A 72,089-nucleotide genomic window follows, 5' to 3' on the forward strand; every position below is an offset into this window, starting at 1 on the left:
ATTAAGTCTCTTATTATTTTAATTTTCTGTTTTTATTTTTTATGGCTCTTTTTGGGTCCAATCATAGTAACAAATGTACACATGTATACTGATTGTTATCTTTGCTCTCTGTGTGTGACAACGGATCATGATTTATTGTGTAATTTATGTATAATTAATCCATGGTTTATTATATAAAGGCTTGATGCTCACAGCATTTTAAAGGTTGGATGCCCAAAATGTTTTTACAATACCATGGATTATACCAAATAAATGTATTTTGGTCACTTGACCTGCTTTTGTGCTGCTGTGTAGGGATGAGCCGAACACCTCCCGGTTCAGTTCGCACCAGAACCTGCGAACGGACCGGAAATTTGCACGAACGTTAGAATCCCATTGACGTCTATGGGACTCGAACGTTAGAAATCAAAAGTGTTCATTTTAAAGGCTAATTTGCATGGTATTGTCCTAAAAAGGGTTTGGGGACCCGGGTCCTACCCCAGGGGACATGTATCAATGCAAAAAAAAGTTTTAAAAACGGCCGTTTTTTCGGGAGCAGTGATTTTAATGATGCTTAAAGTAAAAAAAAGTGAAATATTCCTTTAAATATTGTACCTGGGGGGTGTCTATAGTATGCCTGTAAAGTGACACGTGTTTCCTGTGCTTAGAACAGTCCCTGCACAAAAAGTAATTTTTAAAGGAAAAAAAGTCATTTAAAACTGCTTGCGGCTTTAATGTAATGTCGGGTCCTGGCAATATGGATGAAAATCAGTGAGACAAACGGCATGGGTACCCCCCAGTCCATTACCAGGCCCTTTGGGTCTTGTATGGATATTAAGGGGAACCCCGCACCCAAATTAAAAAAGGAAAGGTGTGGGGCCCCCAGGCCCTATATACTCTGAACAGCAGTATACAGGAGGTGCAAAGACAGGGACTGTAGGTTTGTTGTTAAGTAGAATCTGTTTGTAATTATGAACTGGTACATTTTTAATGTGTTTAGCTCCAGCCAAAAAATCTATTTTAAGCTTTTTGGAAAACCTAGGGAAGGGTTATCACCCCTGTGACATTTGTTTTGCTGTCTGTGCTCCTCTTCAGATTTCACCTCACTTTTTGTCCCAATGACAAATGTATTTTGAAAATTTGGGTTTTTTTGTGAAACAAGGATTGGTGATAAAGCATCAGTGGAAAGGAGAAAAGTTTTTCCCATATTAACTCTTACAGGAGAGAATTTCCCTTCCTAGGGGTAGATTTCATCTCACTTCCTGTTGTCTCCTTCCATTTGCAAGTAGGAGTCGTTTGTAAGTTGGATATTTGAAAGTAGGGGCCTGCCCTATATACTCAGCAGAAATTTGGGCCTTAGGTGTTGTTGTGGCCACAACACTGTAAGCCCTCACAGGGCCCTGCTGTGAAATATTAGATCAAGAATTGTAATTACATGCCCCTGTTGAACAGGGGCAGAAAAATTGTGCCTTTGGTGGTGGTGGTGGTGCTGGTGCCACAACACTGGAACCCCTCACAGATGCTCTAGTTGGAGTGCAGGAACTAGCCCTGCTGCAAAGAATTGCATCAAAAATTGTAATTCCACGCCCCTGTTAAACAGAGGCTGAAAAATTGGGCCTTTGGCACTGGGGCTGGTGCCACAACACTGCAACACCTCACAGATACTCTAGTTGGAGCGCAGGAACTAGCCCTGCTGCAAAGAATTGCATCAAAAATTGAATTGTAATTACACACTCCTGTTAAACAGGGGCTGAAAAATTGGGCCTTAGGCACTGGTGCCACAACACTGGAACCCCTCACAGATGCTCTATTTGGAGCGCAGGAACTAGCCCTGCTGCAAAGAATTGCATCAAAAATTGTAATTCCATGCCCCTGTTAAACAGGGGATGAAAAATTGTGCCTTAGACACTGGTGCTGGTGCCACAACACTGCAACCCCTCACAGATACTCTAGTTGGAGCGCAGGAACTAGCCCTGCTGCAAAGAATTGCACTAAAAATTGTAATTACATGCCCCTGTTAAACAGGGGCTGAAAATTGGGCCTTAGGCACTGGTGGCGGAACTGGCGGCGCCCAGAACCAAAAATGTTCTTACAAGCTATCATCATGATTATTGAGAAGGAAGAGGATAATTACTCAGTATAACAGGATAGTCACTCAGCATCAGCATAGGCAGTCTTTGAAGGGATCTGACATTTCAAAAAAATGTATTCAGTTACATCAGCATCAGGTGCTTGGTAGCTGGTGGTGATCCAAGACTGATTCATTTTTATGAAGGTCGGTGTTGGTGGACAGACGCACCCTGCGATCGGTTACAAAGCCTCCAGCAGCACTGAATGTGCATTCCTAAAGAACGCTGGATGCAGGACAGGCCAGTAGCTCAATTGCATACTGTGTAAGCTCTGGCCATTGATCCATCTTCAAGAACCAGTAACCCAGAGGATTTTCGGTGGGAAAGGTGTCCATGTCAGATCTTGCCCCTAGGTATTCCTGCACCATGTAAAACAGACGCTGGCGATGGTTGCTGGAATCGATCATACCTTGGGGCTGCGGACTAAAAAATTGTCTGAACGCATTGGTCAGATGGCCACCTTCTCCACCGCTCCCTCTTTGACTGACCAAAGCCTCAGCAACACGTTGTCCAGAAACAGGAGTTTGCTGTCGAAGAGGGAGCAGAGGATTAAACATCTTCGGGAGGCCTTGCAGAAAGGTCTGTGCAATGCGTTCCCAGAGACTGGGTGGGTACTTGTTTTTATCTTGTATCATTTAATGATTTTGTTTTGCTTCTGAAGAGATTCCTCTTTTTCACAAGGGTTTTATGTTTACACATTTAGGATTTTGATCCTGCTTTCTAGACACCATTATTAGCATTTTTGCTTTACCACTTTCTTTCTAATACTATACTAGCGCCACACTTTATTGTTCTTCGTATGTCTGGTCAAGCATGTGGTTCCCAAGCGGGAGATGTTTTGGCCACGCGAGATACACTTGAGACATATGTTGCAAATAGCAGCGGCACAATCTGATGCACTCATCTCAAAAAAGGCCCACACCAAAGAACTTTTGGAATAACACGCAGAGACAGCAGCGCCCTGCACATGCGGAGCTTTGTGGTGTGATGCAGTCAGTGTGCTGCCCTTAGGCTGGCCCCTGCCTCATTGGTGATGTGCCTCCTCCTCCTCTCTCCTATCAGGCACCCACATTGAGTCAGTGACCTCATCATCCCCTCCCTCCTCATCGCTGGTGCAAACCTGGCAGTATGCTGCAGCAGGGGGAGCATGACTGCCAGATTGCTGTCCTTCTTGGGCACCCCCTCTGTTCGTGCTCACGTTACTGCCTTCATCTAGCTCAGTATCATCATCAGAGCCTTCTAAATGCTGGGCATCCTCCTGGAGCATGTACCCATCACTGTGGTCAAACAGTTCGAGGGACTCCTTAGGAGGACATGGTGGGGCTAGGGAAGGAGTGACTGATGCCATTGAGCCGAGGGAAGAGGCCACATTGGCAGCTGCTTTGCCAGACAAAGTACCCTGAGAATGGGTGAGAGAGGATGAGGAAGATGAGGACGGCTTGGTCATCCACTTGACCAAGTCTTCTGCATGCTCAACACGGCCAGCTGCCGAAAAAAAGGCCAAATGTGTCCCACGGCCACGTGCTGATGAGGATGCACCGTCTCCACGACCAGCACTGTTGCCTCTAGACACAGAGCCTGCTTGCCCTCTTTTATTGGCTTGTGACTGTCTGCCTCTCCTTGTTGGCCTTCCAGACATACTAATGGCCTGCAGTGAGATGTAGCTGCACTAAGCTGGGATATATATATATATATATATATATACTGATACTGCAGCTAGCAAAATCAACTGCCTGCCTGTAGTGTGAGAACACCACCAATCTTCTACAGTTAGCTTTAGATGAACACTGTGCAGAGGTCGCACTACACTAACGATAAAAAACAGTAGCTGCCTGCGGTAGTGATAGGATCAGGAAAACACCACCAACCTTCTACAGGTAGCTTTAGCTGAACACTGTGCAGAGGACGCACTACACTAACTTGTAGCTTTAACTGAACACTGTGCAGAGGTCGCACTACACTAACTTGTAGCTTTAGCTGAACACTGTGAGGAGGACGCACTACACTAACTTGTAGCTTTAGCTGAACACTGTTCAGAGGACGCACTACACTAACTTGTAGCTTTAGTTGAACACTGTGCAGTGGTCGCACTACACTAACTTGTAGCTTTAGCTGAACACTGTGAGGAGGATGCACTACACTAACTTGTAGCTTTAGCTGAACACTGTGAGGAGGACGCACTACACTAACTTGTAGCTTTAGCTGAACACTGTGCAGAGGACGCACTACACTAACTTGTAGCTTTAGCTGAACACTGTGCAGAGGTCGCACTACACTAACTTGCAGCTTTAGCTGAACACTGTTCAGAGGACGCACTACACTAACTTGTAGCTTTAGCTGAACACTGTTCAGAGGACGCACTACACTATCTTGTAGCTTTAGCTGAACACTGTGCAGAGGTCACACTAAACTAACTTGTGGCTTTAGGTGAACACTGTGAGAAGGATGCACTACACTAACTGTAAATAGTCTAGCTGCCTGACTGTGGTACTAATAGGATCAGAAGAACACCAGCAATTTTCTTCAGGTAGCTGTAAATACTGTACCAACACAAGCCTGCCTGTCAGTAGGAAGATAATAACAGGAACGGATCTATATATATATATATATATATATATATATATATATATATATATATACACAACACCTGGGATGCATATACATACACAATACACTGTAAGTGCAGCTAACTCACTGACTCTCCTGCCTAATCTATCTAACTTAAATCAAATGACACTGTCTCTCTGTCTCTTTCTCTCAACGCCGGAACACACACTACACAGGGCCGCTGTGCAGGCGGCCTTATATAGTGTGGAGCGTGTACTAAACCCCCTGAGCCATAATTGGCCACAGCGACCCTGGCTTTGGCCAATTACAGCTCTCTCTACAGACGGCACTGTGATTGGCCAAGCATGCGGGTCATAGTGCATGCTTGGCCAATCATCAGCCTTCAATGTACTGCGATGCCTCAGTGAATTATGGGCCGTGACGCGCCACACGAATTTGGCGCAAACGGCCCATATCGTTCGCAATTCGGCGAACAGACGATGTTTGAGTCGAACACGAAGCTCATCCCTACTGCTGTGTGCTTCATTTAAAGTCCCACTTCTCTTGTTCTTTTTTATACCAATGACTGGGATGGAGGCGAGCATCCCTTTGGTGCCAGCCTCATTTAAAGTCCCAAATTTACTTTTCCTTTTTTGAAAGGATGTTGAGAGGTGTCAAAAAACTCTTCACCAATCAGAAAACAAAAAAAACTATCTCTCCTCTCCAACTGATGGAACTTAAAGCTGAAAATCAGTTGAGAATATAAAGCAGACCCCATGCTGCCTTCATTAGTACATTCCAGTATTAGCTCTAGGAATGAGGCTCAGAGTTACCATTGCCATGGGCTAGATGTGAACCCATTGGATTAGCAAAGTTCACGAAACACAAACTTTTGCCCAAATATTTGCAGGCTTACCCCTAAAAATAAGGAACAATAAAAGCCAATTATTTAAAGGAATTATCTCCTTTTTTATAAAACGGTGGGCTCACAACAGCAGCCATATTGTCCTTGTATGTTGAAACTGTTAGGGAGAAAATGAATAAGCTATTGTGCTCTCTAGAACCCAACTGTCATTTAACGGGGCACATAAGGAGAGTGGTAGGGAACACCAGGTGAAGTTGATGCAGCTCCTCTCAGATTTGGTCTTGAGATCCTAATGCACATATAAAACAAACACAAGAGGGTGCCTCCATCTAGGTGTTGTGATTTAATAAAAAGAATAAAAGACAATAAAAATGGACTCACTAATTAAAAGTGGATCAAGGCTTGTCATAAATCCATATAGACTTCAATAGGATCACAGTGAGGCTACAGAGCTCTTTGGGCATGTGGCTAGCTGAAGCAGGCCTATATGGGATTATATGTCTATTTGATATTCCAATCGCACACGTTCCTGGTGAAATGGCACATAAATAATGGGTGTTGCAGCGATTACCTGTTGGGTTCTGGAAGCATCAGACAAGCGTACATCTTCGCCAGCACACCATGGATAAGTAAGAAATTGTCCAAGAAGGTTTTTTAATGGAAAGAGGTTACATCACAAAAAGGTGCACCTCTTTTGTGATGTAACCTCTTCCATTAAAAAAACCTTCTTGGACAACTTCTTGCTGATCCATGATGTGCTGGCGAAGATGTACGCCTATATGGGATTATGACAAGCCTTGACCCACTTTTAACTAATGAGTGCATTTTTAATGTCTTTTATTCTTTTTAATAAATTTCTACACTGTTAAGGAGAGCTGACATTTCTATGTGGGGGAAGAAACTTTCGGGTAGGTGCAACATGGTGAGCCAGAAGTGAACACTTCGGAGTCAGGTTGCACTTAACAAAACTTGTATTGAAGGAATGGCTCAAAGATATAAACAGCCCATCGCCAAGGCACCCAGCTAGGAACATTCACAGTTCTCAGCAAAAATGTAGTGTAGAGCAGGTTCTGATGCACCGACTGCACCTGTCTCTGAGGGTGGAATATGGCCTGCCCAGTCTGAGCCCAATGGGGAGGATTCCTGTAGAAGATAGCATATCCCTATCATGTCCCTACTCATTCAGAACCTTTCCCTACTGCTATTCCCTTTCCCGGACCTGTCCCTATACTATTCACTCGAAAAATGCACACCAAGCATTGGAGCTCGGATCATAAATAGACTCTTCCTGACCCAAGATGGCCACCTGGTATCATGTGGTACAACGACATCCAACTGTAATGTTGCCCAGTGACATAGGATACCATAAAGGAGTAAGTTTCCCTTGGCTTTCTCTCACTCTGCAGTGCTGCTGTGGTTTGAGCGGCACCTGCAGTGGAAAAAGAGACTGCACCTGCCTACAAACTTTTTAAATGTATTATTATTACATTTTTTCCAATGGTACATATCCCCTGTGGCGCTGCCCGGCTTCCCTCACCTTTTAATCAACAAGAGCTTGCAAACTTTGAGCAGGATTTATGAAGCTGTTTGAGAACCAAACCCAAGCAGATTTGCTCACAACTAATTAGTTTATACTGAAATAATCACAATAGAAAGGGAGGAACTTGCCAACTCCAAAACTAGGGCTTAGACATTTTTCTGAAACAAGAAGTACCAGCATTGTTTTGTAGGCTCCTGAAGCTCCTGTGGTGACCACTTGTGATCACTGAGCTGCTGAGGAACCTTCTTCTTCATCATTTAGATGGACCACTGGCAGCATGGTGTCCAAATACGACCCTAATGTTGGGGCTTTGAATCTTTTCCCATCTTTATCCAACTTGATTCAACCACTGATCCCAGCTTAGTAACAGCGCAAACTCTAATAAAAAAATATGTATTTTTTTACCTCCATAACATGAAGACACCAGGGAGAAAAAAGATATCGCAAAGGGTCTTCTAAGTGAAAATATACAGTAAAATACAAACTAATAATGGATTTCTAATTTTGGTCAGGCAATCTTTTGTCTTATGCTCCTCTTGAGCAGGTGATGACTATTGGAACATGAAACCAATTCATTGCTTCTGTCCAATGAGAAAGAAGTTAATCCAGGCCCGTTATTTTCACTCAGAATTTGTAATAATTTAAAACTGCACAAAAAATTTTTTTTTGTTTCTTTTTAACTAAAAATCACGTGACTTCCATCACTGGTTCTCTCCTCAGATTACATGGCACAGAATACAATTTGACTGGTGATCTCTGGATTGGTATTATCTGCTGCTGTATGTTTCACCTACTTCCACAAGTGGTGGAGAAAAAAAAGAACTTCTAGGAATCTGAGAACATCAAAGAAACATCAAAATCAATATGGAAAATGTATTGGTGGAATGTAAAAGAAATTCAGTAATTTTTATAATTAAGATATACAAAAAATCCTTGTTATTAAAAAATATGAAAAAAAAAATATGAGATTAAACTAATGGGTTTATACACTGAATATAGTTCTACACTGAAGACAGTAAGACATGGACAAAGCAAAAGTGGTCACTGAGCTCACACCCTGAGGTGAGCTTACCAGGAAGGAAATAAAGTGGTTTTCTTGAAAAAAAAAACATAATATCCAAAACAGAAATGTCATACTGTATTTGCTATTTATCTTGTTTATTCAAAGTTCTGAAAACCATAGAAGGTATGGTGTGGGTTTTGTACATAGTATCTTCATTAATAAATATTTAAATATGAATTATCACATATTATTTTGTGTTTGTTATTTTTAGGCAGCAGATAACATTCTAAGCTAATTGTTATGTTTCCTCAGTCTTCTTACCTCTTTTTATAAAAAGCTTGCCATTTACAGCACTCAGTAGCTCAGGCTGAAATTATTCTGTCGGTTCTCCGTTACTAGACAGATCCAGATGGGGTTTCAATCATACAAAGTAAAGCCTTAAGCCGCATACACACAAACGGTCTTTCCAACGGGAAATATTCGATGACAGGCTGTTGGCGGTAAATCCGACCGTGTGTATGCTCCATCGGACAATTTTTGTCGGACTTCCCGCCAACATATGTTGGCTAGCAGGTTTTCAAATTTTCCGCGGACAAATGTGTGTTGTCGGATTTTCCGAGCATGTGTACACAAGTCCGTCGGACAAAAGTCCAAAGTACAAACACACATGCTCGGAAGCAAGGATGAGCAGGAAGTGCTCAGTCTTGTAAAACTAACATTCGTAATGGAGATATCACATTCGTGATGGGGCAAATTATTAAATCTCTCAATGCAGCGCGCATTCTTTTCTTCTTTATAATGGTATAATAATGAAGCTGCTTTGCTGGTTATATTGACCGAGTTCTGCCAAACGTATTTGAATTTTAAATTTTTTCTAGTGATCTCCAGAATAATAATTTTTATTTTTTTTCTAGTGATCTCCAGAATAATAATAATTTTTTTTCTAGTGATCTCCAGAATAATATTTTTTTTTCTAGTGATCTCCAGAATAATACTTTTTTTTTTTTTTTTTTTTTTTAGTGATCTCCAGAATAATAATTTTTATTTTTTTATAGTGATCTCCAGAATAATAATCTTTTTTTCTAGTGAACTCCAGAATAATATTTTTTTATAGTGAGTGATCTTCAGAATAATATATATATTTTTTTCTAGTTATCTCCAGAATAATATTTTTTTTTTTTGGGTCTCAAGTTACCCAATCACCCCATCTGAGGAAGGCAACATCAACATAGTTTTGGGATACTAATGTCTCATATGGCCTTCACTTTAGCAAATTCGAACTTTGCCTGTTTAGCCCCAAAAAAGGCAAAATAATGGCAAACATTCATGTTATACCTCAAAAACCTTTTAAAACGCACATGTGAATGTGCTTGGAGTAAAATGTTTTATGCTAAAAACTGGCTTTTTATTTCAATGCTCAATACCAGTGTATTTGTTAAGCTGGCGTAGTTACAGTGACAATGTGCTCTAAAATGTGGCAAACTCAGGCAATTTTAGGGACTCCAAGCAATTATTTAAAGGAGTTGAAAAGGCTGAATATTTTTATCATTAATGCATTACTTACATTAACAACAATAACATTTTGTGTGTGTGTAGCAGATCCACAGCACAACATAATAGTTAGCTGAAGAAGAGATTGTCACCTCATGGAGCAAATAAGTTACATTTGCACTATTGAAGAAAATGGCCAAAATTAAGGCCATTTGAGAACGTAGGAGACAGATAAGAATCACAAACAGTAATTCAAATGAAATAGGAGTTTAGTATCAAATAAAAGTTTTATTCCACATCAGCAACTTTTTGCTGCAAAGCCACTGCCCCTCTACCCACAAAGTAGTCCATATACTGTTGGTGGCCATCTCAGGCAGTTTGGGAGGGGAACTCAGCATGGCCACTTTCAAGAGCCATCATCACAGTTGATTCAGCTGGGCTGGACACAGCAAAATCAACCTCACTTAAAAGTGAGGCAAGGTAGCTGCTTGCATTCCTCTTTAAATAATTGTGCAGGATGCAGCAGCACAAGACAACATGATTCAGCTTGTATTCAGCCAGGTTAATTGCTGTTAGAAAAAGCATGAACCGACTTGACAGTATTCCAAAAGCGTTCTCTACAACCCTTTGGGCACAAGACAGTCTATAGTTGTATATCCTCTGCTCTGGGGTGAGGTTCCTCATGGGAAAAGGCCTCATAAGATGTTCCCCCAGAGCAAAGGCCCCATCTGCAAAAAATACAAAGTTGAGGACCTCCACATTCTCCTCAGGAGGTGGCAAACGTAAGGTGCCATTCTGTAGCCATCGGTAGAATTTCGGTCTGGGCAATCACTCCTCCGTCCGAGTTGTGGCCATTCTTCCCAACATCAAGGTACAGGAATTCAGACATCACTGCTAGCATCACTATACTGCAAAAGCCCTTATAATTAAAATAATAAGAGCCTGAGTTGGGTGGTGGGACAATACGCACATGCTTCCCATCAATTGCCCCACCACAGCTGGGAAAATCCCACTTATGGTGAAATTGGGAGGCAACAGCATGCCATTCCTGTAGGTTGGAAGGAAACCGTGGATTCAAGCAAGAAAAAAAAATACTACTTTTAAAGTGTCATGGTTATGCAATAGTTTGTCGATCAGCATACCTGTCTCCATGTGTTCATCTCTAGAGACCAGCTGACCCTCACCTGACTGCTTTTGTAACCTCTCCTCTAAGCATGGCCCCACCCCAGGCCCTATCAGGGAACCCTATATTAACCTGTGCACTGCAAGCCAACAGTGCTGATCAACCATTGTGTGTTAGCCTCTGTGTGTACTTGCTGTGTTTCCTACATCTGATTCCTGTTACCGACTTTGGCCTGTTCTTAACTATTCCTGTCTGCTCGTGACCCTGACCTTTGGCGTGTTCCCGACCATCCCTGTTTGCCTGTGACCCTGAACCTTGGCGTGTACTCTGTTGTCCTTGTCTGCTTGTGGCCCCGACCTTGGCTTGTCCCTTACTTTCCCTGCTGCCTCCTTCCTCTTCTCCTGTAGTCTACCGTGAGCGTGAGCTGTGAGACCCTGGGGACCGCAACCTAAAGCCAGACTGCAGTGTAGTCCATCCTTACCATTAAAGGCTCTGGGGAACACCTGCTGGCTCTTAGACTCCGCACCCTGGGGAATCTATGCTTTAGCTCCCCATGGGATCTTGTCAGTGATCCAGTAGACCTGCTTCCTGAACCTCCCAGGGTTTAATCCGCAGCAGTCAGCCGTAGGGTCCACTACCTTGCGGTGCACTGCTGATCCCAACGGTGTGCATCTGTCACCTGGATACAGGTGACAGGTCTTGGCGATTGATGGCACTGTTCTCCCAGGGGGCCCTATCCGCTTCCAGACCCTCCCTGTTAGGATGTCGGTAGGGACACTCCACTAGGAGTGGATATCCTTCCTTGTCTTACCTAAGGCTTCGTCTCCTATCATATTAGGTCTTCCTTGGCTTCCAGTGTGCATCTGGCTTCCGGTGTGCATCTGTCACCTGGATACAGGTGACAGGTCTTGGCGATTGATGGCACTTTTCTCCCAGGGGGCCCTATCCACTTCCAGACACTCCCTGTTAGGATGTCGGTAGGGACACTCCACTAGGAGTGGATATCCTTCCTTGTCTTACCTAAGGCTTCGTCTCCTATCATATTAGGTCTTCCTTGGTTACGGCTCCATTCTCCACATGATGACTGGACTGCTGGACAGATCTTGACTTGGGGTTCCTCCTGTTCCTCCTCCTGCCTACTCAAGGTTACCCCAAAAGAGAATCCTCCTGTTGCCACCATCCCAGTATCTTCTGCTATTCCCACTGCGTATAGCGATTTCTGGAATGTCTCCTGCAGTAGGCGGCCTGAGGCACTCTCTGGGTCATGTGGCACTCTGGATGAGGAGCCTACCTGTGAACCTGAGCAGATCAGTCACTCCAGTTTGCATGGTCATTTTCCTTTGCCTGTCCCTGGACCCCCTTGGACATACACCCAGGCTGACTCGTCCACCAGTTCCACAGTTGCTACACCCTGGGATGCAATTCTGGTGGTCGCTGCACCTGGCAATGCTGTTCAGTCGGCCTTTGCACCAGTCCAGCCTATGCCCAGTGAGCTTCCTGCTTCTTGTTCTGGACCTTCTGTAACCTGGCCTCACCCTACTGATACTGCGTCCGTTCAAACCTGTTTAAGAGGCTCAATCCATCCTTTGGATAGACTGCCTCATTCGGCCAGGTGGGGTTTTCAATCTTTTGTTAAGGGCTCTCTGCATTCTGTTTGTGTTCCAGCTATCCAGCTTAACTCTTGTGACACATCACCTTTTAACCAACCTGACCTCAGGGATCCACTGACCTCTACCCAGTCTGATGGTCCTGTGTTGGATGTCCAGCACATCTTTAAGGGTCTGGGGGACCCTTCTCAGACTTCTGATGGTTTTCTCGTGCCTTTACCATTTCTAAAAAGCCTTTAGTTCTCAATAAGTCCTTTCGTCCTCTCCTTACCGCGATTCCGGCCTCTGAGGATAATCTAAAGTACGAGGTTAGTCAAGTTTTGGATTCCCGGCTCCGTAAAGGCATTCTTCAGTACCTCGTACATTGGAAAGGGTTTGATCCTGAGGAGAGGTCTTGGATCACTGCATCTGAGGTCTTTGCTGCTCGTCTATTGAGGAGGTTCCATCTGGAGTTTCCCTTTAAGCCTGGGCACAGGCAGGGGAGGGGGAGGTCTTAAGAGGGGGGGTACTGTCATGGTTATGCAATAGTTTGTCGATCAGCATACCTGTCTCCATGTGTTCATCTCTAGAGACCAGCTGACCCTCACCTGACTGCTTTTGTAACCTCTTCTCTAAGCATGGCCCCACCCCAGGCCCTATCAGGGAACCCTATATTAACCTGTGCACTGCAAGCAGCAGTGCTGATCAACCATTGTGTGTTAGCCTCTGTGTGTACTTGCTGTGTTTCCTACATCTGATTCCTGTTACCGACTTTGGCCTGTTCTTAACTATTCCTGTCTGCTCGTGACCCTGACCTTTGGCGTGTTCCCGACCATCCCTGTTTGCCTGTGACCCTGAACCTTGATGTGTACTCTGTTGTCCTTGTCTGCTTGTGGCCCCGACCTTGGCTTGTCCCTTACTTTCCCTGCTGCCTCCTTCCTCTTCTCCTGTAGTCTACCGTGAGTGTGAGTTGTGAGACCCTGGGGACCGCGACCTGGAGACATACTGCAGCGTAGTCCATCCTTACCATTAAAGGCTCTGGTGAACACCTGCTGGCTCTTAGACTCCGCACCCTGGGGATTCTATGCTTTAGCTCCCAGTGGGATCTTGTCAGTGATCCAGTAGACCTGCTTCCTGAACCTCCCAGGGTTCAATCCGCAGCAGTCAGCCGTAGGGTCCACTACCTTGCGGTGCACTCCTGATCCCAACGGTGTGCATCTGTCACCTGGATACAGGTGACCTGACATAAACATAACATTGCAAGCAGATTAGACACAAACATTCTTGGATAACATAAGTATAACATTTATTTAAATTAGATTTTAAAGACAAAAGTATGAGGTCAACTTATCAGATTCCTCACCCCCTCTGGTGGCCCATTCTAAAAATGTTATGGTGGGGGGGTGGGTAGATGTTTTGGACAGGTAACCCTTTCCACTTCCATGAGAGCTGAATGCATAAATAATGTGTAATACTTTGGCCAGCCCCTCCTTACTTACAATATTGGCAGCCCACTGGACAGGTAAGAAGTGTCATAATCCAAAAATATGGATAAACACTGTCCAAATTGAAGCACATTTATTCCCTTCCCTTATTCCTTTTCTCTTAGTCTTTCCTCCCTTCCCTTATTCTCTCTCTTAGTCTTTATTTACTTCCCTTATTCTGTTTCACTTAGTTTTTATTCCCTTCCCTTATTCATTCACCAACTTGTAACTTATGCTCCTCCTCAGCAGGTGATGCACTTTTCTTCCAGTTAAGTTTTTTACTTTCTATGTCACTTCTCTCCTCTTACGGGAGGACTATTAGAACATAAAACAATATCATTGCTTCTGTCCAACAAGATGGAAGCTGATCCAGACCCTTCATATAGACATTATATACATTTGTAACAGTTCAAAATCACACAATATGTTCTAAAAATTGTATAACTTCCATCACTGGTTCTCTCCTCAGGTTACACGGTTCAGAATAATATAAGCCTGGTGATCTCTGGCTTTGTACTATTATTATTATTATACGAGATTTATATAGCACCAACAGTTCACGCAGCGCTTTACAATGTATAAGGGGGACAACACAATTACAGTACAGTTCAATACAAAAGGTACAGGAGGGCCCTGCTCGTAGAGCTTACATTCTAAAGGGAGGGGATGGTGGTACAAAAGGTAATAGCTGCAAAGAATGATTTGATGGGGGTGGCTCAGGAACAGTTATGTGGGTGTGGGATAGGCTTCCCTGAATAAATGAGTTTTCAGGGATCTCCTAAAGGTGGACAGGGTAGGGGCTGATCGGACATACTGGGGCAGGGAATTCCAGAGGATGGGAGAGGCTCTGGAGAAGTCCTGAAGGCGAGCATGGGAGGAGGTAACAAGGGAGCTAGAGAGCAGGAGGTCCTGGGAGGAGCAGAGGGGGCAATTTGGGTGATATCTGCAGATGAGGTTGGTGATGTAGATGGGGGCGATGTTGTGAATGGCCTTGTATGTTATGGTTAGCATTTTGAATTTTACATGGTGGGGTAGGGGAAGCCAGTGAAGGGATTGGCAGAGAGGAGCAGCAGTCACGTATCGATTAGTGAGGTGTATTAGTCTAGCAGCAGCATTCATAATAGAAGGTGGGATAGCCTGCTTAAGGGTAGGCCATTAAGGAGAGAGTTGCAGTAGTCGAGGCGGGAAATAATCAAGGAGTGAATAAGTTGCTTTGTGGTGTCATTAGTCAGGAAGGGTCGAATTCTGGAGATGTTGCGGAGGTTAAGGTGGCAGGATTTAGCCAGTGATTGGATATGGGGGCTGAAGGAGAGGTCAGAGTCAAGGATTACACCCAGGACCCTGGCATGTGTGGAGGAACCAATGGTTGTGTTGTTGATATTAATGGTGAAGTCACAGGAGGGGGACAGTGAAGGAGGAAATATAACAAGCTCAGTTTTAGAAAGATTAAGTTTGAGGAAGTGGTGTGACATCCATACCGATATGTCATTCAGGAAGTTTGAGATCCGTGAGGAGATAGTGGGGGTGAGTTGAGTGGAGAGATAGATCTGTGTGTCATTGGCATAGAGGTGGTATTGGAAGCCATGGGAGGTTATCAACTGGCCCAGGGAAGAGGTATAGAGTGAGAAAAGGAGAGGCCCAAGGATGGAGCCTTGGGTTACCCCAACAGAAAGAGGAAGGGGAGCGGAGGAGATGGAGTTGTAAGTGACACTGAAAGTGCGCTGAGATAGGTAGGAGGAGAACCAGGATAATGCATAATCACGGAGGCCAAGGGAGTGTAATTTGCTGAGGAGCAGCAGGTGGTCAACTGTGTCAAAGGCAGCAGAGAGATCTAAAAGTATGAGTATGGAGTAGTGGCCATTGGTTTTGGCAGTTATTAGGTCATTGGTGAGTTTTAGTAGGGCAGTTTCAGTAGAATGTTGTAGGCGGAAGCCAGACTGTAGGGGGTCGAAAAGGTTGTTGTCGGTGAGGTAGCGACTCATTTGGTCATGAACAAGGCGTTCAATAAGCTTGGAGGCAAACGGGAGAAGGGAGATAGGTCTTAAGTTATTCAAACAGGTGGGGTCTAGTGAGGTTTTTTTGAGTATGGGGGTAACCAGTGCATGTTTGTGCGGGGAAGGAAAGGTGCTAGAGGAGAGGGAGAGGTTGAAGATGTTGGTTAGGGAGTTGAGGATAGAGTGGGAAGGTGGTCACAGTAATTGAGAGGAGACAGGGTCCAGGGCACATGTAGTGAGGTGGGCCATGGAGAGGAGTTTATCAACTTCTTCTGTGGTAACTGGGCAAAAGGAGGAGAGTATTGAGTGTGGTGTTGGACCTGATATGTTGGGTAGGGGAGGAATTTGAATGCTGGATATCTCCTTGCGAATTGTGTTGATTTTGCTATTGAAGTGGTTGGCAATATGTTGAGCGGTAAGCAAGTTGGTGGGTGGGGGCAGTGGGGGGTGAAGTAAGGAATTAAGGGTAGAAAAGAGTTGACGAGGTTTGGATGAGAGGGTTTTGATGAGAGTGTTGTTTAGTAGTGTGGAGGCAGGAGTTGTATTTGAGAAGGACAGATTTGTAGAGGGTAAAATCTTGCAGGGATTTAGATTTACGCCATGCTCGCTCAAGAGCATGGCTGTGTCTCTTGAGACTTCTGGTGTCGTCTGTTTGCAAGGGTTGTGGCAGATGGGGCCTGGTTATGCATGTAGAAAGAGGAGCAAGTACGTCTAGGGAGGATGACAATGTGGTGTTGTAGATGGAAGTGGTTAGGTCTGGGCAGGACAGGGGTGCGATTTTGTCATAAAGGCCATCAGTAGCAGAGGGAAGAAGGGAAGGTTTTAGGTTGCAAAGGTTCCTGTGGGTAGTGGTTTGTGAGTTGGCAGCATGGGATATAGGTGACAAAGAGAGTGTGAAACGGATAAGGTTGTGATTAGAGAGAGGAAAGGGTGCGTTGGAGAGATTGCAGGGAGTGCAGCGATGGGAGAATACAAGGTCGAGAGTGTTGCCGTTGGAGTGAGTGGTGGTTTGTGTCCATTGTGTTAGGTTAAAAGAGGAGGTTAGGTTGAGTAGTTTAGAAGTGGTAGCATTATTAACATTGATTGGAATTTTAAAGTCACCTAGGATGATGGCAGGCACTTTGGATGAGAGAAAATAGGGTAGCCATGCAGAGAAGTCTTCCAGAATGCGTGACACTGGTCCAGGAGGCCGATAAATGACTGCGACCCTCAGACAAGCTGGAGAGAAAAGACGAATGCAGTGCATTTCGAAAGAGCAGGTGGAAAGAGAGGGAGGTGTGGGCAGTACCTGGAAGGTGCATTGTGGGGAGAGGAGAAGTCCGACACCACCTTCTTTTCATCCACTGGGTCTGGTGGAGTGAGTCCAGAGAAGGCCACTGTGGGACAGTGCAGCTGGAGAGGTAGTATCGAATTCCTGGAGCCAGTTTCAGTTATAGCAAATAGATCAAGGGATTTGGAGAGGAAAAGGTCATTGACAGAAACTAGTTTGTTGAAGACTGAGCGGGCATTCCAGAGGGCACATGAAAGAGGGGGGCTGACTTATGGAATCAGGGGAATTGGGATGTGAAGGTTGAAGTTACGACAGTATAACGACATTATTATCTGCTGCCGTATGTTTCACCTACTTCCACAACAAGTGGCGGAGAAGAAGAAGTACTTCTAGGAATCTGAGGACCTTAATAAAACATCTAAGCAAACATAGAAAATGTCTTGGTTGTATTTAAAAGAAATTCAGCAATTGTCAACAAATTAATATTCCCAAAAAACTTGATATTCATTTTGAAAAAATATAAAAGATTAAACTAATGAGTTTATACTTTGAATATAGTGAGCTGTGGACAAAGCAGAAGAGGTCACTGAGCTCACACCTTGAGGAGAGTTTGTCAGAAAGGAAATAAAGTGGTTTTCTTTGAAAAAAAAAACTAAGATGGAAAACACAAATGTCACACTTTACTGATTATGTTGTTTATTCAAAGTTCTGAAAACTAAAAAAAGTATGAAGTGGGTTTTGTATATATTGTCTTTTTTTAATAATGGTTTAGGTAAAAATGTATTATCAAATATAAATATCTTGTATTCTTATTTTTAGCCAGCAGATAACATTGTACGCTAATTTTCATTTCTCAAAAGTAAAGTTAGACCAATTTTTTTATATTGTGAAAGATAATGTTATGCCAAGTAAATTGATACCCAACATGTCACACTTCAAATTTCCGCCCGCTCGTGGAATGGCGACAAACTTTGACCTTTAAAAATCTCCATGGGCGACGTTTAAAAATTTCTACAGGTTACCAGTTTTGAGTTACAGAGGAGGTGCTAGAATTATTGCTCTCGCTCTAATGATCACGGTGATACCTCACATGTGTGGTTTGAACACCGTTTTCATATGCGGGTGCGACTTACGTATGCGCTCGCTCCTGCGCGCAAGCTCGGAGGGACGGGGCGCTTTAAATTTTTTTTTCTTATTTATTTTACTTTTTGTTTTTATTTTTAAAATAAAATTAATATATGTGCATGCGCTATAGGCTATAAATACGTGAACAAAGAATATAATAAATCTATACAATATTGAAAATTACAAACAGTGTCAAACACCTGTGAAGAAAGTGACTAAAATCCACAATTGAATATATGAATAAATAGTAACATGCAACATGCAAAAAAAAAAAAAAAATGTGAGAGAGAAAAGAAAAAAATCCTTTAAATAATTAACAAAAATATATAAGTGCTACTTGATAAATAAAGTGTCCGAAACCAATTTATACAAATGAATATATCTCAGTCCAAACCATTCACAAGAGAATATAAATCAAAGTGCACAATAGTGTCCAAACAAATAGCAGGTATTCCTCATGCTTGTATTTATGAAAAAGTGCTAAATATTCCTCATGCTCTTCTTAAGAGATGTGCACGTTATGGCATGCTGCAGTGCTCTCCAGTGACCCCCAATGGATAATGCGCTCACCTTAGAGCGTGTGACACAGTGGCTAAACAGTGTCAAAACACGCATTAGAGCCACTCCAGGGCTCCCCTATGCGTCTTCGGCACAGGGAAGACGCGTAGGGGAGGGGCAGGACGGAGCTTTCTACACACAGACAGGCAGAGGATTGTACACCGCACCGCACACCACAGGATTCATCTGTATTGCAATACTTTGGATAGGATGGTGCACTGACGCACCCAAGCATTGTGAGTACCCTCCTGGAGGGATTGTTTTTATGGCTTTTTAAATAAATTCCTGGCGGTATTATGCTATGAGTCTCCTTTCTTTCATATATGTCACCGTTTGAGCGTGGTACAGATCATCACCAGCAGACCCTGTATGAGCCCTGGAGTGGCTCTAATGCGTGTTTTGACACTGTTTAGCCACTGTGTCACACGCTCTAAGGTGAGCGCATTATCCATTGGAGGTCACTGGAGAGCACTGCAGCATGCCATAACGTGCACATCTCTTAAGAAGATCATGAGGAATATTTAGCACTTTTTCATAAATACAAGCATGAGGAATGCCTGCTATTTGTTTGGACATTATTGTGCACTTTGATTTATATACTCTTGTGAATGGTTTGGACTGAGATATATTCATTTGTATAAATTGGTTTCGGACACTTTATTTATCAAGTAGCACCTATATATTTTTGTTAATTATTTAAAGTATTTTTTTCTTTTCTCTCTCACATTTTTTTTTTTTTTTGCATGTTGCATGTTACTATTTATTCATATATTCAATTGTGGATTTTAGTCACTTTCTTCACAGGTGTTTGACACTGTTTGTAATTTTCAATATTGTATAGATTTATTATATTCTTTGTTCACATATTTATAGCCTATAGCGCATGCACATATATTTATTTTATTTTGGCATATACACGGTATGGAACGTGGTTAGTGTGTGCAGCTGAATTAGGTTTATTTATTCACATTGGAGGCATTAACCCATTTGTGGCTCACAAGATTTTAGCACTGTTTTTATTTTTACACTGGCCTTTCAAAAAAAAAAAAAATTGGGTCACTTTTATTCCTATTTACACGGAATGTAAACATCCCTTGTAATAGAAAAAAAGCATGACAGAACCTCTTAAATGTGAGATCTGGGGTCAAAAAGACCTCAGGTATCACATTTACACTTAAATGCAATAAAATAAATACATTTTTTTTTAAATTTCCCCTTTAAGACCATTGGTGCGGAAGTGATGCTTGACGACGCTTTGGCCATCCAATGGTATGGAGCCGAGTGGGGGCCATCTTTCCCTCTCTTGGCTCCAGGCTGTTGAGGGGAGAGGACGAGATGGTCTCCACCACTACCGGCGGCTCGGGTAAGCGGTAGAGATGATAGGAGCGTGGCAGGTGGGGGGCCCCTATCCCACCCCCTTCGGTCTGGTATGGATTTTAAGGGGAACCTCATGCTAAAATTTAAAAAAGAACATGCATAAGCCCCCCCAAAATCTATACCAGACCCTTATCCAAGCACACAGCCTGGCAGGCCAGGAAAGGGGGGAGGAGCGAGTGCCCCCTCCTGAACCATGCCAGGCCACATGCCTTCAACATGGGGTGTGGGTGGCACCACCACCCTTGTGATGTCATGGACTGGAACATGCTGGGTTGGTGATGTCAGAAGGGCCGGTGCCACAAGGTGACATCACCAGGTGGCCTTGCCCTTACCTACCTACCTTACCATAAGAACTGTCAAACAGCAAGCCAGGTGGTTTGGTTTACTTATCAGCGGTGGCGGCGGGCATCATAAATGACAACATTTTTTTTTCAATTTTTTTACATTTTTCTATTACCTGCTATGGTATTGTATTGTTAGCAATTTAAATGTCATTTCATGCATTTTTTTTTCTTTAGAAATGTCATTTTTGCTGCAGCAGGTTCTATACACAGTACAGATGCACCACTTTACAGGCAGACTAAGGGGACCCCTCCAGGCACTATATTTAAAGTAATTTTTCATTTTATTGTTAATAATTTCTCCTGAAAAAACGATTGTTTTAAAAAAAAAAAAAAATTGCATTGATACATGTCCCTCAGGGCAGTACCCAGACCCGGATACCCCTTTTTATGGCCAATTACATGCATCTAAGCCTTCAAAATGGGGACTTTTGATTTTTCAAGTTTGGGTCCCATAGACTTTTATAGGGTTTGCTGTTTGGGTCAGAACTTTTTCTCTGTTCGGGAGTTCAACAAGGGGGTGTTAGGCCCAACTCTACTGGGTACAAGGCCAGCATTGTCCACCCTAAAATGTAATGAGTTTTGTTTAGACTAGCATATCAAATAAGCCAGAAACATCATCTGATCAGCTATAGTTATTCCACGTAACTTCGTTCTCACGACATTGGTTTTTACCTCAGGTAAAATGTCTATAAATAACACTCAGGAAGTGAGAAGGCGGTCAAAACTTCTGATTCTCAGAAAGACCGTCACAACTTCCAAGTCCCGGCTACCATGTCTGTCTTCCTCGCCATCGTGTTCCTGTGTAAGTAGAACGGTTTTTAAAGTTTTTATTCTTTACATTAGAGTGCTGGTTGAGCGTCTTTTCTTTGAGATTACGTGGAATACACAAATCATCTCATTTCTATGAACCTGTTGGAGACTCTACATAAGATACACTTATTATATTTGCATCTGTTGACTAGTGCTGCTTTATACGTATTGATTGTAAGCTCTGTTCGTGGTCTTGTCACACAGGCTGGAAGGCTCCCATTCACAGGGGTATGTGTCCTCATTGTTCTGCTGAGTACCCCTTGTCTCCTGTCATTAAAATATTGTATTAAGATATATCCCCTTTCCTAGTAGATCCCAGCCTTGTATCTCCACCCCTCAGCTTATACAGCTTTTGAGGGGTGGGAGTCTGATCCCTCCATAAGGGAGCTGAATGAGGGTGCCTGGTTTAGGGACAAGGTGAATACATAATTCAAAGTCTGACTGTTGTTTGATTTGAACCGAACAAGGGTGAAGAGGAAGTCGATGATAAAAAAAGAGCTTCATAAAAAGTGATGGTGGTGGGTTGGATGGTGAATGCATAATGCATAAAAGACGAGTCTTAGTAAGAAGGTTACGATGGAAGCATGGAAGGATCTGAAGGGTAAATTAACATGTCCAATCACTGTTATAAGGGGTCTTATGGGGTGAATATGAGGGCAGTTGATGCCTACACTATTGTGGAGTGGCTACATAAGGTCTGATTTCCTAAACCAACCTCACCAAACCACACTTTAGTTTTTCCATGTGTATTTGTGAAGAAAGAGTGACAGTTCCAATGTTCTTTTGACTTGAGAAAATCGAGATCATAACAATATTCTTGTTAGAATTGTATACATTTTCACTGAAATTGGAAGAGAACAAAATTACTGAAACACATAATGACATGTACTGTACATAATATTTTCTAAATAGTGCATTTTTTATTTTCAGCTTTAAACATGGGAAAATCTGGTGAGTACAGAACTAAAACCGATACCATAAATATCACTAATAATATAAAAAATATCCATGTGAGCCTAAAGTTTTCTGAGTAATGTATGTTAAGGGGTTTGGGTCATTGATTACCATTTTCTAGAAGTCTCTTCAAAATCGGCGAGGGTTAGCCAAAATTTGCACACAATTGAAATTAAACTTTTGTTTGAATATATATCACAGAAATTCTTGTTGGAAAGGTCCATAGTGCTGAGATTTTCATTTGGGCTGAACTTAATTCAATATTATCCTATCTCTTTTAATCTCATACTGTGTTTGTGGATTCCGTGGCGCAGTATCACCTACGTTTTTCATTTGAACTTAAATTCAGCTAAATTTTTTAAAGTTCAAATTTGATAGAATTTCGAAGGAATTCGATTTTTGAATGCTTTGAAGTCAATGGGAGACCTAGATAAACAAGACATCCAAATGATGTGGGAAGATGGACACAGTTGTGGGGGATCATTGCAACATATAAGACCAGCTTAGACTAATAGTAGAACTAATCTTATAAAGTGTTTTTTTTTTCATGGACACAATTTTGTTTCCTTTTTTGACAGGACATCGTCCTGTGGCTTGTGTTTTTGTAATTGGGCCTGTTGGTCCTGTTAGCAAACTGTGGTACTACTAGACAATTTTTACTTATCCATAGGTGAGAGCTTTAGCTATAACTATAAGAAGCCTTTCTGTGGCTTGTGTCTCTTTAGTTAGGTTTGTAGATGTTTAATGCCAAGGTGTCTGTCTCTAGTCAAAGACAAGAAAAAGCCTTTTTTTCTGGCAACATTTTTTGGGGGAAACAACTAGTACTGCTTGATAAAAAACAATCATTATTACATACATAGACCAGGGTGGTGTTTGCTTAACCTCCCTGGCAGTATGATTATTTCATATTTTTATTGCTGAAAGCGGTACAATGTTTTGCATTGAAATTTGGCGTTTTATATTGTAGGCCTGTAATTCTCAGGAACTCACTTAAATCTGTCCAAACAAGAGTCTAGTAGACATCCTGGGTATGATAAAGTTTGAAACACAAAATCATAAATTATAATATAATAAATAACTATAAATAATTATACCAAATAATAATATAATAATAATAATAAAAATTATTCAATAATGTAATCAAATAACTTTTCGGTGTTTGATTACGTATCTCCCCACAAATCACTATCGCTCAATTCTGCGAGTGATTCTAATTTATTATCGCTGTTTTCTAGCTGGTCTAAAACCACTTTTGATGTAAAGGGAAGTTTTTGGTTGCTATGGACAATCTCCAGTTTCCAGGCAGGAAGAACAGTTTTGATAATATAAAACTACAGTGTACTGTATGTATAGTGTGTGTTTTCACTTTTTCAATTTGGCGCTGTTCTCCGTCCCGTGTGTCGCAACGCTCGTAGGGAACGTAGATTGGCTCCGTGATGAATCAAGCAGAGGACGAGCCGCTCACACTGTGGGGAGACATTGCAGGATCTAAGGGACAAGGTAAGTAAGCTTTTCCTGGATCTTGTGATGAGATCCCGAGTCTGGCTCGGGGTTACCACTTTTGGTTCTGAAATTCCACCCCGAGCTGGACTCGGGAATACCGCCAGGGAGGTTAAAGTTGAACCACATTGTGGTGGGTGGGAATTGGCCATAATGTGCAAGAGGCTTCTTTTGCAGTATGATCGGCCCCCCATCGTTTTGAGGTCTGTGATCTCCCTCTTTCCTCCTTCACCATAGCAGATATCTTCACCTGGTTATCCCTAAGGTTCAGCCATCTTGGTAAGCTGCCTGGGATGATGTAACTCCCAGTCATGTGCATATGAGTTATGCCAGCTGGTTCAGCAGGAACTGGCTCAATTTTGATCTATCTGTGGGCAGGCTGTTTGTCAGAAGTTGATCTATCGATCAACAAGCCTTTCAGTTATTTTTTCATTTGATCGCTGCCGGCAGCTAAAACATGTGTGGCTCATCATACAATCAGAAGACAATTGTAAAAAGAATCTTATATGAAAGAAAAGACGTGAAGCACTACCCTCACAGGAGCCGCTGTAATTTAACTGGTTCTTTCCCAAGTGCAGAAGCAGCCAGACACACAGCAACAGTTCATACACACACCGGCTCAATAAACAGTCTAGGGATGTCTTTTTTTGAGTAAGGTGATATGTGATACTGCAGAAACACTGAATGATAGCAGGAGGACACTTCACTTTGCTAAGCCTCTCTGAATAGTCTTATTGCAGGAGCAAAAAAAATCTCAGTTAGAGCTACCACTGCACTTTCACCAAAAGGAATACAGCATACAGTCAGTCACTAAGACTCTGAGCTTAGATCAGTACTCATAGTGTGAAAGGATCACCAGATGCCTCCTTCCTGCCTCCACCGGACAACATTCAGTGAGGGAGAGGTTAATTGTCACAATGCCACAAGACAGCTAGACCCTTTCAACTTTCACCCAGCACTCTTCAGTGAGCTCTCCAGACCGGATCCCTAGATGGGGTCCCTTGATTAGCTCTAGAAAATGCAGCAAAATTCCAGCAAACTGCCCAAAGGGGCAGAGCCCCTAAGGCTGAAGACTCCTCCTGCAGGACTAGACCCAGGACTAGAACCAGGACTAGAACCAGGACTAGAACTAGGGCTTAGAAAAGGGCTGCTCCAGGCCCTCCAACTATTTGTGCACTCTTCGGCCTCCTAATAAATATTCAGACTGCTCATTTGACTTTCCATTCCACTATGATTCTAGAATCCTCCGGAATACAGGGATGAACAATCAAATCTGCAGCCTTTGAAACACAGAACAGCCCCAAACAATCAACAACTTCTCCACAAATTACAGAGGAGCCAAAAATAACTACATTTCCCTAACATCCGATCCTAGCAAACTCAATGTAGTTCATTTACTAAAACTGGAGAGTGCAAAATCTGGTGCAGCTCTGTATAGAAACCAATCAACTTCCAGGTTTTTTATTTGCCAAAGCTTTATTGAAGAAGTTAAAGCTAGAAACTGATTGGCTGCTATGCACAACTGCAGCAAATTTTGCACTCTCCAGTTTAAATAAATCAACCCCACAGAGTATTTTCTACCACAAAACTCCTTGTTCTGTAGACATAACAGGAAGTGAGAGGAAATCTCCCCCAGTAGGGGAATTCTTGTTTAGATGGTTGTTTAAAAAAATCCTCTCTTTCCTCTCAAAATTTTAGGTATCCCCTCACTTGCCATGTTAGTGACAATGGTTTCAAAATTACACCGGGCACCTACAACCCCTCCAAAAAAAAAACACCACCACTACACACATGAAAATATAAAGTAAAGGTATCTATTGGGGGCACCTACACACAGAAATGTAAATTGCACTACAATCATTCCATATCCCTATCCACACTGGGATGAGATTAATATTTTTCGGCACATTATTCATGGTTAGAGTGAATAGGTAAAGTAAGGAACTAATCCCATTATGGCCAAAAAATAATAACATTTTCAATATTTGTGCTAAACATCTACTTTAGATGGATCAACCAAATGTAAAATAATATAAATTTTCTCCAACAACGTGAAATGTTAAACACACAGAATTACTAAAAATGCCCAAAACACTTCAATCCCTGTGTCCATGTTATAACAATACAATTTTCATGCTGAAAAGAATAGAATTTTTTTTTTAATAAAAATGAAAATAAGGGAAGTTAAAAAAAACACATAAAGTTCTTCTGTGCAATTCTTGTGTTACTCCAATGAGTCATTTAATCCTATCCATCACAGAGTGTGTATTGGGTATGAAAAACGTTTCCACTCCCAAACAAACGGTGCTCCACCACGTGTAGTAATAGAGATCACCAGATCCCGATGGTCATAAAGACCAATACAGCCAATCATGCCCACGGGAACAAATAGGATAAATACTCCATCTAGTACGATCTCCACACGCACAACAAATAATTCCTCACATCAAATATGTATGGCCAAATACTCCAAAAAAACAAATTATAAAATGATTGTGCAGTATGTTTATTAAAAAGTTACCATTAAAAAACCCATCCAGTTTGATGCGCCTACATTTAAAAGTGCCCAGACCAGCATCAGCTCGATCGGCCTGTATGCATCCACAGTCAGCTCAACCGGCCCAATCATCCTCTATGTGTGCAAAGAAACCGCTCCGCCGTCCTCTCCAGAGACTTTTCATGTGTTCAACCGGATGTGATGTCACCTCCTAACTAGGGATGAGCTTCGAGTCTGAGTCGAACTCATGTTCGACTCGAACAACGGCTGTTCGGGGTCCCCCTGTGGGGAATTCCCATGACGTTTTTATCAATGAACTTCTATGTGTATTGTCGGACCGGCAATTCATTAATAGCCGCTAGTAGTTTTAAATGACTTTTTTTCCTTTGAAATGTCATTTGGCTGTCAGACTGTTCTAAACACGGGAAACATGCGCCCCTTTACAGACATACTATAGACACCCCCCAGGTACGAAATTTAAAGGCATATTACACTTTTATTGTTTCACTTTAAGCATTATTAAAATCACTGCTCCCGAAAAAACGGCCGTTTTTGAAACTTTTTTTTGCATTGATCCATGTCCCCTGGGGCAGGACCCGGGTCCCCAAACACTTTTTATGACAATAACTTGCACATAAGCCTTTAAAATTAGCACTTTTGATTATTCATGTTTGTGTCCCATAGACTTTAACAGTGTTTGCGTGTTTGAATGAATTTTTTGCCTGTTCGCATGTTCTGGTGCGAACAGAACAGGGGGGTGTTCGGCTTATGCCTACTCCTAACCCAGAGCAGGCTAAGTTTCCAGCAGTAGCGGCCCATCCATACAGGGTACAGGGGCACTGCCACTCTAATCCATGTGCCCAGCCCCTAATCCACACGCAGGGAGCCAGACACATGGATTCCAATCAGGGTTTTTTGTTTTTTTTTTAGAATTACGTGATTAGAGCCTGAGGCTCTACTAGGCTTCAAAAAAGGATGGGCTCGGGGTGCAGAGCCCTGTGCCCCAAGCCCACCCAGTTGTATGATATTTGCAAATTAATATTCATTATTGTCTTCCTGATTCACCTCCCGGCCAATCAGGAAACAGGTCATAAGACCCGTCGCCCAATTGGCTGAGAGGAGAAGCGATCCTATTGGCTGCCTATTAGGAGGAGATGCAGTGGAAGTCACCACCTGCCACCCAGGGGAAGCTCTGCCCACGACCTAGATGGGGTAAGTGCAGGGCTGGATGACTGACTGACTGGGGGGGTGGCTGTGAGTGCATGGTTTGCACTGCCCCCCCAAAAAAATATACTACCAACTGCCACTGGTTCCCAGCACTGTTATTTTTAAAAAATCTGTCTTTAAAATCACTTTAAGGGGAGTAGTTTTAATTGTTTAAAATAAAGATCTACCAACGTGTGGGAATAACTCTGTGCCCAGGACTATAAACATTCCCATTTCTATAGAGAATGTTTTTTTTCTCATACAAAATGTGTTCACCTCTCTGTGTTTTGCTGCACACTGTGCTCTCTATGTGTTCTGTGTGATCTCTTTTCTTCTGTAGGAGGGGCCATCAAACCTGTGGTGACCTTCACACCCAACTGGGGGAATGTACTACTAGGTGACGATGTGATTCTAACATGTGATGTGCCGTCTACTGTACCAGAGGAGCCCCGGACCTATCACTGGTACAAAGACAACCAACCAATAATAGGAGATCAACAGAGACTTTTTATCAATAAATCTTCAGTACAGGAGGACAGAGGAGATTACCAGTGTCAGACCATCGGTGGTGATATCAGTGATCCCGTCTTCCTAAATGTTATAAATAGTGAGTCATCCATCTCATCTCCATCATTACAGATTGTTGGGTGTGAATAGAACAACCTAAAGTATCATTTTATTACATTTCAGGTCGTGTCATTCTGCAGAGACCTCCATCTGCCATATATGAAGGAGACCCCCTGACTCTGAGATGTCATCATCAGAGATTTTTTATTGCAATAAACACAAAATTCTACAAGGATGATCAGGAGATAAAATCATCAGAATCTGACTCCACATTCCATATTCCTAATATAATGATGAGTCAGTCTGGACTGTACAAATGTACTAAACAAATACAAAGTTATGATCGTATATATATGATGGAGCGCTCAGATGTATCCTTTATCTCTGTGAAAGGTAAATGGATGTCCTATTTAAACTGTATTCTTAGAAATATTAGTAGATCCAGAGGAAGGTGAACTCCCATAAAAAATATGATCTTTGAAGTGACTTTGTTGCAGAAATAAAAAGAAGAAAAGTGGTTGTAAAGACTAAAGATTTGCATTCTCTGCATTAAGGTAAAAGAACGTTCCTTTCTGTGCTTCCCCCAAACACTTACCTGTCACCTCTCTCTATCCAGCACTGACCCCACCAGCAGTCCTCTCTCCTCTCTTCCTCCAATCACAGGACACAGAGGCAGCCATTGGCTCCTGCTGCAGCCAATCAAATTCTGTGAGGAGGGAGTGGGGTGTGTATCTATGGACAGTGGGGGTGTAATCACATGAACCCCTCCATAGTACACAGCTTGTTATGGGGGTACTCAGAAGGGAGGAGGAGCTGAGAGTGCCAGCAGGGGACCACAGAAGAGGAGGAGAGAGATTATTACAGATCAGGTAAGTATAACATGTTTATTATTTCATAAAAAAATGAAGCTTTGGAATTACTTTAATTATCACCCCCTATTTCTTGAATCCTCACCCCCTTCATGTGTTATTCTTCCATCCACTGGCCCCGATTTACATTTCAGGAGCCTATAGGCAGAGAATTCTGAAGTGCCCTCCCCAAAAAAAAAACCAAAAAAAAAAAAAACTAATCAACACGCTCACCCCAAACATAAATTCCTTCTGCAAGTTAAAATGCTCCCCAAACAAAAACGCAAACATTCCCCAATCCAAATATCCCTCCTAATACAAATCCACTAATTCAAATCCCCCTCCTAACACAAATCCTCTCCCACAAATCCCCCTCCTAGCACAAATCCTTTCTCCCAAATCTCCCCTCCTAGCACAAATCCTCTTTTTCAAATCCTCCCTCCTAACATAAATCCTCTCCCCCAAATCCCCCCCCAGCACAAATCTTCTGCCCCAAAATACTCCCCCCAAGCCCAAATCCTTTCTCCCAAATCTGGGAGTCCGGACTTGCAGTGTGGCGTGGGTACAATGTTCATTGGGGTGGCGAGGGGGGGCACAACTGAAATCTGGGGGGGTTCAGCCCACCCCAGCACCCCCTAGATCCGGCCATGTACAGACGGGTGCCCCTCTAGGAAAGGCACCTGTAGGCACATGTCTACAGTGCCTAATGGGAAATCCTGCCCAACTTACCACACTACAGTACCTTACTACATAGAAACATTTGTTTAAATATTATTTTCTTTAGTGCTGACCATAAAAAAGACAATTCAGTATGTAAAAAAAATACATTTCTTTTCATTTCCTTAGTCTATCCTCATAATCATGGTCCTTCCTACTCCTTATTAGTTATTTAGTTTGTTAATTTATTAATTAATTTATTTTCAAATCCAAAACAATGTCAGTGCTGATGTGATCATTACATGGGTTTATTTATCAGAAAATCTCAGCTGATAGATGGCGTTGTATTTATACACTAAAAATTCACCTAGAAAAAGATACAATCCTTCTAAGATTTTTTAAATTTCTTTGTAATATTATTATTATTATTGATTTATATAGCGCAAAAGTTTATGCAGCGCTTTACAATGTAGAGGGGGGACAGCACAATTACACTACAATACAGAAAGAATGTTTACATGAAAATATTAAAGGTGCTTCTCTAACCCTCACGAGCCATTTATAGCAGTTTTTTTCTCAACCCCCCCTCCAAATATATAAATCAATAAATAAATAAAAAACAACCTTAAAGGGGTTGTAAAGTCTAAAGTCATTCCTTGCATTAAGGTAAAAAATGTTTAGGTGTCAGCACCCCCCTCAGCCCCCTTTACTTACCTGAGCCCTCATTCGATCCAGCACTGTGCACATCTGCAGATCTTTTCCCCCCTCACTTCTGGGTCTCGCTGGCTTTGCGCGGGCACCGGGAGCCGTTGGCTCCCACTGCTGTCAATCAAAGCCAATGACGACGGGGTTGAGTCCCTCTGTCTGTGTCAATGGACTCAGGTGCGATCACACACGAGTGCCCCATGGGAAGCGGCTTCTCATGGGGGGAACTGACCAGAGAGGAGGGACCAGGAGCGCTGTGGGGGACCCAAAAAGAGGAGGTTCCCGTCCATGCTCTGTGTGATTCCATTGCACAGAGTAGGTAAGTATAGATGTGTTTGTTATCTAAGGCTGGGTTCACACCTCCGACGGATGCTGCTCGCAGCAGGGGGTCCAGTGCATCCCTGTTCTCAGGTTTCAGGAACCAATCTGAGCCAAATTTTTGCCTGAATTTGGCTGTGAAACTGAGCCAAAGACGCTCCGTAGTCGCAATGGAGATATGTGAACCGGCTCTATAGTCTGCCGGTCACAATCTCCTGTCATGCGAATTGGATGCAAGGAAACCCACATCCAATTCACATAGGTGTGAACCCAGCCTTAAACAAAAATGTACCTTTACAGCCCCTTTAATCACCACCTTCCTCATTCACTTCGAAATGTCCTCATTTTTATCAGCATTTCAGGGAAGCAAAAACTCTCAGCTTCACTCGTTCCTACATGTGTGTTTTAGAAGCTGCACGGTGCAGTTGTGTGCTGCAATTGTGTCTCTGACCTACAGAGGTCTCCGAATCCTTCTCTATCATTGGTGAAAGCACATCCAGCATTTGGTCGGGTCTTCTTGTATGAGCAGAAAACCCAAATACTCTCAGATCTGCCAATATCCAATGTGTGATGATCCATGCTGAGTGACAGCCTCAGCTCTGTTCCTAGATGACGGGGGTGTGTCCCTTCCCTCCAATCAGCTCTCAGAGCTCTCCTCGCTGATGTATCTTCAGCCCCCCCATTTTTTTTTGATAGCTCAACAAAGCTTTATAAATTCTAGACTTTGAATGTCTGTAGAGTAGAGAATATTGCAGATAAACAGGTACAACTTGTGTAGGATGATTTGTTTCTTTGCTGTGTATCACCTGAGATCAGTCCCTTCACTGGGTATATGGAAGGGTTTACAAACACCTTAATACTTTATACAGGGGGACTCCCTTGCAGCACTGGAGCTCTGAGCCCAGTTATCATTCAGTAGATTGACCGATTGAAGTTTGTATGTTTGTGTTGGCTTCCTCCTGTGTCTCGGTTTACTACTCACCATCCAGATATACATACTGGTAGAATAATCAAAAATACCAGTAACACTGCGTATCACTGATCCCAGCACCCAAACGGATAAGTGGAGCAGCTATTTTATAAAAAGAACAAATAAAATGCAAAGATCAAAATAAGAAATAATCATCTCAGCATTAACAGCGCTAAAAAATAACTAGGAGTATTTAGTGCAATTAAAGGACAAAGTAACCCTTTTATTTTGTTACTTCCGTATATGTCACAATTACATACTGTACACTATACTGTATATTTTTTTTTGTATTCTCTGAAAATTCAAATAAAAACTTTTTGAAAAAAAAAAAAAAAAAAAAGGACAAACAAATTCCACACACAAACATCAATTCATATGTGACAGAGTCCAAAAAAAGTCCTTAGGAAAGATGTGGTGCTCCGTGACTCCTCAGAATCTTAGGGAAGCTTCAAAGCCTGAATACCGTCACCAAAAGAAACCTCGTGCTCAAGTGATCCCCGTTGGTAATGCACTTACCACAAAGGAGCTATAAAAAAGCCTTGTATCTCCAAACACTATTAGGTGGGCTACTATCCTAGAATCAAATCCTTAATGGACCAACACCAATGGGAAAGATTAGAACCTGATATCTCCTTATAGTGTGGGATGAGCTCCTGTCCTTGATTTATAATGATTGTTTCTTAGGTTGGCTCATAAAGTACACCATGCAGGAAAAGAAAGAAGGAACTTGCATAGCGTAATACTGTTTTGTTTGGGAACACACCCGCAAACGATATAAAATATGCTTACAAGAAAATCAGATAAATTCAGCAGTAAAACATTGGGACTGTACTGCACAACGCATGTCACTCTCACCGCTTCCTGTTGTTGTTAGCCTCGATGAGACCAGGGATGACACGTACTGAGACTGACAGACAGGGAAGCTGCATGGTCATGCTCTAATGTGTTTCGTCATCACGTCTTCTTCGGAGGGAACAGGTGCACACCTGGTGGGATATCTGCACCTTTGAGCATTACCTCAAAGAGAAGATTATTATGAGGAGTCTAGGATGACAGACTCCACTTCTGAGTGGTTAGACTTCTTTAATGGAGTCGGTTTTAAACTACAACAATTCGTTTTGAAACGTAAAAAGAAAAAAATGTCCCTGATAGAAAAAAGATTGCAGATTTACAGGGGAAATTAGATCCTATTAAAGGAACACATCAATTGATTAATTTTTACAATGAAATTAAAAAAGATTGGAAAAAACGGATAAAGATACCCAAAAGAAAAAACTTAAAAAGTTTGTAGAGACATTAGTGATTTTAAAAAGAACTCTATTTATCTTTGGCAGGACATGGACAAACCGTCCGGGGCTGCTGAAGGAGTGGTTACAGATAACCCAACAGTGACTGATTACAGAACTGTGAATGGGACTAAACCTAACATAGAAGAGCCCCCTGCAAAGATTTGGACTAGAGAGCCAGGACCAATGTCACCGTCCCAGGGTAATAGAGGGAGGAGCAATAAACAACGTTCCAGGGGTAAGAACAATGGTTATTCCCAGCCTATGAATCCATCTAATTCTGGGTACCAGGGCTAATATTCGGTGAATACACAGAACCGCTATGAGCCTTTGGAAAACATGGGGAATGACTCCTATTCACAATCTCCCTGCCCTCCTCCTGTTTTAAGGAGAAGTATGAGGGGTCACCAGAGAGGGAAGGGTCAAGGAAATCGCCCCTGGAGAGGGTGTCCCTCACAACTCCAATTTCCACCAAATACACAGGAATGGTAGAACCCCCAGAGTGGGAGAAACCATACTGTCCAAACAGACCCCCAAAGACAATGCACGGAGGGGCTATAGAGCAGGATGCAGGGTCCAACTAAAAAAGATGAAGGGAAATGGACTGAGTGGGATTTATAATTTTAAGTAGAGTTAACCCAGAAGGAGATTAATATTCTCAATGCAGGACTTAAATGCACTTCTCAAAAGCCGATAAATACATTTAATGTATTGTAACCTGGGGGACAGGTGGCAGGTACAAAGCTCCCTGGGATGAGCAGTCTTTCAGGCACAGATACCAAATCCAGTGAAATAGTGACAAACAGTGCGGTGTTTATTTGTGATATATACAAGTCTATATACAGGTGCTGTACAGTGTTCCAAAAAAAACAAATAGGAACAAAAATAGCCAAAACAAAACCTAGCCGTGTCTAGGCACTAACTAAACAATATTTACAGATCCTAACTACCAGGCTGAGCAAGCCTACAGCTTGTCAGCTTCCACATACATTTTTGCTCTCCTACACAGAAGCAGTCTGAGTATCCCAGGCCAAGAGCAAAGGCTGTCTGCTCAGGTGAGCTTAAATTAGCCCGGGGGAGAGGACCAAGACCTGAACTGGACCATGGATCAGAGATCCCTGAACCTGTATGAGAGGAGCCTGGGAGATGTATAAATCCCGAACAGGACTTTTCCTGGCTCTCTGGGACGCTCTGCTACATATCCTCCCCCCTTGTTTCAACCCCAGGGTTGGAACACCTGTAGCCCAACAGGAGTGAACACGGGACAGGGCATCTACATTCCCCATCTCAACACCTGGCCTGTGTTTTACAGTGAATGAGTAATCCTGTAGAGCCAAAAACCACCGGTTCACCCGTCTATTAGTCTCCTTCTTTTGGGCCATCCATTTCAGAGGAGCATGGTCAGTTATTAACTCGAACTGGCGTCCTAACAAATAGTACCTGAGTGCGTCCACGGCCCACTTTATGGCTAAACAATCCTTTTCAATGACTGCATACCTTTGCTCATGGTCATTGAGCTTTCTGCTTAGGTACACCACAGGGTGTTCTTCCCCATTGTGTACCTGTGATAGTACTGGTTGTGCACAAAGAGCCTTCTTCAGAACTTGGAAAGATTCCTCTGCTACTGAGGACCATTTCACCATTACAGAGTCTTTCCCTTTCGTAAGGTCTGTCAGTGGGGCAGCTATAGTTGCAAAATTTGGGATAAATCTTCTATAATACCCCGCAATGCCAAGAAAGGCCCTGACCTGCTTCTTGTTTGCAGGACGTGGCCATTCTTGGATGGCTTCTATTTTATTCACTTGAGGTTTTATGACCCCACGCCCAATAGTGTAGCCCAAATACTTGGCTTCCTCTAGACCAATGGCACATTTCTTTGGATTTGCTGTAAAACCTTCTTTGAAGAGGGAATCAAGGACAGCCTGGACACGGGGCAAGTGAGACTCCCAGTCAGTGCTATGTACCACTATGTCATCTAGATATGCTGCAGCATATTGTCGGTGGGGCCTTAGAGTCCTGTCCATGGCCCTCTGAAATGTTGCGGGGGCATTTTGCAACCCAAAAGGCATTTTTTTATATTGAAAGGAACCCTCCGGGGTCACAAATGCAGTCTTCTCTTTGGCGCTACCAGTCAGGGGTATTTGCCAATAACCTTTTGTCAAGTCCAAAGTGGTCAGATAGCGAGCCTTGCCAAGTCGGTCTATAAGTTCGTCCACTCTGGGCATTGGGTACGTGTCAAACTTTGTCACTGCATTAAGCTTCCTGAAGTCATTACAGAACCTCCAAGTGCCATCCGGTTTTGGGACTAACACGATGGGGCTAGACCAGTCACTATTGGATTCCTCAATGACATCTAGCTCCAACATTCTTTTAACTTCCTCGCTGATGTCCTTTCTCCTCGCTTCAGGAATTCGGTATGGTTTGAGCTTGACACGGACCCCAGGCTCAGTAACAATATCATGCTGAACTGCTGAAGTCGTGCCAGGTAACTCTGAAAATTTCTCTCTATTCCTTATCAGGAATTCTCTAGTTTCCTGCTTTTGGGAATATGACAGGGTGTCTGGAATCGTGACCTCAGGGATCAGAGGGGGCTCAGTACCCTTAGGCGTTACCGGGAGGGACCTCGCAGTTAACGCCAGTCTATCCTTCCAGGGTTTTAATAGGTTTATGTGGTAAATCTGTTCGGGCTTCCTTTTTCCTGGTTGATATATTTTGTAATTGACCTCCCCAACTCTTTCAATTACTTCAAAGGGACCCTGCCACTTAGCCAGGAACTTGCTCTCAACAGTGGGAACTAAAACCAGGACCCTGTCACCAGGTGAGTTGGGCCCCCCTGTTGTATATCCTCTGTTGGGCTGCTTGGGCCTGCAGTAAGTGTTCTTTTACCATCGGCATGATTGCTGCAATCCTGTCCTGCATTTGAGCGATATGCTCAATGACACTTTTATGGGGTGTCTGCTCCCCCTCCCAAGTTTCTTTGGCTATGTCCAAGAGTCCCCGAGGGTGTCTCCCATAAAGCAACTCAAATGGAGAGTACCCCGTGGAGGACTGGGGAACCTCCCTGATGGCAAACATCAAGTATGGTATCAGGAAGTCCCAGTTTTTCCCATCCTTGTCAACAACCTTTTTTAACATGCTCTTTAATGTCTTATTGAAGCGTTCCACCAAGCCATCCGTTTGAGGATGGTACACCGAGGTTCGCAATTGCGACACCTTAAATAACTTGCACAGCTCTCTAGTTATTCGGGACATAAACGGGGTGCCCTGGTCTGTAAGGACTTCTTTAGGGATTCCAACATGACTGAACACCATAAACAGCTCTTTGGCAATGTTTTTAGCAGACGCGGTGCGTAAGGGAATGGCCTCGGGGTAACGGGTAGCATAATCCATGATTACAAGGATATGCTGATGACCTCGGGCAGACTTGGGGAGTGGACCCACAAGGTCCATGGCAATCCTCTCAAAGGGCACTTCAATAATGGGCAAGGGCACTAAAGGACTTCGGAAGTGTTGTAGTGGGGCTGACATCTGACACACAGGACAGGATTGACAATAATTCTCAATATCCTTCTGTATCCCGGGCCAATAAAACCTGCGCAACACCCTTTCAGTAGTTTTCTCAACCCCTAAATGACCTCCTAGCAAGTGCCCATGGGCAAGTTCCAACACCACCCGTCTGTATGGCTTAGGGACCACCAACTGTTCAACCACTTCATCATTTTTTTTATATACACGATACAGTAAATCCTCATTGCTGCTAAAATAAGGAAAACAGAGCCTGTCCCCTGATTCGACAGGTACATCATTAATCACCATTACATTTTCCCAGGCCCTGGCAAGGGTTGGGTCTTTTCTCTGCGCGGTACCAAAATTTTCCTTGTGTACATTAAGGTCAGCAAACTCCAACATAGGCTCAGATTCAGCAGATGGCTGTCCAGCTCCACTGGTTGTGGGGATCTCCTCAGGCTCCTCCAGCTCTCCTGCCATAACTGAGAAAGGAAAACCCGGGGAGCAATGAGAAGAGTCCCCTGAACCCACATTGTCAGTAGCGGCCAGGAGGTCTGGCTCTGTCACTGAGTCAGCTACTGCGACCGGGTCAGGACGATCCCACAGTTCCCAAAACTTAGGGAAGTCCCTACCAACGATGGCCTCATGCACCAAGTGGGGCACAAGTCCGACCGGATGGGTCACCGTACCTAAGTCAGTTTTAAACTGAACAGTGGATACTCGCGGGTATCCCCATGTATACAGATCACAGCAACTTTTTTAGCATGCAAATTCACAGTTTCAACCATCTCAGCTGTAACCAAAGTCACTAGACTTCCAGAGTCCAGCAAGGCCGTAATAGGCTTATTATTAACAGTCATTTGGCACATGTGTTTTCCCATACTTGGTGCTGCAGCACATGAAACAGCAGCAAACATAGACTGCCTTCTAATAGATAGATCACACTGCATTGGTTCATCTGTCAATGGACAGTTTGCTGCAACATGTCCCAGTTCTTGGCAACGAAAACACCTGATGTTTCCCCAGTTCGGTTTGCTGACAGGCAGTAGCTTCCCTTGTTTGGGACGCCAAACTTCAGTCCTGGCACCAAAAATCCTCCCCCCTATTTCCTTGCCATGCTTACCACCCACTTCCCCTGGAACAGTCTTACCGGTTGCCTGGGGAGACCGTGGCTTTGGGCGGAAAGTCCGTGCGGCTGTAGGGGTGGTGACCAGGTTCTCTGCAGCAAAGTACCTTTCAACAAGTTCCACGAGATTGTCCGCCGAGTTGGGGTCTCCTTGACTCACCCACTTCTGCAGAGGAACTGGTAGTGACCTCAGGAACTGGTCCATGACCACACGCTCCACTATTTGTGGCCCAGACAGGGACTCCGGCTGTAGCCATTTCCTCACCAAGTGAATTAGGTCGAACATCTGCGATCTTGGGGGCCTCTCGTCTTGGAAGAACCAGCTGTGGACCCGCTGTGCTCGAACTGCCAAGGTGACACCAAGTCGCGCCAGGATTTGCCGCTTTACCTTTTCATAGTCTCCTGCTTCTGCTGACTCCAAATCATAGTAGGCCTTCTGCGATTCTCCAGACAGCAAGGGGGCAACCAGTCCTGCCCACTGGGTTTTGGGCCAACCTTCCCTCTCAGCGGTCCGTTCAAACGTTAAGAGAAAGGCCTCTGGATCATCATCTGCAGTCATTTTAGAAAGAAAGCGACCCACATGGATGGCTGAGGGCTTGTCTCCAACAACATTAACTTTAGCAGGTGACCACTGTGCTAGCGTCTCCACAACCGCAGCCAGGGTTTTCCTATCCTCTTTTGCATCAGTGGCTAGCTGTTCAAACAGCCTCTGCGATAGCTCCTGTACAGCACCAATCTGTTGGCACAGCGCCTTGGTTTGCTCCTGTGCGATAGCGTTTGTTTGCTGCTGTGTAGCGTTTGTTTGCTGCTGTGTAGCGTTTGCTTGATGCAGTGCAGCGTTTGCTTGTTGCTGTGCAGCATTGGATTGTTGCTGTGCAGCATTGGATATCACCAATTGTTTTAGGATTTCCTCCATGTTTAGTCACTCTAGGTACTGGCCTTTTAAGTAGTAACTTACTACAGCTGGTCGCAGTCTCCACCATATGTAACCTGTCGTGCGGTGTTTATTTGTGATATATACAAGTCTATATACAGGTGCTGTACAGTGTTCCAAAAAAAACAAATAGGAACAAAAATAGCCAAAACAAAACCTAGCCGTGTCTCGGCACTAACTAAACAATATTTACAGATCCTAACTACCAGGCTGAGCAAGCCTACAGCTTGTCAGCTTCCACATACCTTTTTGCTCTCCTACACAGAAGCAGTCTGAGTATCCCAGGCCAAGAGCAAAGGCTGTCTGCTCAGGTGAGCTTAAATTAGCCCAGGGGAGAGGACCAAGACCTGAACTGGACCATGGATCAGAGATCCCTGAACCTGTATGAGAGGAGCCTGGGAGATGTATAAATCCCGAACAGGACTTTTCCTGGCTCTCTCTGGGACGCTCTGCTACAGTATATATTGACATACATAAATATGTCAGGAAATTAAATATGAAAAAATATTTCCTGACAAACAATTTTAATATAAAGAAAAGGAAAGGAGCAGATACGGTGGGTATTGATAGTGGTCTAAAGAAAAGATCCCTTTTCAATCCTCCACAATCGGCCAATCACCAGTTTGAGGTGTTTAAGCAATTGGTTTTGAATGATTTGGGCAGCTTAGCCCTTAAAAAGAATGCTCATCCTAAATACATCCAAGAAGGTATTAAGGTATTGGAAAACAGAAAAAATGTAATTAATCGACCTGCTGACAAGGGATGGGGGGGGGGTGGTCATTTTGGACAAACGTTTTTACCACTCTCAGTTGTCAACTATACTCTCAGATGAGAACACATACCTAAAAGGATGGACTTTTTCAATTTAGGTGACTATGGTTTCTATATAAGAGTACTTACAAAAAAAAGAAAAGGTATATTTGACACCTAGTTTTAGCCGCATTCCCACAATATACAGTGGGGACGGAAAGTATTCAGACCCCCTTAAATTTTTCACTCTTTGTTATATTGCAGTCATTTGCTAAAATCATTTAAGTTAATTTTTTTCCTCATTAATGTACACACAACACCCCATATTGACAGAAAAACACAGAATTGTTGACATTTTTGCAGATTTATTAAAAAAGAAAAACTGAAATATCACATGGTCCTAAGTATTCAGACCCTTTGCTATGACACTCATATATTTAACTCAGGTGCTGTCCATTTCTTCTGATCATCCTTGAGATGGTTCTACACCTTCATTTGAGTCCATCTGTGTTTTATTATACTGATTAGACTTGATTAGGAAAGCCACACACCTGTCTATATAAGACCTTACAGCTCACAGTGCATGTCAGAGCAAATGAGAATCATGAGGTCAAAGGAACTGCCTGAAGAGCTCAGAGACAGAATTGTGGCAAGGCACAGATCTGGCCAAGGTTACAAAAAAATTTCTGCTGCACTTAAGGTTCCTAAGAGCACAATGGCCTCCATAATACTTAAATGGAAGACATTTGGGACGACCAGAACCCTTCCTAGAGCTTCCGGCCAAACTGAGCTATCGAGGGAGAAGAGCCTTGGTGAGAGAGGTAAAGAGTAACCCAAAGATCACTGTGGCTGAGCTCCAGAGATGAAGTCGGGAGATGGGAGAAAGTTGTAGAAAGTCAACCATCACTGCAGCCCTCCACCAGTCGGGGCTTTATGGCAGAGTGGCCTGAAGAAGCCTCTCCTCAGTGCAAGACACATGAAAGCCCGCATGGAGTATGCAAAAAAACACCTGAAGGACTCCAATATGGTGAGAAATAAGATTCTCTGGTCTGATGAGTAGGGATGAGCCAAACACCCCCCTATTCGGTTAGCACCAAGACATGCAAACAGGCAAAAAATTTGTTTAAACACGCAAACACCGGTAAAGTCTATAGGACACGAACATGAATAATCATAAGTGCTAATTTTAAAGGCTTATATGCATGGTATTGTCATAAAAAGTGTTTGGGGCCACGGGTCCTGCCCCAGGGGACATGGATCAATGCAAAAAAAATTTAAAAAATGGCCGTTTTTTCGGGAGCAGTGATTTTAATAATGCTTAAAGTGAAACAATAAAAGTGTAATATCCCTTTAAATTCCATACCTGGGGGGTGTCTATAGTATGCCTGTAAATGGGGTGCATGTTTCCTGTGTTTAGAACAGTCTGACAGCAAAATGACATTTCAAAGGAAAAAAAAGTAATTTAAAACTACTTGCGACTATTAATGAATTGCCGTTCCGACAATACACATAGAAGTTCATTGATAAAAACGGCATGGGAATTCCCCACAGGGGAACCCCGAACCAAAGTTTTAAAAAAATGGTGTGGGGGTCCCCCTAAATTCCATACCAGGCCCTTCAGGTCTGGTATGAATATTAAGGGGAACCCCGGCCAAAATTTAAAAAAAAAAATGGCGTGGGGTCCCCCTCAAAATCTATACCAGACCCTTCAAGTCTGGTATGGATTTTAAGGGGAACCCCACGCCAAAATAAAAAAAAAAATTGGCGTGGGGTCCCCCCCAAAATCCATACCAGACCCTTATCTGAGCACGCAGCCTGGCAGGCTGCAGGAAAAGAGGGGGGGACGAGAGAGCGCCCCCCTCCTGAACTGTACCAGGCCACATGCCCTCAACATTGGGAGGGTGCTTTGGGGTATCCCCCCAAAGTACCTTGTCCGCATGTTGATGGGGACAAGGGCCTCATCCCCACAACCCTTGCCTGGTGGTTGTGGGGGTCTGCGGGCGGGGTTTTTTTCGGAATCTGGAAGCCCCCTTTAATAAGGGGACCCCCAGATCCCGGCCCTCCCCCCTGTGTGAAATGGTTAGGGGGTACAAAAGTACCCCTACCATTTCACAAAAAAAGTGTCAAAAATGTTGAAAATGACAAGAGACAGTTTTTGACAATTCCTTTATTTAAATGCTTCTCCTTTCCATCTTATATCTTCTTTCTTCTATCTTCTATCTTCCTTCGGTTACTTCCTCCATCTTCTTCTTCCTCCGATCCTCTGCTTCTTGCTCCGGTGTACTCATCAGGCATCTTCCTCCGCGGCATCTTCTTCCCTTCTTCGTGCTCCATGATGGGAGGCTCCCGCTGTGTGACGCTTCTCGTCTTCTGATGGTTCTTAAATAACGGAGGGTGGGGCCACCCGGTGACCCCGCCCCCACCTGACGCATGGGGACTTGACGGGGACTTCCTTGTGGCATTCCCCGTGTTGTCAGAGGGAGACAGGGTCACCCGTTACGTAACGGGTGATCCCGCCCACTCTGATGTTACGGGGAAAGCCTTAGGGAAGTCCCTGTCAAGTCCCCGGGCGGTGACCGCGCCCCCCTCTGATGGTAGGGGTACTTTTGTACCCCCTTACCATTTCACACAGGGGGACCGGGATCTGGGGGTCCCCTTGTTAAAGGGGGCTTCCAGATTCCGATAAGCCCCCCACCCGCAGACCCCCACAACCACCGGGCAAGGGTTGTGGGGATGAGGCCCTTGTCCCCATCAACATGGGGACAAGGTGTTTGGGGGGCTACCCCAAAACACCATCCCAATGTTGAGGGCATGTGGCCTGGTACGGTTCGGGGGGGGGCGCTCTCTCGCCCCCCCTCTTTTCCTGCGGCCTGCCAGGTTGCGTGCTCGGATAAGGGTCTGGTATGGATTTTTGGGGGGACCCCACGCCAATTTTTTGAAAAATGTTGGCGCGGGGTTCTCTTTAAAATCCATACCAGGCCATTGGCCATAGTGAGTATGATGTCATCTCATAAATGATAATTGTCTCTTTTATCTATTCATATCAAGCTCCATATATTTGTTATTATTTAAGTTATAAGCTTTCTTATTAATCTTAATTGTTTGTTTCGGCTTATATTGATGTTTGTGGTGCTGTGCTGTTTGAGATGCAGGAAAAATATTATTGCATTATGATCCCATCCTTATGTATGACAGCACTGCAATTTTGGATTTTAATGTCAATCTATTATCAATGTTTATTTGATGTATGCATTGGTATCTTTTTTAAGTGCACAAATGTCCTTGTCACCCACCCATGTAAGTACAGGTACTGCACTAGTTGTGTGGTCACGGACATACTAGAGATAGGGTGGCGGCTGTTTCATCCATGTGAGAACTTGTGTTGAATTGCAGGCCACCGTGCAAATTTTTTAAACTGGTCTATTTTCTTTGTTTTATTTAATCCAGCATTGCTGTGCGCGATGTGCCTTTTTTCTGTGCAGGGTTGACTGGGTGGAGATTGCGGAGACATACAATATTTTTGTGTGCACATTTCTGCAGTCCTGATGTTCTGTAAGGGCTGCAGTGTGGCGCTGACTGGCGTTAGCCGCGGTGGGGTCCGTGCTGGCGCTGTTTGCTTTTGGCAGATGGAGAGTTAATTCTTATATTCTTATATAGAGGGTGAGTTGTTCTGCGTGGCAACGCCTTCCGAAAAAAATGTGATGACGAAATGCATTAGAGCCACGCAGCTCCCCTGTCTGTCAGTCTCAGTACGTGTCATCCAGGGTCTCATCATGGCTAACAACATCTGGAAGCGGTGAGAGCGACATGAGTTGTGCAGTACAGTTCCAATGTTTTACTGCTGATTTTATCTGATTTTCTTGTAAGCATATTTTACATTGTTTGCAGGTGTGTTCCCAAATAAAACAGTATTACGCTATGCAAGTTCCTTCCTTATTTTCCTGCATGGTGTACTTTATGAGCCAACCTAAGAAACTATTGTTATAAATCAAGGACAGGAGCTCATCCCACACTATAAGGAGACATCAGGTTCTAATCTTTCCCACTGGTGTTGGTCCATGAAGGATTTGATTCTAGGATAGTAGCCTACCTAATAGTGTTTGGAGATACAAGGCATTTTTATAGCTCCTTTGTGGTAAGTGCATTACCAACGGGGATCACTTGAGCACGAGGTTTCTTTCGGTGACAGTATTCAGGCTTTGAGGCTTCCCTAAGATTCTGAGGGGTCACGGAGCACCACATCTTTCCTAAGGACTTTTTTTGGACTCTGTCACATATGAATTGATGTTTGTGTGTGGAATTTGTTTGTCCTTTAATTGCACTAAATACTCCTAGTTATTTTTTAGCGCTGTTAATGCTGAGATGATTATTTCTTATTTTGATCTTTGCATTTTATTATTTAATACCGGTAGAATGAATGACTTGTGAAAAAGCTGTCCTTACTGGATTCTCTATTGACGTGTATTATTGTAGTGGATACAACAGGTCCACTTAGTCAAACATGGATAGAAATTGTTTTACATCCATTGCACAGCATTGTGTGATTATCAACATTCAGAGAATAAATAATGTATTCCTATAATTTATCATTTCTATCCATATCCTCTTCCAGAGCTCTTCTCTCCTCCAGAAATAAAAGTGACCCCGTCCAGGGTAATAGAAGGAGATGAGATGACGGTGAGATGTGACACCAGACTGGATCCGTTCAGAGGCGGCACAGAGCTGCACTTTGCCTTCTACAGAGATGGACGGACTGTGCGGGGATACAATGTATCTGATACATACAGAGTGCGGTCATCTCAGCTGGAGGATTCTGGGAAATATACCTGTGAAGTGAGAACAGCGTCTGACACTGTGAGGAAGATGAGTGATGAGATCTATATACAGATATATGGTGAGGATGTAAACCTAAAAGAATTGTCTTTGTTCCAATGATACTTTAGCCTTATACACACTTTTCATTTCTTTATTCCCTGACAGTCACATGATGAGGAAATAGGGCTCATACTGACCAATCATTGTCATCCTTTCCTCCTCCAGAGCTCTTCTCTCCTCCAGAAATAAAAGTGACCCCGTCCAGGGTAATAGAAGGAGATGAGATGACGGTGAGATGTGACACCAGACTGGATCCGCTCAGAGGCAGCACAGAGCTGCACTTTGCCTTCTACAGAGATGGACGGACTGTGCGGGGATACAATGTATCTGATACATACAGAGTGTGGTCATCTCAGCCGGAGGATTCTGGGAATTATACCTGTGAAGTGAGGACGGTGTCTGACACTGTGAGGAAGATGAGTGATGGGCTCTATATCCAGATAATGCAGAAACACAGTAAGCTTGAAAAATCAAACAAGCATCTGATCTGTACATATTCTTCCTTTTTTTATTTAATTATTTTTTCGCACTCTCCCCATCATCACCGATTCTGTCTAAAATTTCACTTTATGAAAAAGACATTCCTCCTGAGACCCAGTCTGTAGAGATAATTTGGCAACTTGCTGACTTGACAAGATCCACAGGCAGTGTTAACCCACCAAGATAATGCAGATGTGAAATCCATTGTAGCTTATTCCAGGCTGGCACAAAGGATTTTTTTTTCTTGGAGGTGAAAAGACATTTTGATCTAAAAGCCTCCTGATTCTCCAGAAAGAGAGACTAACATGGCACACAGAGAAGAAGGGAGTTCCTAGCTAAGGGCTGATATATCTAACACTATAGAGAAGTAGGGTATACAGGAACATACCAAAACTTAATAAATTACTATAAAAAGTCTGCTGTGGCAGCACCGTACAGTCACATTTTGGTAATATAAAATTACACCAGGGACATGCAGTCAGGGGAGGCAGGTAAGGCAAAGCATAAAAAAAAGATTGACTTTGAGAGTCGTAGTTCAGCTATCTGGGGTCACAGAGACTCCCAAAATGATAGCTGAAGTCCTACCCCACCACTGGTCAAAATTTGGGGCTCCTATGACTTATGGTACCAGAGATACGGGCCTCCTTGTGCAGCCTGTCAGAAGCTACATACAGAACAGCCAGTTTAAATACAAGCTGGCACACTCTGTTTGCAGCAGACAGAGAGGATGAGATCACAGTGCCTCTCCTCAATTCTTGTCAGAGGCACTGAGCACAATGGACAGCTTGGAGTCTTGGACCAATGGTAAAGTACAATTAGCCCCAGCTGTCCAAAAAAATGCTGCAGTGGAGGCATGCCTCTCACTGCAGTGTCAAAGAATGGGGTGTGTCTAAAAGTCAAATACTCCCTTCCAGTCCAGTCCTCTTATCTACAAGGAAAAAACATGTGTTTATGGGTATAAGATTTACCCACAATCCCATGTTTTTCTCACACAGTTAAGAGGGAGAATGAGAATCTGCTGCTGCTGAAAAGTTACAAGCTAAATCATATATCATTATGCTATATGTTATAAGATAGTCATTTATTATTTATCTATTTACTGTGAAATTACTTATAACTTCAAACTTCAGTAATTTGTCCATTAAGCCACCTGCTTGAGTACAGTTTTTGAAAATATAGTTAATTACCTTAAAAGCAATATATAAATATATTTGTATATTACTTACTTATGGTAATTAACCCCTTGCCACCCAGGCCAATTCTTATACTTCTCTACTACATGTAAAATCATCATTTTTTTGCTAGAAAATTACTCAGAACCCCCAAATATTATATATAATGTTTTAGCAGACACCCTAGGGAATAAAATGGTGGTCGTTGCAACTTTTTATGTTACACGGTATTTGCGCCGTTTTTTTTTGCATTTTTTTTGGAAAGAAACTTTCATGAATAAAAAAAAACACTAAAGTTAGCCTGATTTTTTTGTATAATGTGAAAGATGATGTTACGCCGAGTAATCAGATACCTAACATGTCATGCTTTAAAATTGCGCACACTTGTGGAATGGTGCTAAACTTCAGTACTTCCCCATAGGCGATGATTTAAATATTTTTACAGGTTACCTGTTTAGAGTTACAGAGGAGATCTAGTGTTAGAATTATTGTTCTCACTATAACGATCGCGGCATATGTAACCTGTGTGTATCTGGCTCTGATACTAGCCAGTGACCTCACCGCAAGTCCCTGAAGTACATTGTCTATATAAGGCAACTCCAATCCAACATAATCACAACAAAGGGGTCTACAAACATTACAGAATGTTCCTCTGAAGACTCTCATTTATCCAGGTCATGCTAGTATCAGTTAGTCACATTTAGCTGGACTTGTTCTTAATGTTAAAGACCCCATCTTCCTCAAACTGGATCACTCATCCCTAAACAGTAGTAGGGGCCTTCAGCAGTATATATTACCCATAGATAACACGGTTTTAACAACTTTACCCCAATGATGGGGTGTTTTTGGGCACTAATGCCGCATACACACGAGCGGACTTTACGGCAGACTTTGCTCGGCGGTCTTTTTGACGGACTTTATGACAGACTTTCCGAATGAACGGACTTGCCTACACACAATCCACCAAAGTCGGTCAAATTCGTACGTGATGACGTACGACCGGACTAAAACAAGGAAGTTCATAGCCAGTAGCCAATAGCTGCCCTAGCGTGGCTTTTTGTTCGTCGCACTAGCATACAGACGAGCGGACTTTTCGACCGGACTCGAGTTCGATGGATAGATTTAAAACATGTTTCAAATCTAAGTCCGTCCAACTTTTGAGAAAACAAAGTCCGCTGGAGCCCACACACAATCGAATTGTCCGACGAAATCCCGTCCGCCGGGCAAAGTCTGCCGTAAAGTCCGCTCGTATGTACGCGGCATTAGGCATCTTTTCTGCTCAAAAGCTCCTCTCAAAAATGTGAGTTTGGTGGGGGAGGGTTTTCTGCCTTTAAGAGCATATGCCTGTAAACTCCTGAAAGAGCCATAGGGGTTGATTTACTAATGGCAAATCCACATTGCACTACAAGTGCACTGCAAGTGCACTTGGAAGTGCAGTCGCTGTAGATCTAAGGGAAAGATCTGAAATGAGGGGAAGCTCTGCTGATTTTATCATCCAATCATGTGCAAGCTAAAATGCTGTTTTTTATTTTCCTTTTATTTCCCCTCAGATCTACAGCGACTGCCCTTCTAAGTGCACTTTCAAGTGCACTTGCAGTGCATTTGTAGTGCAAAGTGGATTTGCCTTTAGTAAATCAATCCCTATGGCTCATTCAGGAGTTTACAGGCATATGCTCTTACAGGCAGAAAACCCTCCCCCACCAAACTCACATTTTTGAGAGGAGCTTTTGAGCAGAAAAGTGCCCAAAAACATGGAAAGAAGCACGAAAAAGCTCAAAGAAGCTTGAAAACGCACAAAAAAAAGGAAAAATTAGCTGAGGGGAGGGTTTATAAAAAAAAAACACTTATGCTCAAAAAAGCTCAAAAGAAGCTCAATAAAAACACACATAAGAGCACAAGCTTCTTCAAGCTGGGAAAGAAATTCAACTGCCTTTAAAAGTCACTTTTTTTGATCTGCAGTGTGCATGAGCCCTAAAGGTGGCATTTGAGTTTTGGACACTTTCTACCAAATCAACCATTGGTTTGTTACATTTTACAGATCTGCTTATGTGTTAAGGTTATTACAATGTATATTTTTGCATTAAAGGTTAACTCCACTTTGGCAAAAAAAGAAAAAAAATATAAAGCAAATAGAAAAAATATATAGTATATACAATTGCTACACAAGCCATATTGCAACTTAATGTTTCTAAAAGTCCCCTTTCCTTTATAATCTGCAGAGCTGTAATATTCTGTAAAGTTAATGCAACATGTTTCTTACAGATAATGAATTACCAGTAATCGCTGCAGCAGCAATTGGGAGTCTTGTGGTCATTGTTGTCTTCGCTGTTCTTATCTGGAAATGTAAAACAAGGAAAAGGTTTTCACATCAAGACCCTCATCAAGCAATACCTACAGCAGGTAATTAGAATTCATTTATAGTGCAGTATTTTTTTTTTACTAATTAGAACCTTTCAAAATGAAATGAAGGTTCAGGCATCATCACATTTCTACAAGCGGCCTTATTCAATAAAGTGATCCTTGGTCATTTTTAAGCAAAGTTCACCTAATAATAAGACCTCTTTGTTGAAAAAAGGCATTATCCCATCCCAACCAATAAGAATATCTTGGTACTGGTTGGATTTGCACAGTTCATTTTAGTTGGTTACCATGGGCTTACTGCATTGAGAATACAAACATTTTATTTATTCTTTAAAAAAGTCTAGTTGACGAATACAATAAAGTATATAAAAAATAAAGTAATAAAATATAGATTAGGCAGGACAATGCAAAACTCGATTATACTGTTTAGAGTGCATTTACTCAAGGAACCAATCCCATTACACTTATCATCAGTGCAGAAGGATCATTATAATTAAAGATATCAACTGATTGTCATTGTTAATTTAATTTCGGATATTGCCCTTTGCCTTGTGAAATAGGCAAAACAGGTATAAATAGTCAATATGCTTTGCCTGTATATTAGTTTGCTGCACATATATCTTGTTTTGAGTTTAGTATTAACTTTGTCTGAGTAATTATATTGATTGACCAAATTCCTGTCTTTATTTAAACGCTGTTGCTATTTATTGGGGGGCTCCTTGGAGGCTCATCCGGGATGCGCACTTTACCGATCTGGTATTGTGTGTGTATATTTATTGATTTTTTCATTAAAACTTCTATTGAAAATATGTATACATACACTAAAATTTTTTTTTTCCTATGAAATAGAAACTATCAATAAGCAATAGTCAGGAAAACTTCAGTCAGGGTGGTTTTTACCAAAATTACTACAAATCAGAATGTAATTTTAAAAAATTGTACACAGCCATGAAAAGTTTTGTTTTATTTTTAAATCTTGGGGCAAAAAGCTGTGTTACATATTGTAAATGTATAATTTGAAGGACATAAGCACATTGAACAGGGAAGGATTACTTTGATTTCATTGTAATGTCTATTTAATAACTATGAACTCACCTGCATGTGATTTTTTTCTCCAGGAAATAACACGGACCCCGATCTACAAGATGTCTACTACACCTACCTAGATATAAGTCAGCTTTCCAAAGGTTAGTTGTCATAGTAGGTGACTGTATTTGTCAAAACTTTTACATTAAATAGAAAAAGTATACTTCTGAAGAAAAGAGGCTACATTTCAAAATTAGTTATACCCTCTGTGACCCATATAGGTCTCTCTGTCAACACAGAAATAATATTTTATGCTCATAAATATTAGACATTATTGTGCAAATGCATTTTCGCCCGAATTTTGCAGATTTTCATGTTCATTTTAACAAAATGATAACGAACACGCAGAATCCGAAATCCGAAAGATCCAAAATAAAAAATGCTTTATTTTCGTATCCATTATATTTTCGTATTGTTGCGACAACAGTTCCATATCCAGATTCGACATGACGGTGACAATAGCGATCTGTGTCTATCGAACCTGCGGTAATACCGTTCGACATGAAGATTTGACGAAGCAGCTAAAAAACATACGATCGCCGCGTATTGGTTGACTAGTAATAATAATTAATAATTATAATTATTACTAGGCAAAAACATTAGAATTCTACTATAGCCTGTGGGCGGAGCACTCGACCGGAAATGTACGATCGCGGCGTCGTACAGTTTAGCTGCTTTGTCAAATCTTTTTAGAACATCCGACAGACACCATATGCCTTCGATTGACAGATTCTACCTTAATTAATTCGGGTTTTCATACAAATGCACTTTTTAACTAAACAAATTGAATAAAAACGAATTTCGGGAGTAACTAAATAAAAAAAAATTTCAGACTAAACCGAAATTCCAGTGCAAATGTATAATAAATGTAATTAATTGAGCTTCCCTTATATCGGCTCAAATGATTAATCAGGACAAGAATGTGATTACCATATTCATTTTTAGTTTTAGAATCCAGTGGTTCTTAACCCCCAGACTGTAGCCCAGTGCCAGGCCATGGCTTCCCTTCTCAGCCAGCTGCCCCAACCTCCCATAGTGGCCCAAAGTGTCCCCAGGCCCCCTGAGCACCCCCAACATCCACAATGCCTCCCACAGTGCCCCCCCATCTGCTGCACAGCCTCTGACCCTCCATAGTGCTCTCCACCGCCAACAGTGTCCCACACTGTCCCTCAGCTTTCTCCAAAAACCTCACCCCTACAGGGCCACCAAGTCTGTTGCAGAGTCCTCGAACCCCCTCCGTAACCTCCATCTTCCCCCATAGTGACACCTCATCCAGAGTCTTCCAGCATTTCAATACATGTTTTGTATTTCCGCACTTTTATTGTTTGAGTATGAACTTTATTCTTTACTGTTGGGGCATGGAAGGTTTTGGAAGAATTTTCCATACCCTGATCTTAAAAAGTTTGAGAACCATTGCTCTAGTCTAATCACACCATCATTGGCAACAAGAATATATAAACGTGTTATGTTTTTCTTTGATATAATAATTAGTGTTCATTGTTTTCTCATTCCCTTTATAGGTAAAAGAATTAAACATGTAAGTATCCAACATATTCATTTGGATATCAAAACTCAACATGTTTCTTGGGTTGGTGCCCGCTTCCTCAGGACAAAGTGGGGATAATTATCAATAATTTGTAACAGTATACATTCATTTTTTTTGTAGAAAGATGGACTAACTGAAATCTGATTTATTTTTAATACCTAAAACAATTAAATGATAAAACAGATTTTCTGAAGTGTAATATAAAGTATAAATATACAAGTATGCAGATTCATTTAAAATAATACTGATTTAATTTATATGATTGGATGCTTGAAGCTAACATGACTTTATTTTAGCTCACTTCACACTTAACCACTTGCTGACCGCCTCATGCCGATGTACGTCGGCAGAATGGCACGGGCAGGCAGAATCACGTACCCGTACGTGATCTGCCTCCCGCGGGGGGGTCCAGTCGGACCCCCCGGTGCCCGAGGCGGTCGGCTTGTGTCTGGGAGCAATCAGACGTGAGGGGGAGACCATCCATTTGTGGCCCCCCTCGCGATCGATCCCAACCATTTAGATCATTCCTCTGCTGCTGTATGCTAAACAGCAGCAAAGGAAATGATGTTATCTCTCCTCGGCTCTGTATTTTCCGTTCCGGAGCCAAGGAGAGAAGACTGGAATGTGAGTGCACCAACACAACACACTCAGTAGAACATGCCAGGCACACATTACACCCCCGATTTTTATAGTGTCAGGGCACCTGCCGTTTATTACCTAATAAAGGTTTAGCCCCCTGATCGCTATGCGGTGATATGCATCGCCCCAGGCAGCGTCAGGTTAGCGCCAGTAGCGCTAACACACATGCACGCACCGTACACCTCCCTTAGTGGTATAGTATCTGAACGGATCAATATCTGATCCGATCAGATCTATACTAGTGTCCCCAGCAGTTTAGGGTTCCCAAAAACGCAGTGTTAGCGGGATCAGCCCAGATACCTACTAGCACCTGTGTTTTGCCCCTCCGCCCGGCCCAGCCCAGCCCACCCAAGTGCAGTATCGATCGATCACTGTCACTTACAAAACACTAAACACATAACTGTAGCGTTCGCAGAGTCAGGCCTGATCCCTGCAATCGCTAACAGTTTTTTTGGTAGCGTTTTGGTGAACTGGCAAGCGCCAGCGGCCTAGTACACCCCGATCGTAGTCAAACCAGCACTGCAGTAACACTTGGTGACGTGGCGAGTCCCATAAGTGCAGTTCAAGCTGGTGAGGTGGCAAGCATAAGTAGTGTCCCGCTGCCACCAAGAAGAAGACAAACACAGGCCCGTCGTGCCCATAATGCCCTTCCTGCTGCATTCGCCAACCCTAATTGGGAACCCACCACTTCTACAGCACCCGTACTTCCCCCATTCACATCCCCAACCAAATGCAGTGGCCATTGGGAAATTGGGGAAGCATTTTATCACACCGATCTTGGTGTGGTCAGATGCTTTGAGGGCAGAGGAGAGATCTAGGGTCTAATAGACCCCAATTTTTTCAAAAAAGAGTACCTGTCACTACCTATTGCTATCATAGGGGATATTTACATCCCCTGGATAACAATAAAAATGATTAAAAAAAAATAAAATGAAAGGAACAGTTTAAAAATAAGATAAAAAAGCAAAAAAATAATAAAGGAAAAAAAAAAAAAAAGCACCCCTGTCCCCCCCTGCTCTCGCGCTAAGGCGAACGCAAGCGTCGGTCTGGCGTAAAATGTAAACAGCAATTGCACCATGCATGTGAGGTATCACCGCGAAGGTCAGATCGAGGGCAGTAATTTTAGCAGTAGACCTCCTCTGTAAATCTAAAGTGGTAACCTGTAAAGGCTTTTAAAGGCTTTTAAAAATGTATGTATTTTGTTGCCACTGCACGTTTGTGTGCAATTTTAAAGCATGTCATGTTTGGTATCCATGTACTCATCCTAAGATCATCTTTTTATTTCATCAAACATTTGGGCAATATAGTGTGTTTTAGTGCATTAAAATTTAAAAAAGTGTGTTAACCTGAAAACCAAGCACCACCTTCAGGATTTCTAAGGGTGTAAATTTTTGATTTCACTCTTCACTGCCTATCACAGTTTCGGAGGCCATGGAATGCCCAGGTGGCACAAAACCCCCCCAAAGGACCCCATTTTGGAAAGTAGACACCCCAAGCTATTTGCTGAGAGGTATAGTGAGTATTTTGCAGACCTCAGTTTTTGTCACAAAGTTTTGAAAATTGAAAAAAGAAAAAAAAATTTTTTTTTCTTGTCTTTCTTCATTTTCAAAAACAAATGAGAGCTGCAAAATACTCAACATGCCTCTCAGCAAATAGCTTGGGGTGTCTACTTTCCAAAATGGGGTCATTTGGGGGGGGGGGTTTGTGCCACCTGGGCATTCCATGGCCTCCGAAACTGTGATAGGCAGTGAAGAGTGAAATCAAAAATTTACGCCCTTAGAAATCCTGAAGGCGGTGCTTGGTTTTCGGGGCCCCGTACGCGGCTAGGCTCCCAAAAAGTCCCACACATGTGGTATCCCCATACTCAGGAGAAGCAGCTAAATGTATTTTGGGGTGCATTTCCACATGGCCTGTGTGAGCAATATATCATTTAGCGACAACTTTTTTTTTTGTTGTCATTATTCAATCACTTGGGACAAAAAAAATAATATTCAATGGGCTCAACATGCCTCTTAGCAATTTCCTTGGGGTGTCTACTTTCAAAAATGGGGTCATTTGGGGGGGGGGGTTTGTACTGCCCTGCCATTTTAGCACCTCAAGAAATGACATAGGCAGTCATAAACTAAAAGCTGTGTAAATTACAGAAAATGTACCCTAGTTTGTAGACGCTATAACTTTTGCGCAAACCAATAAATATACACTTATTGACATTTTTTTTTACCAAAGACATGTGGCCGAATACATTTTGGCTTAAATGTATGACTAAAATTGAGTTTATTGGATTTTTTTTATAACAAAAAGTTGAAAATGTTATTTTTTTTCAAAATTTTCCATTTATAGCGCAAAAAATAAAAACGGCAGAGGTGATCAAATACCATCAAAAGAAAGCTCTATTTGTGGGTAGAAAAGGATGCAAATTTTGTTTGGGTACAGCATTGCATGACCGCGCAATTAGCAGTTAAAGCGACGCAGTGCCAAATTGTAAAAAGTGCTCTGGTCAGGAAGGGGGTAAATCCTTCCGGGGCTGAAGTGGTTAAAGTGATTGTAAAGTCAGAAGGCTTTTTTTTATCTTAATGCATTCTATGCATTAACCGCTTCCCGACCGCCTCCTGTAGATATATGTCGGCAGAATGGCACGGCTGCGCAAAGTAACGTACCCGTATGTTACTTTGAATTTGCCGCGCGCATGCCTGCCGTGAGCTTTGTGAGTCGGATCGTGGGTCCCGCAGACTCGATCGACACGGGGATAACCGCGATCGCCTCACGGAGAGGACGAACGGGGAGATGCTGATGTAAACAGCATCTCCCCGTTCTGCCTAGTGACACTGTCACTGATCACAGCTCCCTGTCATCGGAGCAGAGATCAGTGTAGTGACACACACAGCCCATCCCCCTACAGTTACAAAACACTCTAGTACTGATTTAACCCCTCCCTGCCCCCTAGCAGTTAACCCCTTCACTGCCAGTGTCATTTATACAGGAATCAATGCATTTTTATAGCACTGATTGTTGTATAAATGACAATGGTCCCAAAAATGTGTCAAAAATGTCCGACATGTCTGCCATAATGTCGCAGTCACAATAAAAATCGCTGATCGCCGCCATTACTAGTAAAAAAAAAATTATTAATAAAAATGCCATAAAACTATCCCTGATTTTGTAAACGCTATAACTTTTGCGCAAACAAATCAATAAACACTTGTTGTGATTTTTTTTACCAAAAATATGTAGAAGAATACGTATCGGCCTAAACTGAAGAAAAAAAATTTCTTTTATATATTTTTTGGGGATATTTATTATAGCAAAATGTAAAAAATAATGTGTTTTTTCAAAATTGTCGCTCTTATTTTGTTTATAGCGCAAAAAATAAAAATCGCAGAGATGATCAAATACCACCAAAAGAAAGCTCTATTTGTGGGAAAAAAAGGACGTCAATTTTGTTTCGGAGCCACGTCGCACGTTCGCGCAATTGTCAGTTAAAGCGATGCAGTGCCGAATCGCAAAAAGTGCTCTGGTCAGGAAGGGGGTAAATCATTCCGGGGCTGAAGTGGTTAAGGTAAAAAACCTTCAGTGTGCAGCTCCCCCCTTAGCCCCCCTTCATACTTACTTGAGTCCCATCTCTGTCCAGCACTGTGCACAATAGCAGCAGCTCTCCTGACTCTCTCCCTCCTAATTGGCGGAGACAGAGCAGCTGGATCTATTGGATCTATTTGCTCCTGCTGCTGTCAATCACAGCCAGTGGTGTGGGGAGGGAGCAGGGGGGCAGGGCCAAGCCACGCTCTGAGGGTCTACAGATGCACAGAGTTGGCTTGGGAGGGAGCATGCATGAGTGTCCCCATAGCAAGTGGCAAGCTAAGGGGGCACTTGGTGGGGGGAGGAGCTAGGAGTGCCAGTGGAAGATCTGAGAAGAAGAGGATCGGGGTTGCTCTGTGCAAAACGATTAAAAAGAGCAGGTGAAAATTACATTTTTGCTTCTTTTTTTTTTTTTTTGAATGTTTAAAATCACCATAAAAGGATGTCTAAACTTAAGGAAAACATTAACTAAGCAGCCCTTAGGTATGGTGGCTGCCTTTTTTATTTCCTTTTTCCAAGCTAAGCATAATTTTTGTAAGTACAGGAAATGATCTGTTGATCCTGCCAGAAAGCCAGTGTCCCTGTAACTTGGAAAGAAGGTTATTTAAAGGGGAGCAAAACAAATATATATATATATATATATATATATATATATATATATATATATATATATATATATATATATATATATATATACTGTAGATATAGCTAAAACACTGTATATAAAAAAATACATTTTTTTTTAACAATTTTTTTTATCAATAAAAGAATGGTGCAAAATCCACAATAAGAATAAAGTATGCCTGTGTTGAAGGTTTACATAAATATATGCACCCGCTGACCACTTTATTAGGTACACCTTGCATTGTTTTAATCAGGTAGACATTGGGATATCAAAATTCAACGCGTTTCTCAGGTCAGCGCCTGCTTCCTCAGGACAAAGTGAGGGATAATTATCAATAATTAGTAACAATATACAGCCACTGTTTTATACAATTTAAAATCAAGACAACATCCCTGGTGATAGATATATCCAACCATCAGTATACAACCACAAAGGAGGGGCCTCATCATCCAGCCAGGAAAGGACAAACTGATTTTAAATGGTCTAATTTATTACTCTGGATTGCATCTATAAAGATGGCTCCTCAGATAACAAACACCAACCAAATGCCAAACATCAATCAGGGTAGCTAACCACTTCAATCGCTGTCATCCAGGTGACCCCTCAGCTGTATCTATACAAGGTGTAGAAATGATCATAGTCCCCAGCAGAGGTGGTGATAAGTTCAGACTTCTGTATAAAAAGGAAGCTTTTTGGATCTTCCGTCTAGGTACATGGAAACATGTAGGGCTGAACCATGAATTGGGTATGTCACATTTTTTATGAATTAAAGTAACAAAAAAAAGTGCATCATGGGGATGTTTGCTATAAGTGACCCCGATAGACATTTTTTCAAATTTTTCAAATTTTTCTATTTTTTATTCAGTCTGTTCTTCATATAATTATTGATGATGTTTTAAATCTGTTATATATGTTAGAGTTTCTGCATTTGTATCCCTAAACAGGGGCGGTCATCTGCCGATTATTGGCAGCCGCAAACCAATTGTTTCACACAGATTTTTCCAATCACAAGTAATTGTTGCATATATGTATATATATATCCCTGTAATGGACATTTGTATGTGATCTATGACTAAGCGCTAAAGAAAAGTGAAACGCGTTAGCTGGTGATGCTGTTCCCCTCTATTCCCCTCTATTTGTGTTTTTGGATATGTTTTTATGGACTTGCTGAAATAAAGGGGATTTTATTGGATGTGCGGCCAACTAGAATTCATTTTGCTCAAAAGACAACATCCCTGGTTATAGATATACACAACCATTCAGTATTTTACCACAGAGGAGGGGCCTCATCATCCAGCCTAGAAAGAGCAAACAGATTTTAAAGTGGAGGTCCGCCCACCACTGCAAAAATTAAAGGCCAGCAGCTACACATACTGCAGCAGCTGGCTTTTAATAATCGGACACTTACCTGTCCTGGAGTCCAGCGATGTCGGCACCGCAGCTGATATTTCCATCAGCTGTTGGGTGCTGCCGCCACCATTGCAGGTAAGGGAACCCGACAGTGTAACCTTACGGCTTCACACCGGGAACCCTACTGCGCATCCCAGAGACTCCACTCCTCTCTTCTACTGGCCTGGCGGCAGGGGAAGGAGAAGGAGGGAGCCGAGCGGTGTCATGAAGGGCCGTGGCTCCCAGAAGTGGGGACGGCTCCACCCCCCCGAAAGGTGCCAAATGTGGCACCAGAGGGGGGGAGGAGACAAATGAGTGGAAGTTCCACTTTTGGGGGGAACTCCGGTTGAAATGGCCATATTTAACACTCCCGATTGCATCTATAAAGATGGTTCCTCAGATAACAAATGTCAACAAAGGCACCAAATCAGTGTGCACCGGGGAAGTCATCTTGTTTTTTAATGTATATAACTGTGGCTGTATATTATTGCTGCCATGGGATAATTACACCCCTCCCCCATTTTTTATGTTACGAAATAAAAGTATTTTGTTTTATAAAGATTTGTTACAAACTGGTACATCAAAATTCTCTATTTTTCTCTGGTAGGATTATTGTATATGTTGTCCTTGTAATTTCCTTTGAATTTAACTTAAATCTCAAACAATTTTATTAGCTTTCCAGTTCTCTTCTATGAACCCTGTTGAGCCTTTAATAAACATTGTAGCAATATATACATATATATATATATATATATATATATATACATATATATATATATATATATATACATATATATATATATATATATATATATATATATATATATATATATATATATATATATATATATATATATATATATATATATATATATACATATATATATATATATATATATATATATATATATATATATATATATATATATACATATATACATATATATATATATATATATATATATATATATATATATATATATATATATATATATATATATATATATATATATATATATATATTAGATAAATAGATAGATAGATAAAAATATACTGGTAGATGATAGAATTGTAAAAACATGATAGCAGTGCTCTTATAATACTAATCCAGTTGTGTTATCTGTTTTAATTATTTCCAGGAGGATCTGACTGTTACATACGCTACTGTGAATAATGTGAATATCTAAGAAAGGATAACAGACCCGGAATGGATGATACCAAACTCTGCACATTTCCATGGATGATATTGGTGATTCCAGTGGGGACTTTCTGAAGACCAACAATGATCAAAAAGAAGAAATAATACCGCTAAAACTATGACTGTCAGCTAACTATATTACCACTCTTTAAGGACCGGACCTATTTTTCAGACTCTGTGTTTACTGTACAAGTTAAAATCATTTTTTTTGCTAGAAAATTACTTAGAAACCCCAAACATTACCCTAGAGAATAAAATGGCGGTCGTTGCAATACTTTCTGTCACACAGTTTTTGCGCAGTGGTCTTACAAGTGCACTTTTTTAGGAAAAATACACTTTTTTAGTTAAAAAATAAGACAACAGTAAAGTTAACCCAATTTGTTTATATTGTGAAAGATAATGTTACGCCAAGTAAATTGATACCCAACATGTCATGCTTCAAAATTGCGCCCGCTCCTGGAATGCGACAAACTTTTACCCTTAAAAATCTCCATAGTTGTCATTTAAAAACTCCTACAGGTTACCAGTTTTGAGTTACAGAGGAGGTCTAGTTCTAGAATTACTGCACTCGCTCTAACGATCGCGGTGATACCTCACATGTGTGGTTTGAACCCCGTTTTCATATGCAAGCTCGACTTACAAGGACGCGATAGTCTCCGCCGCTACCGACGGCTCCGGTAAGCGGTGGAGATGACCGGAGTGTGGAAGGAGGGGGGCCCCTCTCCCTCCCCCGATAAAAGTGATCTTGCTGCAAATCTGCCACAGAGACCACTTTTATCTGAAAGCGGACCTCCCACTGTTGAAGAGGATACCGGGGTTTTTGCAGCTAGCTGCTGCTATAACAACGGTATTCCACTCAGTGCAATATTATACAGTCTAATATATCCTATATAACTATTGCATACATGTATTCATTTGTCTAATCACTATAGTTGCTAATCTGTAAGAGTCTGATAAGCACAATGATATAACAAACACCTCTGCTTAGTAAACAAGTTACATTTATTTCCCAATAAAATAGGAATGTACTAAAACAGCAGAATTAGGAAAAAACTGACATAACAAGAAAATTACAAGAAAATTACAAAAAAAATTACAAGAAATTGCACTGTTACATAGCTTACCATCAGAACACACTATACTAAACAACATATCTCTACAACATATAACAGCAATAAAATATCAAAGATACTTATCACCCATGGTTTTATCTGCTGGTTCTGGATGATAAAAGGGGTCTGAGCCACATGGAATTTAGGCCCAAGCCCTCAGTCAGATCAAAGTCCCAAGATGGCAGAGGGACACCCTCATGGCAGGCTTTTTCAGCAATAGGGATGAGCTTCGAGTTCGAGCCGAACTCATGTTCGACTCGAACATTGGCTGTTCGCAAGTTCACCGAACAGCGAACAATTTGGGGTGTTCGCGGCAAATTCGAATGCCGCGGAACACCCTTTAAAAGTCTATGGGAGAAATCAAAAGTGCTAATTTTAAAGGCTAATATGCAAGTTATTGTCATAAAAAGTGTTTGGGGACCTGGGTCCTGCCCCAGGGGACATGGATCAATGCAAATAAAAGTTTTAAAAACGGCTGTTTTTTCAGGAGCAGTGATTTTAATAATGCTTAAAGTCAATCAATAAAAGTGTAATATCCCTTTAAATTTCGTACCTGGGGGGTGTCTATAGTGTGCCTGTAAAGGGGCGCATGTTTCCTGTGTTTAGAACAGTCTGACAGCAAAATGACATTTTGAAAGAAAAAACTCATTTAAAACTACTCGCGGCTATTGCATTGCCGACAATACACATAGAAGTTCATTGATAAAAACGGCATGGGAATTCCCCAAAGGGGAACCCCGAACCAAAATTAAAAAAAAAAAATGACGTGGGAGTCCCCCTAAATTCCATACCAGGCCCTTCAGGTCTGGTATGGATATTAAGGGGAACCCCGGCCAAAATTTACAAAAAAAAATGACGTGGGGTTCCCCCTAAATTCCATACCAGACCCTTCAGGTCTGGTATGGATTTTAAGGGGAACCCTGCGCCAAAAAAAAAAAAAAAAAAACGGCGTGGGGTCCCCCCAAAAATCCATACCAGACCCTTATCCGAGCACGCAACCTGGCAGGCCGCAGGAAAAGAGGGGGGGACGAGAGTGCGGCCCCCCCTCCCTCCTGAACCGTACCAGGCCACATGCCCTCAACATTGGGAGGGTGCTTTGGGGTAGCCCCCCAAAACACCTTGTCCCCATGTTGATGAGGACAAGGGCCTCATCCCCACAACCCTGGCCGGTGGTTGTGGGGGTCTGCGGGCGGAGGGCTTATCGGAATCTGGAAGCCCCCTTTAACAAGGGGACCCCCAGATCCCGGCCCCCCCCTGTGTGAAATGGTAAGGGGGTACATAAGTACCCCTACCATTTCACGAAAAAAGTGTCAAAAATGTTAAGAATGACAAGAGACAGTTTTTGACAATTCCTTTATTTAAATGCTTCTTCTTGCTTCTATCTTCCTTCATCTTCTGGTTCTTCTGGTTCTTCTGGCTCTTCTGGTTCTTCCTCCGGCGTTCTCGTCCAGCATCTCCTCCGCGGCGTCTTCTATCTTCTTCTCCTCGGGCCGCTCCGCACCCATGGCATGGGGGGGAGGCTCCCGCTCTTCTCTTCTTCTTTTCTTCTCTTCTTCTCTTCTTCTTTTCTTCTTTTCTTCTTTTCTTCTCCGGGCCGCTCCGCAATCCATGCTGGCATGGAGGGAGGCTCCCGCTGTGTGACGGCGCTCCTCGTCTGACAGGTCTTAAATAACGGGGGGGGCGGGGCCACCCGGTGACCCCGCCCCCCTCTGAGGCACGGTGACTTGACGGGACTTCCCTGTGACGTCACGGGGAATGCCACAGGGAAGTCCCGTCAAGTCACCGTGCGTCAGAGGGGGACGGGGTCACCGGGTGGCCCCGCCCCCCGTTATTTAAGAACTGTCAGACGAGGAGCGCCGTCACACAGCGGGAGCCTCCCTCCATGCCAGCATGGATTGCGGAGCGGCCCGGAGAAGAAAATGAAGAAGAGAAGAAAAGAAGAAGAGAAGAGCGGGAGCCTCCCCCCCATGCCATGGGTGCGGAGCGGCCCGAGGAGAAGACAGAAGACGCCGCGGAGGAGATGCTGGACGAGAACGCCGGAGGAAGAACCAGAAGAGCCAGAAGAACCAGAAGAACCAGAAGATGAAGGAAGATAGAAGAAAGAAGAAGCATTTAAATAAAGGAATTGTCAAAAACTGTCTCTTGTCATTTTTAACATTTTTGACACTTTCTTCGTGAAATGGTAGGGGTACTTATGTACCCCCTTACCATTTCACACAGGGGGGGGGCGGGATCTGGGGGTCACCTTGTTAAAGGGGGCTTCCAGATTCCGATAAGCCCCCTGCCCGCAGACCCCCACAACCACCGGCCAGGGTTGTGGGGATGAGGCCCTTGTCCTCATCAACATGGGGACAAGGTGTTTTGGGGGGCTACCCCAAAGCACCCTCCCAATGTTGAGGGCATGTGGCCTGGTACGGTTCAGGAGGGAGGGGGGGCCGCACTCTCGTCCCCCCCTCTTTTCCTGCGGCCTGCCAGGTTGCGTGCTCGGATAAGGGTCTGGTATGGATTTTTGGGGGGACCCCACGCCGTTTTTTTTTTTTTTTTTTGGCGCGGGGTTCCCCTTAAAATCCATACCAGACCTGAAGGGCCTGGTATGGAATTTAGGAGGACTCCCACGTCATTTTTTTTTTTTAATTTTGGTTCGGGGTTCCCCTTTGGGGAATTCCCATGCCGTTTTTATCAATGAACTTCTATGTGTATTGTCGGCAATGCAATAGCCGCGAGTAGTTTTAAATGAGTTTTTTCCTTCAAAATGTCATTTTGCTGTCAGACTGTTCTAAACACAGGAAACATGCGCCCCTTTACAGGCATACTATAGACACCCCCCAGGTACAAAATTTAAAGGGATATTACACTTTTATTGTTTGACTTTAAGCATTATTAAAATCACTGCTCCTGAAAAAACGGCCGTTTTTAAAACTTTTTTTTGCATTGATCCATGTCCCCTGGGGCAGGACCCAGGTCCCCAAACACTTTTTATGACAATAACTTTCATATAAGCCTTTAAAATTAGCACTTTTGATTATTCATGTTCGTGTCCCATAGACTTTAACGGTGTTCGCATGTTCGAACGAACTTTTTTCCTGTTCGCATGTTCTGGTGCGAACCGAACAGGGGGGTGTTCGGCTCATCCCTATTCAGCAACAAAGAGAAAGAACTCTCTGTAACAACCCTTTTTACAAGCTCACTCATCACTCATTCAAACTCCCCCCCATTGCCAGTCCCTTTTGCTTCGGACCAATCAGTGTTTACATGACAATCCTCCTCATATTACTGGCTTTTCTGCCATACTTGGCTCTGGGGGCAATATTGCAGTCCATGCACCCTGGGCCGTCTTTGTAATCAATCACTTTGAAGCCTGTAATCACACATATCACCGCAGGTGGGCTTGAGCCAAGCCATTGTTCTTCTGATTACAAAGCTTTGATGTGTTTCAGGAAGTGAAATATCAGAAGTAAGATATTAAATCATGTTGCTATCCAACATATGCCGCTTTGCGCCTAAAGGGCGCATACCCCTCTTCTTCAGACATGGCCCTATTGAACAATCCATAACTGTTTTCTCCCCAACATGTGTTTCCAAACCAGTACCTATAGAACAGTCCTTAACTGTCTTAACGTGTTGTGTTTTTGAATATGTGCAGACACATCCACAATGGTCTCACCGTGTTGTGCTTCTCAACATGGGCCTCAGAACCAGCTCCTGTGGAACAGTCCATAATGGTCCTAATGTGCTGTGTTTCCCACACGTGCCGCTTTGCTACTGGGTGACACACCAACCTCACTCTTTCGTGACAGCTTCCATGTTACCACTCTGTGTCATCTTCTTTCTGATATCTTCAGGATGGGGTGCAGTACAGGCAAGGGGTGTCCATTTACTCACCATTCACCAACACCCATTCAGAGCAACATATCAACCAGCTTTCCGATATAGAGTCTCGAGGAGGGCCTTTTGCCCATATTACTAGCTTAAAATATACCTTTATCACAGTATACCAGGGGTGTCCAAACTATGGCCCTCCAGTTGTTCAGGAACTACAATTCCCATCATGCCTAGTAATGTCTGTGAATTTCAGAGTTTTACAATGCTCCATGGGAAGTGTAGTTCTGCAACAGCTGGAGGGCTGTAGTTTGGACACCCCTGCAGTATACCATGACATAAATCAACCCATTACCATAATATATACTTATATACCTATGACCCATCAGATTTCTGGCATTTCAGCGGTATTGCAGGGCTCTGACTTGGCAGCAAAGCCTCTAACTTGTACGCAGAGACCCTACCGTCACTTCGTCCACCAGCTTGCATATATAACTGGGCAACCCTTCTATATAAATATCAAGTCTAACAACACATATAAATCTGCAACAATGACAAAACCCACATAATTCCATCCCTGTGCCTGGATTTAAGACCCCATGCCCAGGGTATACCATACACCTCTACCTATGGTTAGTTTCAAGGAACCCTCTAGTTCCATGACTGACGTTACATCGGTATTCTTTAGGACAAAGAAACAAACTTGTCTATGTCCCAAATAATACCCAGGTGCTTCCTTCCCAGCAATAATCTCTTCATCCAGAACCCAGAGTGAAATATCTTCCCAACATTTTTCGTTCACCACCATGCATTGACCTGGCTTACAAAGGACCTCATGGTCATGCTTCCGACCGAAGGAAGTGTCAACCTGCCTCCAGCTTCCATCTTCTCTGATCACATGTGGGTAATCTAGCCTCAAATGCGACAAGATAGAATCCTCAGTCATAAATACAAAAAATTGATTCACCACAATCTCACCCCAAGTGAATTCAAATAGCAGCGCTAAATAAATCCTAATCATAAATAAAACAATAAAATAAAAAAGTGATGAAATTAAATAATCCACCAGTGATATAATTAAATACTCACTCCTTCCTACTCCTGTGCATCAAATAAATATGATCTAAATTCACAAATATAGTGCGCATAACCAATTACGTGAATATCATAACTGTACACAAAAATATATATAAAATTAAAAGTATATATGTATAAACACCAGTGAAAATAAGTCCACAAATGCGTAAAAAAAGTCCAAAAAATATTGATCCTTGACGTGATACAGTGTAGATCTCCACTTTAAGTAACTCTTCCACCGCACCTCTGTGACTGTGAATCCACTCCCCTTAGGTTAATACACTCACCAGCTCCTTTCGCCCACACTCTCCTGTTGGGCCACAAAGCTTTATCCCACACAGAAAGGGGAAATAAATGGTCTCCAATGGTTCACCTTTACATATCCAGAGTGTAATGCTAAAGAGCTCTCTCCACATGAAAAAAAGGAAAATGATCCAATAGTGCAGTAACATTATGATATTTATTAAAATAACACACTCCTCCACCATTAAACTCACGTCTTTAAAATTCACTGCAAGCTCAAAACAGCACAACACAGCAAGCTGTCACAGCACAAACTCCAAACAGCAAAACCAGTGTATGGTGGTCGCGGCGGACCCAGGTACTGCGCTCTCTGATACCCGTCTCACCCGATCCCTGGTGTAGCTAGGACCCACTTCCGCACTTCCACGTATGGCGCTCCCTGTCACGGCATCCTACGTCACAAGCATTCGATTGCCGTGTAGCCACGCCTCGACATGTTTCGTCATGAAGACTTAATCATGGGATTCCTCAGTCAGTAAGCCCATTGATGCCACCAAATATACAGACTGAGTCTGCACTTCTGTATATGAGATCATACAGCATAACACCTTTCACAATCCAAACTAGTACAGCCCATCCAGGCATTCGACCACCACTTAGGATTAGTGTAAGCGACGTGTTTTGGCAAAGTCTTACTGAGCGGTGATGCTAACTCATCAGGCCACTGCCCCTCATACAGCGACTGTACAATCAGCTTAATGTTTGTTGATACTTCCACCTGCCATTGCGTGCACGCCAGAGCCAATGACAGATTTCTGTCCTATACCATCACATTCTCTACCAACCTCTCAACATGGTTGACAAAATCTGGAGCTACTTTACCCTGGGTATTTATGTGACTTTGTTGAATGTTATCAAGGATGCCACCAATCTCTCTGAGTAACAAAGCCCCGCTTATTCTCTGAAGCTATGGCTGCGAGTTTGTTCCTCAGGAGGCCGATGTCCACTCCATTAACAACACCCATCCCAGCTCCTATTCCCCCCAATATGGTGCTGAATACATCTCTCCTCTTTCAGGTTACTCCTCAAAAATAAGCATCCTGCATGAACCTCATTCTGTGTCTGCACATCTCTGGGAGTAAGTCACTGGTACAATGACCGCACTTGATTCAGTGTATATTCAGCACATATAGGGTAATAGGTTTTTATCAACCACTGTGAGATGTTGCAGCGCCATGTGGTGAAGGAATATTGTACCCTGGTAGCCAGCATTTGTTCCCTTTATCTAACGGAGCATGCTCCTGTGTGTATTCACTGGCCTTCCCTGTGTCGGGTTTCAACCTCTCAGGTGAGACCTCAACCAGGCGTATCTCCCCATACAAGGAAATTTTACCCATTGATGTGTCACCTGGCCAACCTCTAGTCTGGCCAACCGACACCTTATTATGTATAAATGCCAGTCTCCTGGGTATCTGCACCATATTACTTTTGTTACGTCAATACATGTCATACATTAAAAACCTTTTCTTCTTTCAATTCCTTCCTCCAACAAAAAAAGCCCAAAAAAGCCACATATCTTACATTTCAGGTTCTGATGGATTGGATGTATATATTCCTTCCCCAACCTCCAACCCATCGCACATGTATTAATAGCACATTTGCATTCATCAGGAGAGCCTCCGGCAAAAATGTTTCACAAGTCTTGTTGATAGGCACAGTCCTTCAGATCCAGCATTAGCCCTAAATTGTCCATAAGCAAAAACACGTATTAAACTGAATCTTTTAGTTTGTCCCTTCTCTCCTGATGTCTATCAGAACAAATTTGCGGTGTGGTATGGCACAGACAAACTGCTAACCAGTTGAACACCTGTCATCCATGTTCCAGAGACCTCTCCAATCTCGCTCCACCAGGACTCTGGAAGTGAAACACAAGAGCAGAATCAAATTCGTATCCATAATATCTGCTCGCTTACTACGTTTATTTACAGTTCCTTCCTTGGAACCCAGGATTCGCATTCCTGGCTTCTGCAACTCTGACCAAACTATCAGAACAACCATGACCTCTTTACGCTGAACCCACTCTAAAATGGATCCCCATGGTATGATCAAAAATTTAAAAACAAAATGAATGTCAATGTTGACTCTCAAAAATTCTCAATTTAAACACTAAAAAAAATGATGCATTTATCTATCTTTAAGATCTATGCACTAACTCCCCTTTCAGGTGGACAAAGGCTAAACCTTTTGGAACTCTTTCCACCTGAATGAACATAAAACAAAGAGAAAAAAACGAACTCCAGAGGCTAGAATGGCTTCCTACCAACAACTCTTGTCTTAAATAAACAAAATGTGCAATAGGAACCTCATTTGAATGGGATTTTTAAGGCAACAAAAGAAAGAAATTTTTAAAAAAAAAATTAGATAAGTTTTATTTATACAAAAATTGTTAAAATGTGATTAAACATGTGAAAATATACATTTGCAAAAAAATGATACACTACAGAAGTGGCAAAGAATTATATGATCCAACGCGTTTCAAAATGATTAAATTTCTTCTTCAGGGATAAATTTTTGCCATTATCTGAAAGGCATAAAGGTAACATAAGTATACATACATATATATATATTTTTACAACCAACAAAAAAAAAAAAAAAAAAATAAAATATGTAAGGAGGCTTACAGTAATCATGATTGACCCAGCAGTTTCTCAGCGTGACACTCCAAAACCCCCAACCAGCCTGATAACAGTCTTATATCGCGCAAAGGAGCCCCCAGATATTAAGATCCAATAAGAGACGCCTAATGTCCCAAGCAAAAAGAAGACGCTGGGGGAAAGGGGGATGTGAAATCTGAAAAAAATATATATACATATATACACACACTCATCATCTGTAAGGGAGATAATGCATCAAAAAAAAAAAAAAAAAAAAAAAAAGGACCAAAAACTAACCTTGTAATGGAGATGCAGGTTTATGTGCCTTCAAAGGCGAAAAGATTCAGTATGCAATAAAGAGAAGAAAATCCCCTTCCTGAGAACAAGAGGAAGAGGAATCAGAATGAAAAAATGCAAAAATGAATGAGAAAAATATAAACGGAAAAAATAAAATGAAAAATAAAATGAAATATATAAATAAATAATTTTTATTGTCAGAATATCAGTGAGTAAATTCATATACAGGCACTGAAAACTGAGAGTATCATGAAAGAGTGGAATTGACCCCAAGAGGAGAAAAATGACTAAAAAGTATATAATATATATGTATTGCTCACTTCCCAGATATTGTCCACAAATAGGGAAAAAAGTCTGGAAAGGAGGTAGCTGGAAATGGAAAATATCCATCAATGAAAATAGTGATTTAAAGCTTACCATGGTTTTACAGCATATCTCCCGTAGATGAGTATGGGTAAGTATAGAATCCACCAGGGGTCCAGGAGGAAAAAACAGAGATCCGCCCTGAGCCCAAGCACAAACCCAAAGTTGTCCAATCTTAGCAGCAAGCAGCAGAGAAATGACGCTGGCGGCTCGAGGGCTCCCGGCGTTCTCCTTAAAAGTCTGTGCTGATGAATTGATTGACGAGCGCGGGGAGATGACGCCGCCCCAAAGAACGTAGGCGACGTCACTTCCGCCGCTCACAATAGAGGTCATACATGCGCCCGTATGTCCGGACGTGAGGGGAGACAGGCCGGCTTCCCGCCCCGCCCCCCCTTTACGTCAGTAACCGGAAGGACGCATACAAGAGACATACCATGCTGACACTAGTAGAGCGCCCACAGGCCAGGAGGCAGATGGGGAGAGACAGGCCGGCATTCAGCTCCGCCCCCCCAAAAAACATGTCCACGACCAGCAGGACGCACATAGAAAAACACGGACTGCCAAATAAAAACAATCCAAAGCCCGATCCCGGAGGGGGCAAAAATTGCCCCTCATCGGATCCGCGCATGCAAGGGGGCCCGTCCAAGGACAGTTCCCACCCCTGTAAATTAGAAAAACATAGCAAAGTGTACAGCAGGGTCTCTAAAATAGGTTATAACAAAGGACTCAAAAATTGTTGTCATAAATAGCTGGACATGTGGGAAGAATACCCCATATCCAGTGTTAAAGCAGAGACTTTTTGGGAGGAAACATATCCAAAAAAAGGATAAATCCTCAAGGAGAACAAAAGCCCCCGACACAGAAAAATCCATCAAATGCCACAAGATGGTGTCCAGTAGACGCCTCGAGTGGCAATGGAGAAAACAGGGGCCCCCAAACTTAAGTTCGGGCCCCCGCCTGTGCCGGGTGCGCGATATGACCACAGACCCGAGTGGGGGCAATTGGAAGATCACCCAGGAAACAGTCAAAACATGAGAACCGAAGCAAACAAATATACACAATTAAATAAATAGATAAATCATGAAGGAATATGTCGTGGACGGGACTGGGGGAACATAAGGTTCTCCCAGCCCGCTCACGAAACATCATTATACAACATTATACACTGCACGAAAAAATTGTATATAAATAGAAATATACCCCAGTAGACATCATCATTCCAACTGCTAAATCCATAGGCTGTATATAGTATGGATAGGAAGGTGAAAGGGGGGAGAGAGAGAAAGAAAGAGGAGGAAAAAGAAGGAGGTTTTGAACATAAAAAAGCAAAAAGGGAGGGGAGGTTGTATTCAGTCTGTTTTACCAGAACTGAAACCTTCCAAAAAAGGTCTAAAACTTTCTGCCTCATTTAGGCCTGGCGGGGTGGTGGCATCCAGATGTCTTATCCAACGCATTTCGCGTTGTAGAAGGATTTTATTCCAGTCACCACCTCGCAGAGGGACATGGACACGGTCTACCACCGTGAAATTCACAGATGGCATCCTGTATCCATGTCCCTTGGCTACATGCCTGCCAAGGGGAAGGTACAAATTGCCAATCTGCATACTTAGCAGGTGTTTGCTCACGCGTTGTCTAAATTCCTGGCGGGTTTTGCCAATGTAAAAGGCCCCGCATTGGCATTGTACCAAGTAGACTACCCCTTGGGTTTGGCAGTTTGCAAAATGCTTTAATTGAAAACGTTCCCCATTAGGTAGTAAAAATGAAGTCCTCCTCCGAATAACATTGCAAAAAGAACAATTGCCACAAGGGAAGGTCCCCCATGTTTTGCAGGGGTCCCCTCTTTTGTTCCCCTTATATTCACTTTGGGTTAGTAGATCTGCTAGGGAACCTGCCTTCCGGAAGGTAATTTGTGGTTTAGAGGTTAGCAGACTTCCCAAAACTGGATCGTCGGTCAAAATTGACCAGTGTTTTGTAAGAATTCTTCTTATAGTACTATGTTCGTTGGAATAGCGTAGGATGATCCTTGTTGTATCATCAACTTTGCGAGTTTTGGACCCAAAGATTAAGGCATGTCTGTCTAGATTTTTGACACGATTAAAGGCTTTTTTCAAAGAGGATTTAGTATATCCCCTTATAAGTAGTCTTTTACTTAGTTTGTCTGCTTCATATTGGAAAGTTTCCATCGTGGTACAGTTGCGTTTTAGTCTTAAAAATTGACTAAAGGGTATAGATTTCTTCAAAGGTACCGGGTGGAAACTGTCAGCATGTAAAAGGGTATTGCCGGCAGTTTCCTTCCTGTACAATTTACTAGCAACTTGACCATTCTTGTCCTTATAGATGGTCACATCCAAAAAGTTGATCTGTTGATGATCATAGGACATAGTGAAGAAAAGATTCATGGTGTTATGATTCATTGCTTTGAAAAAGCCTTTTAAAGCATCTTCTGGGCCGTTCCATATTAAGAATATGTCGTCAATGTATCTTTGCCATAAGATGACATGCTCCGTATACATAGTCAATTCGTCATTAGTCAGAAATCCCTTTTCCCACTCCCCCAGGTACAGGTTTGCATATGAGGGGGCGCAACATGTCCCCATAGCAACGCCCTGTACCTGGAGGTAGTGGGAACCCTTGAAAAAAAACACATTGTGTCGAAGGATAAAATCCAGCATTTCAAGGATAAATTTGTTAAATTTCCATTCAGTTGTCGCCTTTTGACGTAGAACGTGGCCAACCGCAGCTACTCCCAAGTCATGCGGTATATTATTATATAGTGACTCCACATCTATGGTCACTAGAATGGATGACTCTGGAATCACGAGGTTCTCCAAAACCTGTAACAGGTGGATGGTATCCTTGGTGTAGGATGCCAATTCAAGAACATGGGGTCTGAGATGTTGGTCAATGACTTGACTGATAGCTTCTGATATACTGCCATTGCCGGATATGATAGGGCGGCCCGGAGGATTGTGTAAATCTTTATGCACCTTGGGAAGTGCATACATAGTGGGGATACGAGGGTGTTTTGTACGTATAAAGTCCAATAGCTCACCCGTGATGGCTCCCATTACAAAAGCTTCATCCACGAGTCGATAAAATTCCTGATTGAATCCATCAACCAGGGATGCTGAAATTTTTCGATAACACTTTCGATTGTTGAGGATCTTTAGACACATCTCCTCGTATTTGGAATTATCCATCAACACAATGTTGCCGCCCTTGTCAGATCCCTTAATGGTTATATCTAGATTGTTTTTGAGGGAGTGTAGAGCATTTTGTTGCTCAGGTGTGAGATTTCTGATTGATTTATCTTTATTTAAAGATTCAATTTCCTTGACAGTTTGTTTAACAAACAATGCCACGGCTGGGTTCTGACTAAGTGCTGGGAATCTGTGAGATTTCCTTTTAAATTGTTTAGGTTGTTTTAAATCATCCATTTTCTCCTCTTCACTATCATCACTTTCCCAGGCATCAAGCCAACTTGACTCAATTCCCTCATTCTCCTGTAGCAGTAGATTAAGGTCCCGAAGGGCCCTAAAATCCGCTGCTTTAAGATTTGGTGCAATTGTCTCTTCAGTTTTCTTAGTTTTAGTGTACATACTCTTAAAGAGTAGTTTTCTTGCAAACAGAAAGATATCTTTAACTACCTCAAAGTTGTCCAGGCTTCTACTGGGACAAAAAGAGAGTCCCAGAGAAAGAACCTCCTTCTCAGCCTCAGTCAATGTGTGTGAAGATAGGTTAATAATATTCAGCCTATCATCTACACAATTGGAGTCGGTACCGATGCCTGCTCCTTTTGCGTGGTTAGGGCCTGTGTTAAGGTCATTTTGTCTAAAAAAGTATCCAACTGAGTTTGATTCTTTGGGATAGCTCCCAACTCTTTGGAGGTTTTAGTTGTTTTACCTTTACCGGAACTGGGTCCCTTACTGCCTTCCAAAGGTCTTGGTGTATTCTCACCTTTGCCGCCCCTTGATGTATGTGGGGTATCTGCAGTTTGTTTTTTATGGGTTTGTTGTAATTCACCATCCATTTCTTGTGTTTTGGCAAAAGGACCCTTTCTTTTCCTTGTAAAACGATCTGTAAGAGAAGAGGCTGAGGAAGAGGCATTTGAGTTAGTATCTGAGCTGTAGTCATTTTTCTCCCCCTTGTTCTTGGAAGATTTTTTGGTTGTTCTATTCCTGAAATCTTTATTTTGATGCCATCTATATGCTCTATTCTCCCCAAACGCATTTTTATCCCTCCAGAATTTTTTATCTTTTTTTTGTAGAATGGCTTTACTGGAGGTTTTGAGATGTTCCCTTAATTTTTCTTCGAGGGTTGAATAGTCCTCGTGTGTTTTCAGGGGGGTCAAGCGAATATAGAGAGCATCAATTTCAGCATCAAGATTATTCAATTGTAATCTGTATTCATCCTGTAATAGCATCATAAGGTTTCTAGAGCATTCATTGAGTTTAGATTCCCAATTTTTCTTCAAATTGTCAGAAATATGGTCTAAAATCGGAAAGATTTGAATCCTTAGACCTATTGGGT

At 42.5% G+C, this 72,089-nt stretch overlaps 1 protein-coding gene across 1 annotated transcript; it reads left to right on the top strand.

Annotated features, from left to right (window-relative positions):
- Positions 1–21,186: 21,186 nt before the first annotated feature.
- On the top strand, positions 21,187–57,983 carry LOC141116692 (low affinity immunoglobulin gamma Fc region receptor III-B-like). Its single transcript, XM_073609083.1, has 9 exons — positions 21,187–21,217; positions 22,156–22,176; positions 27,723–27,989; positions 28,073–28,342; positions 47,840–47,977; positions 48,788–48,802; positions 49,051–49,125; positions 50,545–50,561; positions 57,936–57,983. The coding sequence occupies exons 1-9, from the start codon at positions 21,187–21,189 to the stop codon at positions 57,981–57,983; spliced, it is 882 nt and encodes a 293-aa protein (XP_073465184.1).
- Positions 57,984–72,089: the final 14,106 nt, after the last annotated feature.

This window comes from Aquarana catesbeiana, linkage group LG13 (genome assembly GCF_042186555.1).
Source record: "Aquarana catesbeiana isolate 2022-GZ linkage group LG13, ASM4218655v1, whole genome shotgun sequence".
NCBI lineage: Eukaryota > Metazoa > Chordata > Amphibia > Anura > Ranidae > Aquarana > Aquarana catesbeiana.

Bases quoted from the DNA above. Each gene is read 5' to 3' on its own strand.
- LOC141116692 (XM_073609083.1), top strand. From the start codon at position 21,187: ATGTCTGTCTTCCTCGCCATCGTGTTCCTGT. The intron at 27,990-28,072 runs GTGAGTCATCCA...ATTACATTTCAG, and splicing joins CTTCCTAAATGTTATAAATA to GTCGTGTCATTCTGCAGAGA. The intron at 28,343-47,839 runs GTAAATGGATGT...TGTTTCTTACAG, and splicing joins ATCCTTTATCTCTGTGAAAG to ATAATGAATTACCAGTAATC.